The sequence below is a fragment of the Hippopotamus amphibius genome, chromosome 9 (assembly GCF_030028045.1).
Source record: "Hippopotamus amphibius kiboko isolate mHipAmp2 chromosome 9, mHipAmp2.hap2, whole genome shotgun sequence".
NCBI classification, from domain to species: Eukaryota; Metazoa; Chordata; class Mammalia; order Artiodactyla; family Hippopotamidae; genus Hippopotamus; species Hippopotamus amphibius.
In genome coordinates, this window is record NC_080194.1 from 125,418,379 (window position 1) to 125,490,467 (window position 72,089).

Below are 72,089 nucleotides of genomic sequence, written 5' to 3' on the forward strand. Positions count from 1 at the left end.
AATATTACTCAGCTATAAAAAGGAATGAGATGGAGCTATATGTAATGAGGTGGATAGACCTAGAGTCTGTCATACAGAGTGAAGTAAGTCAGAAAGAGAAAGACAAATATTGTATGCTAACTCACGTATACGGAATCTAAAAATGGTACTGATGAACTCAGTGACAAGAACAAGGACGCAGATACAGAGAATGGACTGGAGAACTCGAGGTTTGGGAGGGGGCGGGGGATGAAGGGGAAGCTGAGACGAAGCGAGAGAGTAGCACAGACATATATATACTACCAACTGTAAAATAGATAGTCAGTGGGGAGTTGTTGTATAATAAAGGGAGTTCAACTCGAGGATGGAAGATGCCTTAGAGGACTGGGCGGGGAGGGTGGGGGGGACTTGAGGGGGGGGGAGTCAAGGAAGGGAGGGAATACGGGGATATGTGTATAAAAACAGATGATTGAACTTGGTGTACCCCCCCAAAAAATAATAAATAAATTTAAAAAAAAAGAATCTGCCTGCCAATGCAGGGGACATGGGTTTGAGCCCTGGTCCGGGAAGATCCCACATGCTATGGAGCAACTAAGCCTGTGTGCCACAACTACTGAGCCTGTGCTCTAGAGCCCACAAGCCACAACTACTGAGCCTGAGTGCCACACTACTGAAGCCCACGTGCCTAGAGCCTGTGCTTCACAACAAGAAAAGCCACTGCAATGAGAAGTCCGCTCACCACAATGAAGAATAGCCCCTGCTCGCCACAGCTAGAGGAAGCCTGTGCATAGCAATGAAGACACAACACAGCCAATAAAAAATAAATTTAAAAAAAAAGAGAGAGAGACCTGGTGCAGCCAAATAAATAAATAAATAAATAAATACTAAGAAAGGAAAACAGAGTCCTTCCTTTAGCTCAGGGTTTCTCAGACTTTTCCACCAAAGTACCTCAGTGACGGGGGAGAGTGACTCCATGTCATTAGGGGCCAGGACTGGGGTATGATATGAAGGGTTAGTCTGAAGGCACTGACTACAGGGGCAAGATGTATTTGAAGTTTCTGGTTTAATCATAGAAGTTCGGATAGATTTCACATTTGTTTCTGATTTCTATCAATTTTTAAAATATAAAAGCAGTGTTTATAATTTTTTCCTAGTTGTTATTTAGCTTTTCCACACCCAAATCCCTGATCCAGAAAGATCTGCTTTGTTTATTCTTTGGGTTACTTGGGCTATGGGGTTGAGAAGTCTGGCTCTAATGAAAAGTGTCCCTGAAGAGAGAATCATCTCTGAGTGAGACAATCATTCACACTTTAGTCTAAGCAAGCCCAGGCATTAGAGAAGCTGCAGAAGTTAGCAGAAGGCACAGTGGCCTGGGAGTCAGGAGTCAGGATATCAAGGCCTGGTCTCTGCTACCTACTTTCTGTGTGGCCTTTGCTGAATAACTTCCCCTCTGTGAACTCTAGCCACCAAATCTGAAAAACGGATCAGACCAGATAAATCGTTTATCAGCTGCATGCTGGAGGACCACGTGAGTCTTGGGCAGAAGATGAGGCTCTACATTCCTCTCTCTCTGAAAACACAGCTCTGTCCAACCAGGGCCTCCCTTTTATCTGCTTTATGATTTAGGGTTCTGAGTAAGGTTTCAGTGTCCTGTGCTAACCAAGTCATAAAACTTCTGTGCTCCATCTTTCATGTCCCTGAAGGATGAGCACTCCGGGCGCTGTAGGAGGGGGAAATTACATGGATCTGGGGCCTTTGTTTTTGAGAACCTGAAGGCCTGGGCATGGCCCCGATGTGGGCGGTTTCAGGGCACGGGGAGGGGAGGGGAAGGCACAGCATCCAGCTGTGACAGGAAGCCAGTGAGTAATGATTCGCTTCTCAATTTGGGGAGGGTTAAGGACAATTATTTATTTTGAGTGTGCCCCAGATTGTCGTCATCCTTCCCGTCCTTGGCAGAGACTCTGATGAGACCATCCTCTGCTTGGCTCTGCTTCCTGGCTGCTCTGCTTCCCAAGTCTGATATGCTCGGAGCTTGGCTGCTCTGCAAATCCAGTTCACTTCCAGTGGGAAAAAATGGGAACAACCTAAGTGTCTACCGGTAGGATGTCTACTCTGGTGCATCCGTCCAAAGGATGGACTTACATTGCTGTTAAAAAGAATGAGGGATATGTCTGTATGACTAGTATTAAAATATCCCCACGTACAGTAGAAACTAACACAACATTGCAAAGCAACTATACTCCAATAAAAAAAAATCTCCCCATGGTTTTGTTCAACTGTAAAGCAAGTTGCAGAACCAACATCTGGTGTGATCATCTTTATGCAAAAAGTGTACTTGTATTTGTAGGGTACATATGTAGGTAAATGCATAGCAGAGGGTCTGGACGTCTTCACACCAAGCTGTTAATAGGGCTTTTCTCTGGGAAAGGAAGTGGGAGCAACAAGGATCACTAACACATAATGTGTGAGCTTAGCCAGGTTCTGAGCTAAGCATTTCTCAAGCATTGTCACATTTCATCCTTGAACAGATCTTTGAGGCACAGATGAGGAAACTGAATCACAGAGAGGTTAAGTAAGTTGTTCAAGGACACACAGCTGATAAGGAGTGGAGGGTCCAGAGTCTCTGCTTTGAACCTTTTTTAAAAAAAATTGTTTATTTTTTAATATTTATTTATTTATTTGGCTCACTGGGTCTTAGTTGCAGCATGTTGGATCTTTGTTGCCATGTGCAGGATCTTTGTTGTGGCATGTGGGATCTTTTAGTTGCGGCATGCGAACTCTTAGTTGCGGCATGTGGAATCTAGTTCCCTGACCAGGGATTGAACCCCGGCTAAGACTCCACGCTCCCTGCATTGGGAGTGTGGAGTCTTAGCTGCTGGACCACCAGGGAAGTCCATGCTTTGAACACTTTATGGCTTCTCTGATGAAAAGGACTTTTGCTTTGTGCTATATACAGTTGTGTATAATTTGAATATTTTATACTGAGGATGCACACATGCATTGTAATTTTAAAAGTAGAAAAAACTAGAGAGACAGAGTGTACCTTTTGATGTCATCATCTTATGCCCCTGGAGTGGTTAATGTGAGGAGGGCACGGCGCAGTGCTTGAGGTTTGCTGGCAGAGGTCCATCAGACAGGGGCAGGAAGCATGATTTGAGCTTTGCAAGTATCCCTGGGAGAGGCAGCACTTGCCATGAGTCATTCACACCTTAGTGTGAAAAAGATAAGCCAAGGAGAGAGGCACTGAATGCTGAGGGAAGAATGATGGCTGAGGAATCAGAAGAGCTGGGTTGGAGTCTCAGCTCTTCCCCTTGTGACAACTGGCCTTTATCCATAGGAGAGAGACTTCCTAAAAGGCAGGGCAGACCCGATGACCTTGGGGGTGTTTTGGTGTTGACAAGTCGCAACATCCATGCCTGTTATGACTCAGAGTCTGACTCTAGCAAATCTCTCTGTAGGCTACAGTGATGACAATGCAAATAAGGAACATTTATTTAATGTTTACTTAGGAGCCAGGCACTGCCCTTAGCATCTTGCTTCTCAATCTCTGATGTGCACATGAATCGCTTGGAGATCTGCCCAAAAAGCAGATTCAGATTCAGTGGGTCTGGGGCAGGGCCTTAGATTCTGCATCTTAAGCAAGCTGCTGGTCTGTGGACGACACTGTGAATATGGAGAATGAAGAGGTTCAAGACATAGGCTGCTGAGGTTTGGAGCCTGCCCCCCTCCAACAGTGAAATCTTAGCCATGTTATGTGCTTTATAGGATTGTCATAAATATTGATTCAAATAACACACATACAGGCTCTTGGCACAGTGCTTGGTGCATAGTGAGAGCTTGCTGAATGGGAGCAATTATTATTAATATCTCATTAAAACCCTCTGCGACCCTAGGAGGTAGGTCCTACAATATTCCCTCATTTTGCAAATGAAGAGACTGAGGCTTGGAGAGGTTAAATGACCCCTCAGGCTCACACCATTAAAAAGCGGCCTGGCTAACTCCAGAGCAGGGCTTCTCAACCTCAGTACTACTGACATTTGGGGCAAATCATTCTTTGTAGTGGGGGCCATCCTGTGCCCCTAGAAGGTTTAGCAGCTTCCCTGGTCTCTCTCTACCCAACAGATGCCAGTAGCATTCCCAACTCCCCCAGTTGTGACAACCAAAAATGTTCTCAGATATTGCCAAATGACCCTGGGATGGCAAAATCACCACCACCCCCGCCCCCGCCCCTATGAGAATACTGGCTCTGGACTGAGTCGTGTTCCGCTGCACCCCCCAAAGGTTCAGGCTTTTTTTCAAGGCATCTTGGAGATGTGATATTGTCATTCAGTCCATCTAAGGGTTAATGGAGACTGAAGTGGTATTTGAGAGAATCATCTCTAATGCAATGACCGAAGGAGTCACATCTTTTTCTTTTTAAATGCTCGTATGATTCCAATTCAGCTGTTATTCAATCGTTATTTAGCACTTTGAAAAATTTTGGGTCTGATATTATATATTACTGCTTGTTTGAGTTTGGTGCTGTGAAATCGTGCCATTTTTGTGTTTTTTAAAAAAAGAGACGTTGCCAACACCATCTTTAAGTATGCTTTTATTTGCCTTCTGGTATCTACATATAACAGAGCTTCTGGAAAATGGAATTTATGATTTGCAATCTGTGGCCATTTCTATAGTGTTCTGATTTGCAAACAGGATTCACCTCCTAGTCTGTATTTTTCTTGTGTGCTTCCTTATGTTTGACTAATTTAAGGTTCTAATAGACACACTAGTAAAAAGTTGCCTTATTTATCACTGAAGCTGCCTGAGTGGCTTCAATGAAATTGCATTGACCTCATTTAATTATTTGTAAAACCTGTGTTCTGATTCAATTGGCAAGGGTTTGGGTGTCTTTTTATGTTTAAGAAAATTGAAGAGCAAACAGATAATTTATTGAGTGCTTGCAATGTGCCACTGTAGTTTTTTTCTCTGAATCCTCCAGACATTTCTTGGAGGTATTTTATGCTCATTTTATCAGTTGCAAAACCCAAATCTTAAGATCACACAGAGAATAAGTGATGGGGTGGAATTTGAGCCGAAAGATTGCAGGGTTGACATTCTTTCCTGCTTTGCGGGGCTGCATTTAGTGATCAAGAGTAGACTGGAATTAATGCCTTCCTTGCCCACACACTGAAGCAACCAGCTCCAACTGTCTGTTTGATGCCACGGTTTCCAGATGCAGAGCAGTCCGTTATCTGGATGTTCCATCTGCCTAATTTCACACTCCAACTGCTGAGAAATAGCTGGATTTCCAAAGCCATAGAGACACAGCCAACACGTCTTCATTCATTCTTAGGGAAACAGAATGAATTTCTAGACAACCTTGAGGGCCTGGTGGAATCTGAAATCCGTGAATGCATAAGTGGCTACAGTGTACGTGGATGTGAGTCTTTCTCAAGTGGGCTCAGGAGCTGGGGGTGATGGCGGTGGCTTGGAGAAAAAGTGGACTGTGTTCATTCATTCAGGTTCTAGGCCTGCCAGGAGGGTGGGGTGGGAGGAAAAAGTGCTCAGCCTGAAAAGTGACAGCCATTTAGACCCGAGCTGGCATCACCTTGCTTGCCAGAACTCAGCCAGTCTCTGCTAAACCAGGACAGCACAATACCAGCACAGGAGCAACGGGCACTGACGAAGTACCAACTGTGTATACACTGAAAAACATTAGGAGAATTATTAGAGACATAGCACAGACGGGCACTGTGATTATGTGGAGCAATTTTCTTAAACTTTTTGGGCCTCACTTTCCCCACCTGTGAAATGGGGATAAGACTGCATACTAAGTCCCCAGGATCAACAGAGGAAATAAATGCCTTGAAATTTCCAAATTGAATTTCATTTCAACATATGTTTGCAGGATATTTTAGACTATACTCAGGCACTGGGAAGATGAGTTACACAGGGTTAATCTTAGGGGAACTCAATTAAGGTCTAGAAATTGTGCTAGTCTTTCCCAAATAGTGTTTTGAGGAAAACCAGTTTCATATACTATAATGGGTATTGCCTGAAAGGACAGAATAGTCAAATGTGTTGTGATAAATGCTGGGCTCAATATTAATAAATATTATTATAGTAGATATGTGTTATGTGCTTACCATGTGCTAGGCAGCATGCTTTACATGTTTTTTCCCTCTAATTTAAGTCTCACAGAGCTTCCTAGGTGGCGCAGGGGTTGGGAATCCGCCTGCCAATGCAGGGGACATAAGTTCAATCCCTGCTCCAGGAAGATCTCACATGCCGCGGAGCAACTAAGCCCGTGTGCCAAAAAAAAAAAAAAGATATAGAATAATTTAAGTCTCACAACTAGCCTGCAGGGATACATGATAGAAAGTGGCAAAGCCAGAATTAAAAGCTAACCATGTCTCTCCCCGGATACCAAGCTTTTACTCCTGATTGCTTTTCTTTTTTAAAAAATATTAATTAATTAATTGGCTGCGTTGGGTCTTCGTTGCTGTGTGCGGGCTTTCTCTAGTTGCGGAGAGCGGCATGTGGGCTCAATAGTTGTGGCTTACCGGCTGTAGAGTGCAGGCTCAGTAGTTGTGCCACACTGGCTTAGTTGCTCCGCAGCATGTGGGAGGCATGTGGGATCTTCCTAGACTAGGGCTATGAACCTGTGTCCCCTGCATTGGCAGGCAGATTCTCAATCCCTGCGCCACCAGGGAAGCCCCCGATTGCTTTTCTGCAGGCCTTCTCAGAGTCTTTATATTCACATGTGCACTGAACATTTCCAGTTTCCAGGTATAGAGAATATACAATGTTGCCCAAAAATATTGAATCAAAACCTCCCCTGACCCCTAGTACTTTTTATGGGATATGAAAACCAGCCTCTGAGCAGAGAGTGCTTAAAGAACACCAATAACATTAATAATGAGGAGGTCTTCATCTGTAAAGTGACACGGAGAAAGAGTGAATCAGAGAGCACTCCTCGCAAAGAGCCACGCTGCTTTCCCCCGCTTAAATTACCTGGATCAGCTGCCTAATGGGCTGCCAGTGTCCTTTATAAGCCAAAGTGACATGGACATGACAGAATTTGCTGGAAGGCTCCTCACCACTCCATCCCATTATCTGTGTGGTTGCAGCTTCTCTCTGGGTTTCTTTCTTTCTATTTTTTTTTTGCTCAGGGAAGAGAGGTGAGTACCATCCCATTTAATGGGCTATTTGTTAGGGCCACCCTTGACCCTGCACTTCAGCAGTGACCTTGTCTGTTTTCTGTGAATCCCTCAATCAGCACCACTATTGAAATTGTCAGGCGAGCCCGACTGATATAATGCATGATTGATTGGCTTCGTCCTCTGCTGGGGAGACAAGTGGGAGCAGGAGTGTGGCGAGATCCACCACAGAGTAAAAATGCTGAACCGTATTTTTGCACATCTAAACCACAGATGCAAAGAGTGAAGGAAATGAATGCCTCTTTTAAGCTGTTGCCAACAGTTCACGTTGCCTAGGGCAGGGACTGTGTTTGCCAAGACGAATTATATATAGATCCCATTTTGAACTTTGAAAGTCTGAAACTTTTTTTGGGGGGGTTGGGGGTCAAAAGTAGTTTGCTTTATCTAGGTTTATTAACAATCACCAACTAAGAGGCCGAAGCTAACAACAGAAAACTTAAATTAGAACTAAAATTAGCAGCTGTGATGTGGAAGGTATAGAGACAAGAATCAGGTTCTGGAACCCTGAGAGGCTCAAGGGCGTCTTCTTCCTTCACTGAATGACCTACGGTAGGGGGTGGGGAAGAGTTCTGAGAGCATTTGGGTCATGGGGGCTCACGAGAACAGGAATATGGGCTCAGACACTTAATACTTGCCCCCTTGCTGCTCAGCCACCCAGCTGGCTTTTCCTAGTGGCCCCAACGTATAAGCCAAACTCTTCAGCCTCACATACCTAATCTTTGCTACAGTTTCCCCAAATTACCTGTCCTGCCCTCCCCACTCTGCCCATTTGGCTGTTGACCCTCTGACTGTGTCATTGTTCCCCCATTGGACTTTTGTATGATTTTTGCTTTTGTCCATGAAGCTCCTGCTGCCTGGAAGGAACATCTCTCCCCTTTATCAGCTGCAGCTTCTACACATTCCCTTCTCCCCATGCAGAGCTGACTCCTCTCCAGCCCACTTGTCATATTTTTAGAAAGCAAACACCACGCTGTGTTGCAACTTATGCTTGAACTGTGTCTCCAAGAAGCCATAAACCCATGGGGTAGAAGGACCTTCCCATGGCAGGTTTCTGTTTGTACATCCATCATCTAGCACTCTGCTTGCACTCAGCAGGCTCTTTATACATGCTGGGGGGTAAATGAATAAATTAATGCTTTTAGCCTCAGAATCTGCAAGGAAGTTCATTTTGTTGTGAGAGAACCTGTCCCCCTCCCCTATAGAGATTTAAACACACAAAACTTTTATTCTACCACATATAAATGGGTGCAAGGCACCCTTGTAGGTTGGTATGGTGACTCCATAAAGTCAACACAGATCCAAGCTCCTTTCATCTACCCATTTTGTCATGCCTATGAGGTGGAATTGTCCTGGCCCAGTAGTATGGCTGTTGCACCTCCAGCCATCACATCTGATTTTAGATAGTAGAATTGAGGAGGTGCTATGAAGGGAGTATCCTCTCCTTTTAAGAAGACTTTCTGGAAATTGCAAAAACACAGGATACATAATATCCTGGGGACACCTAGCTGCAAGGGTGGCTGGAGTTCTCTCAGAGGGGTAGGAGGGTATATATCTGATATGATTGGCAGAATAATGACCCCTGAGGATGTCCACACCCTAATCTCTGTGACCTGTGAATATTCTGTGTTATGCAGCAAAGGGCATTTGGGTTGTAGAGAAAATTAAGGTTGCTAATTGTCTGACTTTGAGATGAGATTATCCTGGATTATCCAGGTAGGCCCACTGTAATCATAAAGGTCCTTAAATAGGGAAGAGAATCAGAGTCAGAGTGATGCGATGTGAGAAGGACTCTACCAGCCACTGCTGGTATACGGAGGAAGGGGCCACAAGCCAAAAAATGCAGGCAGCTTCTAGAAGCTGGAAAAGGTTAAGAAAGTGAATTCTCATCTAGAGCTGCTAGAAAGGGACCAGTCCCACCAACACCCTAATTTTAGCCCAGTGGAACCATTTCAGACTTCTGATCTCCAGAAATGGAAGATAATAAACTCATGTTTTAAGCCATGGACTCTGTGTTAATTTGTTACAGCAGCAATAGGAAGCTAATACATACATCTGTGTAGGCAGCTCATGGTTTCTGCTGTACCCTTCTTTCTAGAATGCATCTCAGAGAATGTTGTTATATCACTTAGTTAGGACAGGGGTGGGGATAGGGATCTTTTTAGTGGGAAACTTACAAAAAATCATGGTCTATATCAGAGGTTAGCAAGCTTTTCCTGTGAAAGGCCAGATAGTAATTATCTTAGGCTACGTGGGTCATTAGGCCAAATCAATGATGCTGCGTAGATATTTACAGAACCAGTTAAAATGCAGTCATTTAAACATGTAAAAACCCTTTTTAGCTGGTGGGCTGTACAAAAATAGGCAGTGGACAGGATTTGGCTGTGGGCCATGGTTTGCTGACCCCTGATCTAGATTGTTACCACAGGGGCTGTTTCTTTTATTCTGTAAAAATTCCGAAGAATGAAATATAAAAGAGGAAAAAAAAAACCCAGTGGAAATCCTCTTTCATAGCTGTCTCTCAAATTTTACCTGTACAGCAGGGTTTCTCAGCCTTGACACTGTTGACAGTTTGGCTGGATCTTTCTTTGTTGGGGGGCTGTCCTGTGCATTGTAGGATGTTTAGCAGCATCCCTGGGCTCTGTCTACTCCATGCCAGTGGCTTCCCCTTTCCTTCTAGTTGTGACAACCCCAGATGTCTTCAGATATTGCCATATGTCTCCCCGGAGGCACTATCACCCTGGTTGAGAACTGCTTTACTCCTGCATATGTAAACACTCAGCAGCTGTGGAGTATCCTTTTGACATTTCTTTCTCTATGTCTCTGTCTGTCTGTCTCTGTGTTTATTTATAATTTCTTCCTTGTTTCCTCCCTCCTTTCATCCTTTTCTTCTTCTCTTCTCTTTAGAAATAGGTCATACTATATGTTTTTATTCTGTAACTTATTAAAAAAACCCTTTATTGAAGTGCAACATAGATACATAAAAGTGCACATATAAGAAGGGTACAAGTTATAAATTTTAACAGACTAATCATACCTATGAACTAGCACTCAGATTAAAGAAAGTTAGCCCTCATCAGCTTTGTATTTAACAATATGTTTTATGAGTTATATACATTATATCATTTATATATTATTTTATAAACTATAGATGTATATAAAATATGTAAATTTCCAAAATATGTATTTTATATATTATTTTAAAATATAACAAAGCATTACAGATACCTTTCTGTATCAGCACATTGCTTCAAGGTGTCTGGAATGTGACCCAGCCCCCACATCTCTAGGGATGATTTGCATGTAAGCCAGTCACTACACTGCATTCTCTAGACCAAAGGATTTGTTCCAGAATGGGCACATGGCTTAAACAAAGCCAGGGTGTCAGGAAAGAGATGCTCACTTCTTTTTCCTCACTGGACTTAAAGGAGAGTGTATGTGATGCTGGGGCTTAGGCAGCCATCTTGTCACTTTAAGGGGAAGCTGAGGCCTACCTGGAGGAAGCAGAGCCTAGACAAGGAGAGAGAAGACTGTATCCTGTTGGCATCTATTGAGGCCTGATTACACTGCACCTGAAGCTAGGCTTGCCCTGGGGTGGTCGATCCAGCATCCTGGCTGGTAAGAACTCAGCCAGTTGGTGCAGTGTCTTAGACTGCAGGAATATTTCCTAGATACACAACCAAACACATATACTGTTTTATCTTATGAAAACCACTTTGCAGGAAGTTTTAAAGAAACTAGGTGTATTAGTTTTTTATTGCTGCTGTAATAAATTACCAGAAATGTAGTCACTTAAAACAACAGAAATTTATTCTCTCATAGTTTTGGAGGTCAAAAGTCCAAAATGGTTGTTATGGGGCTACAGTCAGGGTGTAGGCAGGGCTGTGTTCCTTTCCGGGGGCTCTCGGGGAGTTGCTGTGGCCTATGATGGGGGTGGTAGCTCTGCTGATCTTTGAATTGCCTTTGCAGTCATGCTTCCATTGTCTTGAACGACAGCTCCTGGCTTCTGTTGGGCTGCTACTCCGTACCATCTCCATATCAAATGGCCACTTGTCCCACCCTCAGAGCTGTCCAGAAACATGCTTTCTCCTTATTTTCAATATGGATAGACTGAGAATTTTCCAAGTTTTAAAGTTCTTGTTCCTTTTTGCTTAACAATTCCATGTTCAAATCATTTCTTTCTTGTCACATTTTACTCTAAACAGTCAGGGGAAACCCGGCTACTCCTTCAATAGAGGTTTTCTCAGCTGAATATCCAATCTCATCACATGCAAGTTCAACCTTCCACAAAACACTAGGACTTGAACACAATTCAACCAAACTCTTCACCACTTTATAACGAGGATCAACATTCCTCCAGTTTCCAGTAACATGTTCCTCACCAGAATGGCCTTTACCATCCATATTTCTACCAACATTCTGTCATGATTCCTTAGGTATCCTCCACGAAGGTTGAGGCTTTCTCTAAAACTCTCCTCTTTTCTTTCCTAGCGCTCACCAGAATTGCCCTCAATGGTCTGTTCACAGCCATGTAGACCTGCCTCTCAAAACTCCTCTAGCCTCTATTCATTACCCACACCAAAGCCACTGCCACATTTTTAGGTACGTGTTACAGTGGCAACCCACTTCTTGGTACCAATTTCTGTTTTAGTCTGTTTGGGCTGCTATAGCAAAATACCATAAACTGGGTGGCTTATAAACAACAGGAATTTATTTCTCGCAGTTCTGGAGGCCAGAAATCAAGGTGCCGGCAGGGTTGGTTCCTTCTGAGGGCTGAGGAGGGCTCTGCTCCAGGCCTCCCCCGCAGTTTCTGGTAGTCTTCGGTGTTCCTTGGCTTGTAGATGGTGATTTGCCTGTGTCTTCACATTGTCTTCCTTCTGTACACGTCTGTCTCCTTTTCCAGATTTCTCATTTTTATAAGGACATGGACTTATTGAATTAGGGCTCACCGTAATGACCCCATTTTGACTTGGTCATCTGCAAAGATCTTATTTCCAGATAAGGTCACATTCACAAGTATGGAGGACTAGGACATGGACTTCTTTTGGGGACACAGTTCAATGCATACAACATCTTTGAGGGTTATTATTTTGTCTGCTGCACTTGGGATGGAGTATGTCTCAGGATGTTTCTGAAACTCCTTCAATCCTCAATTTTGATAACTTTTGGGAGAGAAACAAACGCAGATGCAGGAACAAACGCATCCACCTGGACAAATAAAGCCCGCCCTCAGCCTGTTTCTGGTTTTGCTGGGGAATCAACCCAGAGTCGTTTGGACCACAGGAGCACCTCATGGACCCCACACACTCCCCTGCCTGACAGCTCAAGTCGTCCACTGTTTTTATAAACTTGCATTTATGTACTCATAACGAGTAGATAACACGAGCCAGGCTCATCTCATTCTTTCATTGCAAATACAATGGAGCACTAAGGAGATGTCGAGTGGGATGCTGTAACCCTGAGGTGCAGGTTGGGCCTTCGGAGAGAAATGGTACAGAGTCAGCCAGAGGGTAAGCCCGGGATTCAGGAGAGCGGTCAGGGCGGGGCCTGGGGTCTCTGCATGGAGGTGGCTCCCAGAGTGATGGGAATGGCCTCTTGCTGTCTTCTTGTCTCCCCAGCCCCTGGGCTGTGAGCTTCAAACTGGTTTTTCTGAGTCGCTGGCCCCCAGCATTGGACACAGGTACAACCTAGAAACCTAGAAATTAATTCAATTCTTCATTGAATTAATCAGTCAATCAATTGAATGAATGCTAGGGGGTAGAACCTGGCTTCCTCAAAGAGTATGGGCAATACTTGGCTGCCTGGGTGTGTCTAATGGGATCCGGGCAGCCCTGCGGGAAGGATTTGCAAGCAGGTAGCTCTCCCCTTCTCTGCTTTTATTCCTGCCCCTTAAGTCATTGAGCAAATACATCTAGATTCTGATTTTGACAAAGTTCGAAGAGAGTGGGGAGGGAGCTGACAACCAGGGACATCCATTAGACTGTCACTTTTGATAAATGGCTCTCTCTGAGAGCTGGCACCTGGCGGTTTTGTCCTGCGAACGTGGCGTCCGTTGCAGGGGAGCGGACCTGTGTGCTGGTGTTTGGAGGATGCTCAGTTGTGCCATTGCTTCCAATGCCTACCTGTCGCCTTTCCCAAAAGAAAAGGGCTTTTCCCCTTTTATACTGTAATAAAACACACACAGCATAAAGCCGATCATGTTAACCATCTTAAGTGTACAGCTCAGTGGCATTAAGTTCATTTACAATGTTGTGTCACTACTATCCATTTCCAGACCTTTCTCAACTTCCAAACAGAAACCCTACACCTGTTAAATACGAACTCCCCCTTCTCCCTCCCATAGGCCCTGGTCACCACTGTTCTACTTTCTATCTCTATGAATTTGCCTCTTCTAGGTACCTCGTATAAGTGGCATCATGCAGTGTTTGTCTTTTTTGGGTGTGGCTTGTTCCCTTAGCACAGGGACTTTAACAGTGTCTTTTAAACAATTTCAGGGAAGCCCATGTTGCTCCGTTCTCTGTCCTCCTTTGACTTCTTGGCATGGCAGGAATCACTGTGCCCCGCCCCCTTGTTCTGTTCAGGGCCAATTACGCATAGAGTCTGAGACTGTCTTCACCAGTAATTTATTTGACATAGGTTCACTGTGGGAATTTTGATTTATAATAATAATATTTCACAAACCAATAGCATACAGGATAGTGTTTTCTAATATGCCAATAAAGAAATAACACAGTCCAAAACCAATGATAGATTAATTACACTATTGTTCCCAGCAAAGAGGAGATGAAAGAAAGTCCAAATGTAGTTGAGGTGTACCCTTCTATGACTTGGTTCTCGGTGACTCAGTCCTTCCAACTAAAGTCTGGGTATTAGCTCCCCGCTTAGGTCCTGTGCTGCTGGGACACGTAGCTAGTGGGCAGTGGTACTGGTGTTGACAGCCAAGGTGGGCTGCTCTGAAGGTTATTACTCTAGGGATGTTACAGGGCTTGTGCCACTGCCCACGAGGAGTAGCCTATCCAAGGCAGGAACAAATATCCCTTCACTTCCTGAGCCTGCTGTGTGGTATTACATCACTGCCGACTAAAAGTAAGTAGCCTGGCCACAGCATGAGCAAGTGTCTCTTGATGAGACACTTGGAGAGCTATTAGATCAAAGAGTAGCCTTGCCCACACAGAACATTCTTGAGTTGCTTGTCAAAGCTCTTGATTTTTAAATTTTAAAAGTCCATCATGTGATGGGGCAGTGTTGCTGTTACTATGGTGTCAAAGATGTAATGGTCCTCTCCACTCCAAGTGTGAGAGCTCCACACCCTTCAAAACCTGTCTCCAACCTGCCTTTCCCTGTTGAGTCCTGTCAAGCCTCCTTCATTTTTTTTTTTTTTTAGGTTTCAGCCACACAAAGCTTCCTGGAAGTGTTGAAACATACCAGCATCTCAGACTGCTTCATTTTTGTATTTTTGGTTACATCCACCCAGCGTTCTCTCACATCTCTTCTCCATCGTTCTAACTCATCCTAAGACCAGGCACAAAGGGCCCCCAGGAAGAGCCAGCCTTCACCCCCTCCCCCGCCACCCATCAGTCCAGCCTCTTTGTATATTCTTCTGTTAGATTCTTGCCAAATTGGGTCAGCAGGATCTGGTGCTGTCTCTACTGTAGGTGAGGGAGACCATGACTCCTTAAGGGCAGTGATGCTTCTTTGAATAGTGCACTTATGGATGAGATCATGGGCCTTGGAGTTCTTCAAACTTGGCTTCTAATTCTAGGTCCTTCACTTGGCTGTGTGACAGAGGGGAAGCGTTGTCTACCCTCTGAGCCTTTTTTTTTTTTGGTCTGTGTAATACATGTGGTGGACAGACTTTCAGGTGGTCCTGTGATCTCTGCCTCCTGATGTTCATGACTTTGTGTGGTGCCTTCCCCTCGAGTGTGGGTGGTACCCATGACTTGCCTCTAAGTCACAGAATGTGGCAAAGAGGATGGGATGCTGCTGCCATGATTATGTTATGTTCTACAAAACTCCATCTTGCCAACAGACTTGCTGGCCTGAAAGAAGCAAGTTGCTATGAAGCACGTGGCCCTGTTGGAGAAACCCCCGTGGCAAGGAGCTGTGGGCTGTCTCTAGGAGCTGATGGTGCCCTCCAGTAAGAAACTGAAACCCTCAGTGCTGTAATCACAAGGAAGTACATTCTTCCCACAGCCTGAGGGAGCTTGGGCACAGGTCTTTCCCCATTTGAGTTTCTAATGAGGCCACAACCTCACCGACATCTGAATTGTAGCCTGGTGAGACCCAGAAGTAGAGATCCAGCTAAGTTGCGCCCAGACTTCTGACTGACAGAAACTGTGAAATATTAGATGCTGTTCTTTTATATTTATGAGAAATTTAATTCTTTTAAATTAAATTCTTTTAAAGTTATGTAGCTTAGATAACTAGTACATTGGGTATATCAGTATCTACCCTAGGTAGGCAATCCTCGTTTCGATGGGTAACTGAAATGAAGCACCTAGTATGATTCCACGTGGTAAAATGTGCATGAAGGTTAGATGTCATTGCAGTTATTATCATCCCTACATCCACTAGACCTGAGCTTATAATAGACAATCAGGATTAGGTAGCCGAATGGATGAATGAACGAGTGAAAATCCTCCACTTAGTGTTAGATTCAGGGCCCCTGCTCTGCAGTCATGGGCTCATCTGGGTCTTGGCTTAACCTAGAAAAACCAAAGATAAATGTGATTTCTATTTATTTGGAACATTTTATTATCTCCTTGAAATCTGGAGACTCCAGCAGAGAGAGTAGATTGATTTCTTGAACTTGCTTGTCTCAAAGAGGTAAACCTCTACCATGATTTATAGAGCTCCTCAGATGGAAGAGAGTTTGGGTAGCCACCTTGTCCAGAGTCCTATCAAACACCTCTGGATATGTTCCCACCTCCCAGCCTTTCTGTAGCTCGTATTAACTTCTTGTCTTTAAAGACCAAGTTGTCTAGCTTTTCTGGGCCGTCCATTCCAAAGGCCACAACAGGCTCTAGGTAAGAGCATGTGGGGGATCAGCAGGATGTCCTAAAATAATCATGCAAAGGCCCTCCTAAGTAGGAGCAAAGTCAGACTGCAGACGTCTGGTCACTTAGGACCTTCACCCCCACCCCCTCTGGAGTAATTCTCCAATTTGGAGAGAAAAGAGGGGGATTCCCAAAGGCATCTTCTTGAGGCCTTTTACCCTCTTTGGTTCCATGGTGTCCTCTCTAACCCGGGTGCTCAATACCACCTTCTTCTGAAGCTGCAACCCCTCTGGGTCCAAGCTCTGAACAGTTCCTAGATGGAGTAGTGGGATCCACTTTATTAGAACAGGATCAAGCAGGTGTTCTCTGCCTTGAGCCAATCTGAAACAAAGGGTGGATGTAAGGTCTGTGATACCTGCAGAGTCTAGAGGGCAGGACGCCACCCTGGAAGTCCTGACAGGGGGAGAATATCATGTCAGCAACCCCTCATCACAGGCCCCTGCTAAAGACATTGGTTCAAGACAGGGAAGTCGTTTCTGAAAATTAAATGTAGGAGGGCAGATGATCCAGTTTCATCAACAGATGAAGGGCATGAAGAACAGAAGAGCTGTTATGGATGAAAAGAGATTTAAGAGATTCATTACCTAAATGCAATGCATGGACCTTCTTAGGACCCTGATTCACACACACAAAAAATACTAAAAGATATTTTTGAGACCTGAACTCATTTGATTTTATTAAGGAAAAACTAACAATGCTTAATTAAGTTGAGGGTGATAATGATATCATGGTTATGTATTGAAAGGCTGTTACTTGTTAGGCATACACATTGAAATATTTGTGGATAAATGACATAACGTTTGGGGTTTGCTTTGAAATATTCTTAGAAAACCAGCCAACCAAAGTGGGAAAGATGGGCAGATGAAACCAGAACTGCAGAAAATGGGTAGCAGTTGACGCCAGACAATGGCCATGTGGGGGTCGGTCTGGTAGTGCTTGCTTTTCTGTGTGTGTATTTGAAAATGTCCATAATAAATGTGAATGAATTAAATGTCTCTCACTTCCTAGGGATTAGAAGGCTGAGTCCTGGTGACTGCTGATTCATGCTGGGATCAATGTCTCCATCTTTAAAATGGATACAACATCTCCTTCCTTCCCACTATTATTCAGTTACTTCCATGTACTGTAACTCTATGTTCTATATGCTTGATAAGCAAGGCAGAAGATCTCTGCCCCCATAGAGCTCATGCACACGGTGGGAGAGACAGATATTAAATTGACATTTGCCCAGGGAAATATTTAATTGAAACTGTGGTCAGAACTGCAAAGGAAAACCACAGAGTGCTGCAAGAGTTTGCAAAGGGAGATCCGACCCAGACCCAGACGAAGAGTATCACAAAGGCTTTCCTGTTTTCCTGACCTGTAGGCTGAGACTTGAAGGGTGGTAGCTTGGACAAGTGTGTGCCTATTTGTGCATATACATGTATAAGTGTGCATGTGTGTGGATATGTGTGTGTGTGCATGTACTTGCACGTGTCGGGAAGGACCAGGGGCAGAGTAACAGCAGTTCAAAAATAGGAGGCACATTCAGCATTGAGGGGCGGGCAGCAGAAGGGGAGCGAGTGGAGGGGGCGGAGAGAAGGAGGCTGAGGGCACTGGTCTGATCGGAGTGAGTGATGATGCCATGGGCTCAAGGGAAGACATTTGGGACAACTCTGGAGAGCAGCAACACCTTGAGAACCCTGGGCTTGTTTCTGAGGAGTCGAATTTGAGTCTGATTTAAGTTAAATGTTCTAGGCATGACTCACAATGTCCAGGGACCCTATTATACGCTTTGTTTCACAGGGGAGGCTCTGAACCAGAAAGGCGGCTGTGGTCGGTGTTTGACACGCACCCTGCTCTCTGCGCCTGGGCACTCTCCCTCTCAGCCCACGTTCTGGGCCCTCAGTGATGGCTGCTCTCTGGGGGATTAAACCCCTTCCACAAAGCCTCTCTGACCTTGGTGTTTGATGAGAATAAACTGCTTTTGGCTTTTATTTATTCTCAGAGGACTAGCAGGTCTGCGTGTCAGGAGAGAGAGGTCTCTGGAGTCTTGGGTCCAACTCCCAACTCTGCCATTCACTCACTCTGTGACCTTGGACAGCTTACTTGACTGTTCGGAGCCTCAGTGTCTTCATCTGTACAAAGGGGACAATTATAGTCCCTCCTTCACAGGTGATTGGGAGGAGTCGGTGGGCTAAACAGAGCACGTGGTATATTCAGTGATCATGAGCTATTATTGCCAATATTACTTAATTATTAATAATCATTACACAACTTCAGGATTTGTACCTTAGCCATAGGTGGGGCCAAGGGCTGAAACCATCATTTATGTCTCCTTGAGCCACGACTAGATATTAGAGCAGGTTAGAAAGACAGTGAAACTAAAATGTATTTTGAAGTCTATAAAATATTCTGTTTTCCTCATAGAAAATTTGGGAAGTAGAAAATAAAGGAGAAAAGAATAATTGCATTTAATCATCCCACCAGGAGATGAATACCACTAACATTTTAGTGAATTGCCTCCCGAATCTTTCTCTTCTTAAAATTGGCTTAATCACAGTCCTTAGTCATGACATAATGTCAGCATTGATTCATTCATGGCCAGTTTTGTCTGTCTGTTATCTGCCTATTCATTAAAGTGAACTATTAAAAATTGCCATTTTTGAAGATCAAAAGCAGTTGATTATTAGCAATTTCATATGTTTTGTCTTTATAGTTATTTTATTTTTGTTAGTGTAATACGAACCTGTGGACCCACCACCCCAAGCAAAAGCTATGTCCTTGAAAGAACCTGTATCCAGCTATAGGGTTGTCCCCTCCCCATCCTGCCCTTCATGACCCCCTCCCCACCAGATACCTGTCACCTGGAACCAGTGTCTACTACTTGTTTTTCTTTTTTTTTGCATCTATATGTATTTCTACAAAGCGTGATATTTATTTTTTCCAGTTTTCATACAATTCTCTTTCAAAACAAAATTGAAATCACACTATAGATAGCTTTATTTTTTTTTTTTGGTCATGATTAAAAAATATTACCTGCTGAATGTATCCCCTTCTCATTAAAAAGTCTCTGAGAATATAAAATGTAATGCTTGCATAATATTCCATATTGTGCTCGGATCATCATTTGTTTATAATTTCCCCTGCCACTTGGGCATTTTTGATTGATTTCTTTTCTATTTTTCAAATTTCTTATTAAAAATCTTTATTGAAGTATAGTTGATTATGATGTTGTGTTAATTTCTGCTATACAGCTAAGTGACTCAGTTATACATATATATTCTTTTTCATATTCTTTTCCATTATGGTTTATCACAGGATATTGAATATAGTTCCCTGTGCTATACAGGAGGTCCTTGTTGTTTATCTATCCTATACATAATAGTTTCCATCTGCTAATCCCAAACTCCCAACTGACTTCTTTTCTATTGCAAATAATGCTGTATAAACTTTTGAAGGGTTCTCAGTGTATTTTTTTAAATTGCTTTTAAGAAAGGTTGTAAAAAACTTCACTCTCTGCCTCCCACTGTGTGCTTCACTCCCAACAAGTCTTTTTAAAAAAATGATGCCAGTTTGATATGGGAAAAGTGCTGTTAAACATATTTTCATGTGTTTATTGGCTATTTATATTTTTTTCTGTGAATTCTCCATCCATATCCATAGCTCATTTTTCTACTGGGGCATTAATGTTCTTCTTATTGATTTGGAAGTGTTCTTTATATATTAAATCTATCGTAGTTGTTTTGGATATTTTCTGGGTTTTTCATTTGCTTTTCAATTGAGTTTATGATGGTTTTGAAATAGAGATTTTCTAATTTTTAGGTAATCAGTTCATTCAGTCTCTTCCTTGGTGATTTTTTTCCCCCATTGATTTTGTGCTTTGAAAAGCCTTTCCTAACATTAGCTAAAAATTTATCTAGATTTTCTTCAAGTGTTTATGGTTAGTTTTTACATTTTAAATTCTATATACAGTTGGAATTTGTTTTGATATCTGTTTGAGGATCTAACTTGGTTATATTCCCAACAACCAATTTTCTAGAAACCTGTTTGTGAGTAGTTTTCCTTATCCCACTGTTTTATGACGCCTCCTTTAACATATGATAAATGTTTCTATTTGTGTTGTGGTGTGGTTCGGAGATGTCTATACTTTAACTTTGTTTCCCATCAAGTCTTATACCTCTCACATGCTCCAACGGCTGCAGCCTTGATAGAAAATCTCTTCTTGTTATTTGTCTCCTTTTGCATTGTGATTCTTAAGCATTCTTGCCTGTTTCTTAAGCATTCTTGGCATTACTCTTTATTTCAGAATAATGTTGTCACTCTTTCCCTAAAAACGATTAATGGCTGCAGAGGATAAGTACTCGCAGAAAGAAGACAAATGTGAGGAAGAGATCAAGGTCCTTTCTGACAAGCTGAAGGAGGCTGAGACTCGGGCCGAGTTTGCGGACAGGTCAGTAACTAAATTGGAGAAAAGCATTGATGACTTAGAAGAGAAAGTGGCTCATGCCAAAGAAGAAAACCTTACTATGCACCAGATGCTGGATCAGACTTTACTGGAGTTAAACAGCATGTGAAAACCTCCTTAGCTGTGACCACATTCTTTCATGTTGTTTTTGTTTTTTGTTTTGTTTTGTGTTTAAGCACCATGCTTACCATGAAACCCCTTAAATGCATTTTTATTTACTTTAACCACTGTCACAGAAACATCCACGAAATACCAGCTAGATCGGGGGTGGGGAACACACACACACACAGGCAAGCCCATGTCAAGGCAACAGTGATTTAAATGTGCCATTTTCCAAGCTGACGTTGCCACACTTGGTAAAGAGTTTAGAAACACAGTATGCTTAGTCAGTCCAGGAATCCTCGCTGAAGCAGAAAGATTTACACTCAAAGTGCCAATGATACATGAACAGGAAGATTAATGTTGGAAACACAATCAGGTGTGTGGATTGGTGCTACTTTAAACAAAAGGTCCCACTGTGGTCTTTCATTCAGTATTGTACAATTTAGAATTCTGTCCAACACTAATTTATTTTGTCTTGAGTTTTACGATGAGGTGAGACTGTGGATCCTGTCTGTAAGAATACACTAAAGCCAAGGGTTTGTAAGACACCATGCTCTACTAAGGCTTCTGTTTTCTTCTGATTGGCACATTTGCAGTTCGTTGCAACTCATGGGATAGCATGCAATGTGGACTTCCACCATGTTCATTATGAAAGATTTAGGCACCATGTACAATGGTGAAGAAAAAACATTGTCTTAAGAGTTTATAACTGTATGGAAACCTTGTATAATCATATGGAATAAATGCACGTTGTAGGACGTTTTCTAAAAAAAATTTTTTTTTTGATTAGGACTGTCTTGAACTTATAAGTTAATTTGGGAAGAATTGATATTTTTTAACATTTAGTCTTCCCATCCAGCCAAGCTTGTGTAGGTCTGATTCATTTTTGGTTAGTATTTTGTTTCTCTCTTACTCTGTCTCTTGTCAATTTTTATTGCTACTGGGAGTGGAATCCTCACACCCAATATATGTTGATGTTCTGGCTGGAGACAAAAGACACTCAAATTGGATAATTCAAGGAGAGTTTATTCGTGGACTGTTTACCAAGATGTGGGAGAGGGAAACTATAGGAAAATCATAAGGTATTAGAGAATCCTCCTGGGCTCATAACAGGGGGTCAGTTATCACCCCTAATTTGAAGAGGCAAGAAGAGGGAGCAAAGACTAGAGCCTGAAAGGGAGAGTCATGTGGAGAGGGCCTCCTTGACAGGAACTGGAACCTTGGATTGGGATACCCGGCCTATCAGAGGAGACTGGGAGGGAAGGAAGTTGGAGAATAAATACCCAAGCTCTTCTCCTTCCCTTTGACATCTTGGTGATGTTGTCCATTGGCTAAACCAAAGTGGAAACTAGAGATCCATGGGGCTCACTGAAGTAGCCCACTTGGACCAGCTTTGGGGATGGATGGAGATGAGTGGAGAGGAGGCATGGAGACAGATGGAAGATGCCCACCCAGCAGCCTTCCCTCAGCCTGTATTCTTCCCCCACCGTCTGTATCATCTGTATTTGTCCAGGAACAATTGATGCCTGTATCTTCATTCTACTACCCAAAAGGTTTTCTAAATGCTTGTTCTCTTGCTAATTCTCAGAATTTTCCATTTGGTTCCCTTGGGTATTCCCAGTGTGTAGTCATGTGATCTACAAGTAATTATTTTGTCTTCCTGCTTCCAATGGTTGTGTATTTTACTTCCTGTTTCTACTGCAGGAACTGAGCTGCCGTAAAACCATATGTGGTTTTAGAGAGGCTCTTTTAAGAGGCTTAATTTCAGCTCTTGGGAGTCATGAGACATCTATGGCTTTGCCTCCCTTTCTTCTTCTGTCCTTCTTTCTTGAACCACATTCAAGCTCTGGGCAATTCAACGGTAAACAGGAGAGACCATAGGCAAACAAACAAGAGGAACAATAAAAATATCAGAGCAGCATTTCTCAAACTATTTGAACTCATCCCACAGTAAGAAATTAATTTGACATAGACACACACACACACACACACACACACACACACACACACTGAAACAAACGTTTCATTAAACCCTCACTACATATAAGGCATAGCAAGAAAAACACTCTAATGTTTTCTATTCTAATTCACTTTCTTTAAAAAGAAAGAAGGGAAAAAGAGGTTGCCACTCACTCAAATGATTTCATGCCCCATTCCTGGGTCCTGACGTGCAGTTTCAGGAGGGCTGAGTCAGTGTAATGCACTGTGCTGAGGAGCAAAGTGGAAAAGAGTGACTGGGTCATGACTTTAGTCAGGTGGGCTGGGAAGACACCTCTAAGCAAGGACGTCTAATGACAAGAACACTTAACTGTGTGTAAATTAGGGTTGTGCGTGGGTGGTTGGGAAGAAGGGCTCATGCAGAGGAAAGAGCAGAAGGAAACAAGCTTGTCTTGCTTGAGTCTTGTTGGGGGGAGGACAAGGGGGCTGGAGCTTGATGGTGAACAGGAGATGGAACCGAGGTGAGATGAGGCTGGATGGGGTGCAGACTTCTGTCATAGGAGCAGGGAGTCTGTGTGTACATACGTATATGTTGCTTAAATAAAGGAAAAGCACAACAAATGATGTAGTAGTCTTCTATGGCTGTGTAACAAATTACCATGAATCTAGCAGCTTAAAACAGACTTATGATCTCACTGTGGCATCACAGTGTCTCCTGGGGGTCAGGAGTGTGGGTAAGGGTCAGTCAGGGCTGAAATTCTCAAATTAGGCTGCAGGTCCTCTTTGAAGCTCCTCCAGGTTGTTGACTGAATTCATTTCTTTGTGGCCCAGTGACTGCAGTCCCCATTTTCTTGTTTGATGTTTCCTGGAGACGACTCTTGGCTCCCAGAGGCTGCCCACAGTTCCTTGTTACTTAGCCTACGTAGGCAACTCACACCACAGCTGTTTGCTTTCATCCAAGCCAGCAGAGGAGAAATTCTGATTTCCATGTTTTAAGGCGCTTACCTGATTAGGTCAGGCCCACCCATCCCCTCCCTTTTGAGGAACTAACTCAAAATCAACTCATCACAGGAGTACTATCCTGTCTCATTCATAGTCCTCCCCACATTCAGTGGGAGGGGACTATACAAGGGCATGTATGCTTGGGGAGGGGTGAGAGTCTTGGGAGTCATCTGAGAATCCTGTCCACCATGAATAGGCAGGGTCGAAAACCAGAAACCCTGAAGTGATGAAGCCACCAAAGCGTTTATTCCAAGAGCACGTCCATCTGCCACTGAACTCAGAGTGAACCCTCTGGGAGCACAGAAACTTATCAAATTAGCAGGATGTTGGAAGAGTCCCTTCAGCTGGCAAGTCCCTGAAGGTTATGGAGAGGAGTGGGCAGCTTTCATGTCCCCCTCCATGTCCTGGGCTCCTACTTTGATGTTTTCTGATCTGAGAGACCCCTTTAACCGAGAGAGTCTCCCTGGGTAGCTGTCTCAGTGGACCCCCCCCCCCCCCCAGGAAGTCTTCTGTATGCAAATCGAGCTTGGGTGTAACTGGGCCAGGACAGGTGAGGTCTGTCCATGGAGCTGGTTTCCTACCTGTCAGATCCTTCCCCTCACCTGATGGTTCCCAAAGGGGTGACCTTAGTCCTGACTTGATCAGGGAGCTCTGAATCCCTTTGTGTGTTTAAGACCTGCCCTGGGTACCTGGGAGATGGGGGTGGAGGGGATTGTTTGTGACTCTCGGATGGTATATGTTATGTCCTCAGGAACCTGCCAGGGTCACGATCTGGTGACACTAGAAAGATGAGGAACGAGAGCAGACAGTGTGTGATAAGTGCTTGACAAATTCTAAAGGGGTCAGGAGGTGGGGAAGAGAGAGAGAGAGAGAGAGAGAGAAAGAAAGGAAGAATGTAACCACCCGGACCTCAACAGCCAGGGAAGGAAAGATTTTCTGCTTGGTCGTCAGGATGTTCAGAATGGTGAGGAGTTCATTCCGGGGCTGAGAACCATTCAGATTTATCATCATAGGGACTGCTTTTCTAGAGCTTTCTATGTGCTAGAGACTGTTTTGTATATAGTAATTCATCCTATGAGTTTGGTACTATTATCGTCCCAGTTTTACAGACGTGGAAACAGAGGCACAGAGAGGTTGAGTAGCTTGCTCACTTTCAGACAGCTGGTAAGGGGCAGAGCTGGGATTGAACCTGGGCTGTTGGGGTTCCTTACCCTATGCTGTGCTGTCCAGGGTCCTTGGACATGGTAGTATCCCATAGTAGATGCTCAAAACAGAGTGAGACAATGAGTTGATGAGTGAATCAATGTATCTCTCCCCTTTTCACACCTAATAAAAGCTGAGTTTGGTCCCTGTTTTTGGTGGCAGTGTGCTCAGGGGAGGGGGGCCTGGCTTGAGCGGATGAGTAATGGTTGGTCTAACCCAATTGTGATAATCCCACTTCCCTTTGCCAGTGATTTGTGTAGGAGCGGACACATGATTTGGCTTCTGGGAAATGTTTTCCTCCTTTGCCGTCTTTGAGCATGATTCTGTGAGGAAGTGGGGCCTGGGGTTGTCCCCAGTCACCTCCCCTCAGGCCTGAGGACAGAGTGAGGGGGGCAAGGATGCTGGGGAGGAGGCAGCGTCATGCAGACGTGGAGGCACGCCTGGCCTTGCCTCTCTCTGTGCGTCTTATTATAGCAGATATGAGCCCTTGTTGTTGAGGCCACTTTTACTTGGGAATTCTACGTGCAACCAAAAGCATTCTAACTTACAACTTGTATTTGAGATCCATTTCTTCTTTCATCTGTTTTTTTTAAGCTCTTTATTGGAATATATTTGCTTTACACTCTTGTACTGGTTTTTGAGGTACACTCTTTCATCTATTCATTCATTCATCCAGCAAATATTTATTGTGCACTTACTACATGACGGGTCCTGTGCTGGAGGCTGGGGAGTCCATAGTGAATTCCATCATGAGTAAGTTAGAAATTGATCCTTCAAGGGAGGTGGTGGACAGATCAGTGGGTATTCATCACCATGAGAAGTGCTGTGAGGCGGAGTATACGGTGACATCAGAGTGTGATATGGGGGTTAGTCCTGTAAGGAGGTCGGGGGCTTCCCCGAGGAAGTGAGATGATGTCTGAAAGGAGAGTAGGGATTTTTCAGTAGGGAGGGACGAAGTGGGTGTGTTCTATGCAGAGTAAAAACAAGGGCAGAGACGCTACAGGGGGAGGGAGGTTGGGTACCTTGGGAGGTAAAGGCGGCCTGTGGGTGGAGTACCAATCACTAGGATGTATCACAAGGTCCTCCAGAGAAACAAAATCAATAGGACACATACAGATTTATAGAAAGGGATTTATTAGGAGGGATTGTCTCACATGATTATGGAGGCTGAGAGGTCCCATCGCCTGCCATCTGTGAGCTGGAGGCCCAGGAAAGCTGGTGGTGTATTTCCAGTCCAAACCAGAAGGTCTGAGAACTTTGGGGGCCAGTGGTGTAAGTCCCAGTCTGAGTTCGAAGGCCCAAGACCAGGCTTGGTGATGTCTGAGGGTAGGAGGAGATGGACATCGCAGCTGAAGCAAGACAGCAAGCTTACCCTTCCTCTGCCTTTTGTTCTATCTGGGCCCTCAATAGAGTGATTGGTGCCCACCCACCCTCATTGGTGAAGGTGATCCTCTTTGCTCAGTCTGTGGATTCTGATGCTAATCTCTTCCAGAAACATCCTCACAGACACACCTGAAAGTAATGTTTTACTAAGCAACCCTTAGTCCAGTCAAGTTGACACACAAAATTAACCATCATGTAGGGACAGAGGAGGGAAGCTGGGCAGGGCTGGCCCGTGTGGAGTTCTGGGTGCCCTACCAAGGCCACTGGCTTTGTTCCAAGACCTTTGGGAATCATTTAAGCAGTAGGATGATGGGATCAGACCCACATTTCCAGAAGATCACTGCACAGAACCACCATTTGGGTTGAAAAGCTGTAACACGATCCTGCAGTACAGTGATTATCCTGAAATCACGGCATGGCCGTGGGCCCTTTTCTGCCTCCCTGTGTGGTCCCAGTTGGAGTTCTGTGGGATAATGTGTTTAACGCGATTGCTCATTTAGATGCAGTGAATTATCTTTGATTTGGCACAGATTTCTCTTTCTCTCCTTTATTCTCCTCTGTGGCTTCTGTTTGAGGAGAGAGGTGGCGTATTTTCCGCTGCGCATGGTGTTCGAATGCATGTTCAAAAAGCAAGGCGAGCTGTGGGCAGAATGAGAGCCCACTGGGGTGTGGAAAGAATCTGAACTATTCAGGGCCTTAAATTGCAGCCTGTACTCTGTGGTGGGAGTGGATTTTGCCCCGTCCTAACTTACTCAAGCCTGGTTTCTGAGTGATGTCTCTTCTTCATGGACACTCCTCTGTATATCAGGGAATGTCCTTCCAACTTTGGGTGGGTAGGTAAAACCTGTGGATGTCCTGCACTATTGGAATTTGGATGGGGTTGTGCCAAGTGTCTCAATGGGGTGGACATAACTTCTGCTAGACCATCTATGACAGCAAGAAGATGAAAGCAGGAAGGATGCCTTCAACAGCAGCACACCCAAAAGCTGCAGTGGTCTTCAGCATGGGAGATGTGTGACAAGTTTGTTTAAATGGACAATGCATCCTTGGGGCCAATGGAAAGAGTTTGGCTGCCCCTCCACACTGATTTCTCTCCATGTGCCCCCTGTCCCCAGGTCTGGTCCCCTCAGAGACTCCACTGACTCCCCCACATCTTATCCCCTTCTCTACCCTCTTCCAGTCTAAGTGATACTTTCCAAATTTGCTTTAATGGACTTTTAAGTCTCAAGAGACTTTTCCTTTCTCAACAAGCTGCTCTCTTGCAAATCAAAAGTTTGAAGCTTCCAAATGATGGATTCTGATGTGGCATCAAGAGCTCTGTTTAAAAATAAAAAAAAAAGTTTTTTTCTCTTTGTACTCACCCAAAAAATATTTATTGCCAGGTGTGTTCTAAGTGCTGGGGGTATAGCAGGGAATAAAACAGACATCCTTGCCCTCATGAAGCTCGTATTCTGATCAGGGGAGGTACAAAAACGTGTGTGTCTCCTTGATCAGGGGAAGATGTGAAAAAGGAAAGCACAAGAATGCCTAGTTCAAGATATTATCTTGCTTCATCTTCATAAAGCATTTCTTGAAAAGCAGCCAGAATGGCACAGTCTGAGATTCAATTCTTGCACGTTCCTGCAGGAGAAGTTCTGTTCCTGTGGCTCGTCACTCAAGGTCTTCTCTGTGACTTCCATTTGCACATTTACGTCTTGTTCCCACTTCTTCCCTTCATAAGCTCTGTGTTCCAGCCAAACCACACCGATCTGTGGACTTCTGCACGTGGAGTATGCTTTTCTGCCTCCGAGCCTTTGCTCCAGCCCTTCCTTCTGTCTAGAATGCCCTGTCCTCTCCTTTCTGATTTTCTAAATTCAATCCAGTCTTCAAAACCCAACTTTAAGTACTGACGGTATTGAATTCAGTTCAGAGTGAGGCAATTATACCTGATTTCAAATCCTGGCTCAGCTTGGGCAAATCACTTGGCCACTTTGAGACTGAAATTTCTCATCTGTACCCTGGGTTGGTGTGAAGGTGAAGTGGGCTAACACAGAGCAAGCACTCATGAAGAGTGAGCTGCTGTTATTTTCCCCTATAATGAGTTGAGACTTTGGGGGCATGTTGGGATGGGGCGAATGTATTTTGCATGTTGGATGTGAGCCTTTTGGGACCCGAGGGTAGATTTTGGTAGGCAGAAAAATGGCTTCAGAGAAGTCAACTTCCTAATCCCTGGAAAGTGTGAATGTATCATCTTACATGGCAAGAGGGACTTTGCCGATGTGATCAAGTTAAGGATCTTGAGATGGGGAGATTATCCTGGATTATCTGAGTGAGCTCGATGAAGTCACAGTGTTTTTATAAGAGGGGGGCAGGCAGGTCGGAGTCAGAGGCTGGTTGGAAGATGAGACTCTGCTGGCTTAGGATGGAGGAAGGGTCATGAAACAAGGAATCTTTTAGAAGCTGGAAAATCAAGGAAACAGATTCTCCTGTAGAGTCTCCAGAAGGAGCACAGCCCTGCCCACATATGATTTTAGCCCAGTGAGACTCATTTCAGACTTCTGAATTACGGTGCTCTAAGATAACAAACTTGTGTTAAGATACTAAATTTGTGGTAATTTGTTACTGTAGCAACAGAAAATTAATACACAGCCACCTTCAGAGATTCATGCTCTTCCTTTGGTAAAAACCTGGAAGATTCCAAGGAGGTTATTACTATCTAGTCATTATTTCTAGTTAGCATGAAAACCACGGCACCTTTCTTAGGTACCATTTGCCACCTAGATGCACAGGAATTACTTGCTTTCCTTATGTCTGAGGAAGTCTGCATCATAGAGGTGGTACAACCTGACAGTGCATGACAGAGCCTAGAGGTCACAGGCCTGAGCTCTGGACCCACACAGACCTGAGTTTGAATCCTGGGAGGCCTCTGAATTGGAGTGAGAACTCGGAGAAGTGACTACCCACCTCCAATCTTGTATCCTCATCTATAAATTATGAACACTACTTCAGGGTGGTACTTCAGAGCATATGAAATGATGCACGTAGAACTCTCAGTACCATGCCTGGCGCATAGCAAATATTCAATAATATTAGCGGTTATTATTATTGTCCTTAATTATAATTTTTATTCTGATGTGATCATGGGCTTGTGACTGTTGTAGAGTAATTTCTGGGTTTTCAAGGATTGTGGATGATGTAGTGCTAAGAAATCCAAACACTATTGCTCACAGATTGCTGTTGCAAAGAGCACACATGTGGATGATTTGATATCTATTGTACATGTGTAGAGGGGAGCGGAGTACAGATGGATGGGCAAGACGGTGCCCTGGGAAGAGTTTTGGGTGGGGCGGCGAGGCGGTCTGATGTAATAAGTAACACCGAGTCCTCACTCTGTGCCCAGCGCTAAGGGCTTTGTGTGCATTTGCTGATTCATTGTCCTTGACGGTCCTCTGCAGAGTGAGAATTAGCGTCCCCACATGACAGAGGAGAGATCAAAGGCCAAGGAGGCCTGGCACCTAATCGTGCAACCACCCAGCCTTGCTGCCTCTAGAACGTCACATTCTTGGGGAGGATCCAGGAGTCCCCAGTAGCACGGCTGTTGAGCAAATGCTGGAATGCCCCAGGGAGAGGTACGACCCACCCAGGACAAGAGCTTTCCCCCTGAGACAATGCGGCCCCCTCGCTCCCCGTGGAGGGAGGTGGAGTGGAGCTGGCAGTGCCTTCCTGGCGACAGCTCTGCATAAAGCCACTCAGGCGTGTGTTTTGAAGCGAGGCTGCCCTAGGGGGTGCGTAGAAGAAAGGCTGTGCTATTGATGTTTCCCATCGCGACGCTTACAGTTTCTTCATTTCTGGTCCCTGAGCCTCAAGAGTCCTTAGTGCAGCTGCCAAATTGCTTCATGCTCCGCAAAGTGGGGTGCCTCTTAACTAAGAAAAAACTGGCATTTTCTACCAATAGCCTCAACTGTTAGAGTTTCTTATAATATTAACAAGGTGTCCACAGCATTCCCCAGAGAGCACCATGCTTCTTTCTCTTTCTTTCCTTTCCCTTTGTTCTTTCTTTCCTTTTTCTTTACTATTGAAGGGACTTCATCTTTGCCTTGGTCTGGGGCTGCAGCATCTGTGGCTATTTAAATTTAAGTTAATTAAAATAAAAGAAAAACTCAGCTTCTCAGTTGCAGGAGCCACATCCTCAATGCTCGTTTACCACTGTGCTAACCATGTGACCAATGGCTGTGGCCGCCATATTGGACCCCACAGACGTAGAATGTTTCCGTTGTTGCAGGAAGCTCTATTGGACAGCGCTGGTCTGGGGCATTCATTCAGTTGCTCATTCAGCTCTTATTTACTGAGTACCTGCTATGTGCCAGACACTGTTCCAGGTTCTGGGAAGTAAATGGTCAAACAAGAAAAGCAAATCTTCTGGACTTCCCTGATGGTCCAGTGGTTAAGACTCTGTGCTTCCACTGCAGGGGGCATGGGTTCGATATCTGGTCGGGGAACTAAGATCCTGCATGCCGTGCGGTGTGGCCAAAAATAAACAAACAACCGCCCCCCCCCCCCCCCCCCCACACACACAAACAAAAAGAAAAGCAGATCTCACCCTCACAGTGTGGCCTCCATGGTGGGTGAAACAATCAACAGAAAAGTCGTTACAGAATGTGAAAATAGCCTACAGGAAACCAGCAAGGATGAAGAGATGTAGAGCAGGTGGTGAGGGTCATAGGTATAGTTGGGGAAGGCAAGCACAAGGTGAGTGCTTACCCATGTCCCTAAAAGCTCATGACTTCAACCCACTCTTTAGTCCAGTCGTGCTTGCTCAGAATTCAGGGAATTGAAGAGGGGCGTCCCCGGAATGGTAGCCTCCCCTCTGTGTGGGGTTGTGCAGCACATACTGAGAGGCTGGTGAAGGAAGGATATCGGGTCTTTCCCTTGGGGGGAAGAGAGAGTGTTGCCATGGCGGGGGGGGGGGGGGGGGGTCTCTGCTCTAAAGCACAGGCTCTTTTCCCAGTTACCACTCAGTTGCTAAGGAATTAGAGTCGAGCTTTATAGTTGACCTACTTCCACCCTCCAATACCGTGGATTGATATTTTCCTCCTTTTAAAGGACTTGCCTAAAGCAAAAATGGCAATGCCAGTGACTTATCACTGATGAGAGGAGATTTATTACCTCCAACCAACAGAATGAAGGGTTACAGCGGACATCTGTCTGCTTCTGCCTGTGGGTAGGGTCCCGGATGAAGGTTGGTTGATGGTTGAGGCCACTCCAGGCGTGGTGTCTTCCATCATTGCTTCCAGCTGGTGTCCAGTTCTAGAGATCTTAGCTGGAGGTGACAGGTGGACCCCCACAGCTTCCCCCAATATCTCCATGTGAGTCGATGATATCACGTCTTCTGACTTAGAACAGTAAAATTTGAAATGACCTCTGGCTGTTTATTCACCATCAGTCATCCCTGCTTGAATCTCAGGGATGAAGTTGGCAACTGACAGGACACAACGTGGCAGAAAAAGTTTGGGGTATCCTGTCACAAGCATAATCCTGGGTGGCATTCAGCTGCAGGGAATTATGGAGCCAGTGGGGGCTGTGACTGTATGTTTCATCCAAGGAATATGGGTTCTGGGGTAATAATTCATGCCTGTTCGTTATCCTTGGTGGAGACTTTCATTCTCTCTGTCTCATAACTTTTATTTGTTGTGTGTTTACCATATGTTAGGCTGTATGTCTCAATCCTTGTAACAGCCCTGTACATTTGGCCCCATTCCTTATGCCCATTTTACCGGCGAGTGAGCTGAAGGTCAGACATTTGAGATAATGTCTAGTCACACAGCAACTGAGCCATAAACTGGGGTTCTGGTGTTGGAGTCCAGATTCGGAACCGACTCTGCTCATTGGGGTGGGTATGCCTTTAACAGAAAACACTTAGGAGATGAGGCTTGGCAGGCAGCAGCGCCCAGCCAGAATTCAATATCACTGTTTGTTTTCATTGCTTTTGTTTTTACTTGAAATGATATTGCTTTTCTATTTATAGTAGTGATAAAAGTTTCCTCTAAAAGTCAATGTATTTTATGTAAAAAAAAAAAAGCGATTCTACTTAAATAAAAATATGAAGGAAGTAATTTTAATGTGGTGCGGATGTGGCAAAAGTATTGACAGTGGTCTGAGAATGCCCACACCTCCCGTGAAGGCTGAGATGCAGGGCCATTTGTTCGTTCAAAGGGCATAGGGCTTCATAGATGGGGATTCTGGGCATTCACAAGGTGAAATGCTAAGTGCTCCTCTGTGTGTATATGTGTGTGTGTGTGTGTGTGTGTGTGTGTGTGTGTGTGTGTGTGTATCTCCTGAGGGACCACTGTGGCAGAGCTGAGAGCTGGAATGCATTGACTGTGGCAAATGGGGGGATTTCTCTGGAACATCTTAGAAACTGGAGACTCAGTTGTGGCTGAGCAGGGCAGGACCAAATTTTAACTCTCCCTGGGATACATCTGTACCTCTCCTAAATGAGAGTTGACATGAGGCCTTTGCTCTGTTCCAGCTGCTGATGTTCATCATCTCATTGAATCCTCACAATACCCTCCTGGGCACTTGTGGTGCCCATTTTACAGATGAGGACACTGAGGCTCTGGAAGGGTGCCATTTGTCTAAGCCATACATTTATATGCAATGGAGCAGGGTTTACAGCAGGAATCCTGACCCCAGAGACCCTGCTCTTAGCCTCTGCATTATAGTTAATCATTGGAGCTGCTTATACATATTGTTTCTCTTCTTTTGACCTCAATTCTCTATGGATCTAAGAAGAGTTGTTGGTTTTCAGTTCTTTTTTATTTCCCCGTATTGTCTGGATGCAAGTGACAACTTCCAAGCTCCTTCCATGCTGGGCTGGAAACCTTCATATTTGAAAGATATTTTCTTGGGTATAGAATTCTGAGTTGACAGTTCTTTTTCCTTTGAGCCCTTTAAATTGTCTGTCCATTTTTTTCTGAATTGTGTGGTTTCTAATTATAGGTCTCTTATAATACTTATCCTTGTTTCCCTAGATGTTATGTGTCATTTTTCTCTGTCTTCAAGATTTTATCTTTATCTTCTATTTTGGAGCCATGGTTGGATTGAACTTCCTTCCTGGCATTTGAGTGTAGGTAGGATCAAGAAACTTGCTTTGCCAGTGAAATATGAGCAATAGGTTCAAGAGACTTTGCACACTTTCCCATATTCTCTTTCCCACTGCCCATGGCAAGTGGCAACAATGTTCAAGATGCTCTGTAGATCCAGGTTCTGTTGTGAGGACAGAGTGGACCAATGGCTCCAGCTTACCTATCACGAGCATGTAGCATGCAGTAAATAAATTTTTATGGCTCTTAAGATCTGAGGGGTGTTCATTATTGCAGCATAACCCAGCCTACCCTGTCTGATAGACTATATCACTTTCTTTCAGATGAAATCAAGGGGATGACTTGTGGGAGAAAGGCCAGTAATAAAATTTCTTGCTTGTAAACCTAACCCACTAACAACCACAATGACGGAGGGGTAGCAAGGAGGAAGATTCTTTAGAACAAAAGAAAAAAGCACACAACCAACCCTACAGAATTCTCAAAGACCCCTACCTCATCTTGCAAACGGCAATAGCACTGTTGGATAATTAAGATGCATATGCCACCTGACATTAAGCAGCCTTTTGTGAACTGTTAATTAAGATTAAATCAGTCACATATTTTATTCTTACTGAATTAGAAGATTGGTGTTAATTTCTGGCAGGGTTCCATCACTCCCTGTTGAAGGAAATCAATGTATCTGAACATAATTTAATGAGAAGAAGCTGGTACCATAGTGAAAACAGGCTGGGGAGACATTATCTTGATGTTTTAGGTAATTCAGTTAAGTCCAGCAAAAGAGGGGTGATTGACAAAGTCATTATTTCTTCCACCGAGGGGTAGAAAGCACATTTCTGACAATGAATTAAGATTTTTGTGGTGAAGGAACATGGTGAGAATTAAGAATGGGGTTGATAAAGTGCCCACTCCCCACCTTGTGTGTTGCTTCTGGACAAGTCTCATCAATCATGGAGTTTGCATTCCTGGCTTGAAATGAGAAAAATGCCACAGCGGAGCATAGATGGGCAAGAGTGGGCTGGTACAGGTGGGATGCTTATTTGCAAGGGGTTTTCGGGTTGAATCTGGCGAGGACTGCCATTTGCATGAGGTCTGCCTGGTTGGAATGCAGCAGGCACTTAATAAATGTATGTTGAATGGACAGGTCCATAGATGTAAATGTGTCCTCAGAGAACACCAGGTGTTCCCCCACTAAGATCAGTAAAATATACAGAAATGTGCTTGAATGTGCCATGATCTCACTGCACTGAAACCTTCTTTTAGGCCCAGTTAAAAATGGAGGAATAGTAAATGGTCAATAGTTTAAAGGCAAACGTAGTAGATGTTATCTGTTTGTAATGCTGATGTTGGGAAACTATGGCAAGGCAGGTGGGGGTGGTGTGGGTGGGCTGGGGTCCAGCCATGGGTGGTGTCTGGGAGTGAGGCAGGGTGGGCCCTCAGGCATCAGTGGGGCACAACGGGGGAGCTCAAGCAGCTTCTCAGGAGAAGCTGGTGGACCAGGGGCACAGTGTGAGGCATCAGGTCTGACATGATCAAGCCAAAAATAATGACTAAGTGAGACTGGGAAAGACCAAAAAATTGAGGCCAGAGGCCAGGAGATGAATTCAGGAGAGATTTCTGCTAGTGTTAAAATGTACAGAGAGAGAGAGAGAGAGAGAGAGAGAGAGAGAGAGAGAGGGAAGCCGCCAGAGGTTGCTTGGGGCGTGCCTGTGGGAGCAAAGCTAAACCAGTTAGTTACAGACTTTATAGGCTAAGGAGGGGTTCTTATTCGACCTTTTATACCTCCCTTCTCCCATCCCTTCTGCCTTTCTTTCCATACTCTCTCCTATAATTCCCTCTCCCTTTACTCCTTTCTCCCACCCCTTCCTTGCTTCTTCCTTCCTCCCACACTATTTATGGAGAACGTACAGTAGTGCTATGTCTCTATTAGCAAAGAAGAAAGAGCACAGTCTATGGAAGAGCTGCACAAAGTGCCAATTGTACAGTGTTGCAGGCAAACAATTTGGGAAGGATTAGCCCTCAGACTTGAGGGTGCAGGTAGTCAGGAGAGCATCTAGCCGAGGTCTGAGTCAGGATGGGGATGCTGCAAGGCCAGAGAGGGCAAGGTGGTAGAGACACCTGTAAGGGAGACCAGCCTAGGACTGTGAAGGACCTCTCTCTAGAGCCTGGCCAGTTTCTTAGGGTATGTCATGCTTCCCTGGTGTGGTAGGCAGGATTTCTAGGAATGCACCCCAAGACTCCATGCCCGTGATCCCCAGAACCTGTGCATGTGAAGCGATACCACCCCCATGACTGTGGTCTGTTATATGACACAATTCCTGGTGTGTCTACTCCAATCCCATGAGCCCTTAAAAATAGAGAACATTCTCTGGTAGGAGTTAGAAGGGGAAGTGAGAGACCTGAAGTGTGGGAAGGACTCAGTGCTGCTGCTGGTTTGAAGATGAGGATTAGTGTGGGTGGCCTCTTGGAGCAGAGAGGGACCCCTGAGAACTGGGGACCTCAGTCCTATAGCTGCAAGGAACGACAGCCTGTGTGAGCTGGGTGGCAGAATCTTCCCCAGTTCTTCCAGATAATAAGCCCAGGGCAGCCAATACTGTGACTTTGGCTTGGGAGACCCTGAGCAGAGAGCCCAGCGGAGGCCACTGGACTCCCCACCTGTGATGATCACTGGGTGCTGTTTTAAGCTGCCAAGATTATAGGAATTCGTTATGCAGCCACAGCAAACTAATACACTGGGCCTGATTTGACCAGATTCATACCTAAATCTGCATAATACAAATCTGGGTTGGGGCAATGAGGTGTATTTAAATAAATGAGATAGGTTTACGTTCTCCCTGTGGTTAACATGGCTTGGTTGCCTGAGATAACCAGGGAATAGTAAAGAAAATAGAAACCCTTCAATATGCATATTTCCATTCTGTTGGAAGACATTTAAAAATAACACTCAAAATTTTTTTGTGAATCTTTAGGGAATTCATCTCACACACACACACACACACACACACACACACATCCTCATACAGACTTTACATCTACCTTTTCCTTAAATTGAAAAAAAAAAGGGGGGGGGGGTTCTGTGACAATAGAAGCTGAATTTGGCTTCTTTCTCCTGTGCTATCCAGTGCTAATCCATCAGCCTCTCAAGCCACATGGCTTATGGTTTTCTCAGGGTATATGCCCAGTAGTGGGATTGCTGGGTCATATGGTAGTTCTATTTTTAGTTTTTTAAGGAACCTCCATACTGTTTTCCATAGCGGCTGTAACAATTTACATTCCCACCAACAGTGGGTTCCGTTTTTCTGCACTATCTCCAGCATTTATTGTTTCTAGATTTTTTGATGATGGCCATTCTGACTGGTTTGAGGTGAAACCTCATTACATATATGGAATCTAAAAAAATGGTCTGATGAACCCAGTGGCAGGGCAAGAATAAAGATGCAGATGTAGAGAACGGACTTGAGGACACGGTGGGTGGGGGTGGGGGGTGCTAAGGGGAAGCTGGAACAAAGTGAGAGAGTAGCATTGACATGTATACACTCCCAAATGTAAAACAGATAGCTAGTGGGAGGCTGCTGCAGAACACAGGGAGATCAGCTTGATGGTGGGTGATGACTTAGAGGGGTGAGATGGGGAGGCTGGGAGGGAGTCTCAGGAGGGAGGGGATATGGGGATATATGTATAAATACAGCTGATTCAATTGGTGTACATCAGAAAATGGCACAACAGTGTAAAGCAATTATACGCCAATAGAGTTAAAAAAAAAAAAAAGCCACATGGCTGCAGGGCCCTGGGTGTGGCTGGATGCAAGTGTGGCCTTTGGCTTTAGAGTTCCAGCAGAGAGAAGGGGATGAGCTTAGAATGCAGTGGGCCCTGGGAAGATCTTGGTCCTGAGAAGAGAAGTGAAGCCCTAGAGGGAGAGTGAGAGTAAAGTGAGGCTTCTTGCCCCAGTGAGCCTAAGAAGGAAGATACCCCCATCTAACAGGGCCTGCGACACACAGGCATATAAGAAGAGTTAGGCAGATTCAGTTCTTAATGATTCAAAAAGACATTTGAATGGCAAAACATATCATAAATAACGTCAACAGATGAATCATAGACTTGGAAAATATTATGCGAAGAATATGCAAAGGAATCTTACAAGTCATCCAGATGAGCTTAAGAAACCGACTAGAAAAATGGGCAGGAAGAGGCAGTTGACAGATGAGCAGATTCAGATGGCCAACAGACACACGAAGTCACACTCACAGTTAGTGACGCAGGAATCAAAACCCAGTATCAGTCCAGAGTATAAAGAGAATGCCTGCTGCTGGTGGGAATCCGGGGAAAGGATGTCCATACACTGCTGCCAGGAAGTGAAGGGCTTACTTGAAAAGCACGCTGTAGCTTTTAGCTAAAATTAAAATACACGAACCTTTCAACTGAGCTATTTTACTCCTGGAAATCCATCCCGTGGAACTGAAGGCATAAGAAAGAATATACATCCAAGGATGTTTACTGTGGCATTGTTTTTCGAGGCAGAGAGGGAGGGAGAAACTGTAAAGATAACTTGTAGAGGAATGGTTGAATTGATGGGATATCTGTGAAGTACTGTTGAGTGAGTGAAGATGCTGAAAGGGGCATATAGCATCCTATTTTAATGAAGATAAAAGCAACCATGTATGTATGTGTACGAAGGATATACATTCTCTATTCTGAGAATAGAGAAAAATTTGGAACAATGCACTCGATTGTCATGTGAACTACTGGTAGGAGAACTGGAAGGGGAATTCATGCATAAAAAGGTAAAAGAAAAGACCACATGAGAAAAGTAAACTCAATACATGTGATGTGATTACATTTAACCGTTCAGATAAATTTGTATAGATGTTTGTGTAAAGAAACTTAAAACGGGAATCCATTTGCCAATGGAATAAGGTTCTGACAAGGCCCGCAAATAATGTGGGGTAGATCAAAGTGTGAAGGAATATATATTAAATTCGTATAAAATGCAGCCCAGGGTAATAATCACTCATCCCTGTAACATGATGTAGGCTGCCACAGCCAAGTGCTGAACAGGATAATTGTTCTAATCCATTGAGGCCTTTTCATCCTGGTGACGTTGTCAAATTGTCCTCAGTAGCGAGGGGGAAATGGAGAGGGAAACAGACAGAGAAAGAGAAGGAAGAGACAGGGAGGTGGGGGAGGGGAGAGGGAGACATGGTAGTGGGGGAGGGGGATGAGGGGGAGGGAGAGGACAATGAGGAGCATCTTTTATTTTTTATTTTATTTTTCACATCTTTATTGGAGTATAATTGCTTTACATTGTTGTGTTAGTTTCTGCTGTACAACAAAGTGAATCAGCTGTATGTATACATATATCCCCATATCCCCTTCCTCTCAAGCCTCCCTCCCACCCTCCCTATCCCACCCCTCTAGGTCATCACAAAACATGGAGCTGATCTCTTTGTGCTCTGCAGCAGCTTCCCACTATCTATTTTACATTTGGTAGTGTATATATGTCACTGCTACTCTCTCACTACATCCCAGCTTTGTGTTTTGAAATAATTATAGACTCACAGGAAGGAAGAGTAGTAAGTAGAGTCCAGTGATCCCTTCTCCCAGCTTCCCCCAGTGGTGATAGCTTGTAGCAGTGTCACAACCAAGAAACTGACATTGGTGCAATCTGTGGACTAAACTACAGACCCTATTTAGTTTTCTCCAGTTTTACATGCACTGGTGTGTGTGTGTGTGTGTGTGTGTGTGTGTGTGTGTGTGTGTGTGTGTGTGTAGTTCCATGCAGTTTTCTCCCATGTGTAGATCGGTGTAACCACCACCACTATCAAGATGCAGAACAGCCCATCCCTACAAAGGAGCCCCTCTTTATTGTCCCCCCCGAATCCCATAGGAAGCACTATGGGAGCAGGAACCTAAGCTCCCCTGCTGTGTCCTGGTGAAGCTTCCACCCACGCCAGGTGCACTGCTGCTCTGAGTCCCTCCCCTCCCCTCCCTGTGGCTTTTGCTGCCTCTCTGTGCCCAGGGGCGGCTCATCCTGGGCCGTGCAAATCTATTCTGATGTTGCTCTGTCCCTTTCCCTTGACGGTTGTGGCTTTGAGCAGCTCGTAGACTCATCTTGTGAAATTGGCTCTGTTCGTACATCATTCTCGCCTTGTCTCAGGTTGCATCCGGGCCGGTTTTGGCAGAAAGGGCTCTTGTTATCTTCTGGAGCTACAATGGCCTGGCTCACTCGGCCTGGGCATCGCCTTTTTTTCAAGCATCTCAAAGTAGTTCACAGAATTAAATGTATTTCTCTGACAACCCTGAGAAGTTTCCTGGGTGTTGTTACTCAAAGCTCAGGGCTCTACAATTCCCATTTCTTAGGCAATTCAAGGAAAAAGAAGGAGAAATCAGCCAATCCTGACTGTCCTGGGGACCCTTATGCCTCTTTGTCCTTCCAGTCTGGCTCTGGTCCACTGGCCACCTTCAACTTTATGCCTTTGCTTGTCCTCTAATCTTACTTTCCCCACTGTGCGCCTCTTACTTAGTAGGTATTCAATAGTCACTAATTGCTGAGACGCTAAGGAGCAGGGGAGCAACTCAGCACACTGCTAAGGGCTAGTGACGATCTGCTGAATTGCGCTGAAAGTTAGCACCACCTACTTTTGGCCAAATTACATTTATTATAACTTGTCCATGCAAATCTCAGTTACCCAGAGTTTGATGAAGGGGTGTGTGTTTTATCAGGGTGATATGTTGGATCGAGGTTGGGCTAGCTGTGCAGCCTTGTCTTCCTGAGCCCCATCTGCAAAATGGGGATGGTAGTGTGAAAAGTAAGGGGATACAGTAAGCCAGATACCCAGCACCCAAGTGGGATTTTGACAAGGTTGGATTCTATCTTCTTTTCCCTCCTGCCACTCATCCTGTTGCAGATAGGGTTGCCTGGAAAGCTAACAAGACGGAGGTTAGTGTTCATTACGATCAATACCTGTGGAAGGGAGCTGGGGTGGGCAGCGGGAGAAGTGGGGTGGTAGTGCAGCCTTACCCAGGGCTGCAGTGGGGTGCTCTGAAGCCAGGAGGAGCTTGAGAGATGTCCCCCCACTGGAACTAGGAGCCTGACTCTTATAACCCTCTAACCTCAGTCCTTGGATTCAGGCTGCCCCAACCTTTGGCAAGTTAGGACTCTTCAACAGAGGCAATATCTGATGGGGGCTGATGGCTCAGGGCTTTCTGCTGGCAGCTCTCCCAGTACCCCGGGGAGTAAGATGCTCATTACTGAAGGAGGATCTGGACAGAGCATCACAACGTTCACCAGGCACTTGCAGTCTCTCTGCCCCACTGTATCTCTGTAGCCTGAGGGTAAGATCACAGTGGTGGGGGAAGGAGCTATTCACTTTAGCTTTCAATGAGGCAATTTGTAAAGTATGTCAGTTTTTTTTGGTGAAGACAAAACTGTTGACATAAGTGGGTGCTTTAAACATGAATATATCTAGGTTTTGATTATGGAGCATTCCATCTGATCCTGTGATCAGAGTGGACCATATTACCAGATAATCGGAGGTCATTCAGTTCAGCCTGGCAAGGGCTTCTGGAGGTCCTTCTGTATTTTTGCCTTGTCTTTAGGTAGAACTAACATTGTGTCTGCTTCCAGAGTGGCCTTCAAGAGACATAGAAAACAGGATTCCACTGTATCCTAGAATTATCCACAGAACTGAGTGTTCATACTCTTTTATTTAATTTAGGCCAATTGGAGTAAGAACCAGACCTAGGAAATATGTTCAGGGCTGCAGAAAATAGCCCTCTCAATCTTCACCCTGGTTTCCTGGCCCCCGGAGGCAACTGGCTTCAGGGTGGTTCTTTACTCCTTAGAACAACTCCGCAAACCAGTATGATAGGGCAGAGCAACTCAGGCTAATTGCTCGTAGGTGCCTGAGTGCAGGACTCTGAAACTATCTCGGTTTAACAGGAAAAAGCATCATGATTGAGTAGTAACATCTGCCAAGGCACAGTGTAGGGATGCTATTCTGTGGTGCGCCGCTTCAGTCACCACATTTGAGGAACCCTAAGCCAGCACGAGAGAAAGCTGCTGGTGGCAAGAGTTATATGCTTCCCAGCCTAATTCCCTCCCCTCCTTTCTGTCCAAGAATCTGAGAATCTTTGAATGGTATTCAGGGAGGTTTAGCAGCATGTGGCATCTGCTGAGGCTGTTGGTATCCCGCCGCTACATTTTTATTTTTTAAACAGATTTGGTTAAAATATTCCCTGAGCAATGCTTTTGCTTTACCTAAATGTTAGTTGGGTGTTCCACGCCATATTAAGAACAATGATTTATTATGTATGGGTACGTTTATATGTAATAAAACAACATTTGGGGATATTAATTTTATTTATAATATTAACATAATTAATAAGTAGTTATAGCCTATAATAATAGCTACTATTTAATGCATGCCTAATATATGAGGCAGTTTATATTCCTTAACCCCTTCAACTTCATAGACACCTTATCCTCATTTACTGAGAAACAGAAGTCCAGAGAGGCTAACTAACTTTCCTGAGGTCACACAGTGGATGTTTTTTTATTCCAGTGCTCCCGCCCTTTCCACTATGTCATACTGCCTCCTCAGGGACTCCCAGGCTTTTATTTTCATACTCTCTCACCACACTAATGTTCCTTCCAGGATTCTTAGGGTGTTTCTAATGATGCCACAAGGCAGGGGAACAAGAGACTGATGCCCAGAGAGGTTCCCAGGCATCTGCTACCATTCGGTGTTCAGACTCTCATTTCTTGATCCTTGTGACTCTTGAGCTGTGCAGACACAGCAGGTAATTAGGCATCTCCTTGTATGCCTTAGGACTCTTTGGTTGCAATTATAGAAACCAGATTGTGGTAGCCTAAAGAAAGAACAGGCTTTGTTGTGACTACAGGGGACATGTTGGGAACCCTGAAGCCGGGGAGCCAGCTGGGTCTGAGGAGCCAGCACTGGAGCTTCTGGGGACCCAGGCGCTCCTCTCTCCCTCTGCTTTGCATCTCTGCCCCTCTGTGTACACATTTTCCTCTCTCGTTGAAGGCTGGCTTTCTTTATTTCCCCGTCTACACGACAAGAAACAGCTCCCACCAACAGCTCTCAAGTTCTCATGGCCCCCATTCAAGACAGCAGCCACAAAGAGTGGACCCCTGTTACAACTCCAAATTCCTAGGAAAGAAATCTGATTGGCTCAGCTTCAGTTGGGTGACCAAACAACTATGGTCAGAAAGTGCCTTTATGTTGTACAAATATGGCTGACCTTGTGCATGGAAGTGGGAATTTACAATATTCTTTTAAAAGAGGACAGACAAGAAGCAGCAGAATTTAATTAAAAAAACCCAGTGAATTGGGCAATATGAAACTTGGATTGTTTTCTAAACCTGCCATTACCTCATGTAATTTTGGAAAGCAGCTTAATCTATTTGGTGGGTATTAATAGCCTGCATTGATGAAGAGGTTTTACATTGCCAGATGCTAATTTCAGTGCTTTACATTTTTGGCAATTCTGTGGGTCAGGATGGGGGTCGGGGCACAGAGAGGTTAGGCAGCTTGCCAAGACCCCACAGCTAGTAAATGGTGGAGCTGGGTATTGAGTCTAGGTAGTCTTAGGCCAGAGTCCATTGTCCCAACCAATGTACTGTGCTGCCTGCCATGTAGGAAATGAGGGTATGTTGCCATGTCTATAAAGTGCGGGTGATAACCCCTGCTAATACAAATTCCCCAGGAACAGAGCTGAAAAAATGGTGAAGAAGGCCCTCAAAAAGTGACCTGCAATGAAAACATGCCTTTGTCCAGTGGCAGCCTTGACTCAGGGTGGACCAGCCGTATCCCTAGGTATATGCTAAGGATCACCTGTCCGGTTCTTCTGGGAGTGAGGGAATGGCCATGCCTGGGATCACCTTTCTCTTCCCTGGCTATGTATCCATTCTGCATTTAAGGCACAGGGTCACATGAAGCCACTGTGGTCTCCGACTCTTCCGTCTGGGGCTTCTACCATATTCTTGAAGTCCCAATTGTATTTCTTTAATCTGGAGAGTAAGAGGTTTACATCTCTCTGTGCCAAATTAGGACTGCAAAAAGAAATGAGAAATTTCTAAAAATACAGACTGTGCAAAATCCCATTTCATGGAGGTTCAGGATGTCTTTGGGGTTGTTGGTGCCTGTATCAGGCAGGTTAGAATTCTGATGAATTTTCCCCAGGTCTGGTTTTGCCTTTTTCTCCCATGAGATGATGGCATGAAACATCTTTATCTCCGTCCCGGCAACTTCATCTCCTACTGAATGATGTTTTGAAATTATTTGCTCACGGCTTTTTTTCCATTGATGGAGCATCATTTCCATGAGGATAAGATTCTGATCCATCTGGATTTGGAAACATTGTCTTGCCTACAGTGGACACTCTGCAAATCTTGGTTGAATGGGTAAAGAAATTAAACATCTCTTTGTTAGCCAAGTGAAATTAGTTTTCTATCTTGAATGCTTTCTCCTGCAGTCACCAGATTTTTGTGTGTGTGATGAAATCTTGTTTATGAGGAAAAGGCTGTCAAAGTCTTTGAGACGATGTCATGGTTGGATTTCACATTAAGTTGCCTCAGAATTTTGTGTAAAATATTCTCTCTCTCTCTGCTCTTAATTTGAAGCACTTTCAGTAGCAAGCTTTTCTGGGGCAGAGTTGATGGTCTCAAGGACCATCATCGCACCAACTGGGCAAACACATCCCATATCAGAATCTGTATCTGGGTTTGGAGAGGAAAGGGGCTCCAGGGTCTATAATCAGTGTTGTCTACGTTGGGTCCCCCAAACCTACTAAATGATGGGATCCATTCCCTGTCACAGCTCTTGTTGCACTGATGACCTCCCAGGAAAAGAGGATGCAGTGATGCTACTTATCAAAGTGGACCCTGGTGCAAAGCCAACCTTGGGACTCCCCTCCTTCGTGGTCCCCACATCCAAGAAAGGGACATCATGTCCTTTCTCTTCGAATATGGGAAACGGATTTGGCTAAGCAGAGCAAGGTTTGTGGAGAGCAGGGGGCTGTGCAGGAGTAGGGGAGAGGAACAGAAGGGGCTTCCATGGAGCATCCATGCATCATACATGGAGTGAAACCACGGATGCACTTATGCTGGCTTATGCTGTCCACCTCTCCCAGCTGATCTTGGAACCCCCTGCTGCATCCCCAGAAGGGGGGCTTGGCAAGACTCGGGTCAGCTCGCCCTAGCTCTTAGTGATATGATTTTTGCCACTAGTGGAATCCCAAACCCCAGATCTCCTGGATGCAGCTGTGTGTGCCTTCATGGGTCCTGATGCAAACCTGACGGCTGCCTCGAATTCATTTCACCCCTGGAAGAAGAGAGCAAGGGGGTGGGTATGAGGACTAGAACAGAAGCAGTGCGGGCAGAACACAGTGTAACTTAAACTGCCAAAGTGAAATCCTTTGAGCCTCCTTGCTTCTTTAAAACCGATTTAACGTTCAAGTGAAATTCAAAGATGTGTTTTTTCCCTAAAGTGACTCTGTTCTTAACAGATGAAGTAATAATGTCTCCAAACCCACCCACTTCTGTTTAGGGCACGTGTGAACTTGGTGGTCCCACCCGAAGAATTAGGTTGCTGTGTGTCCGAGGGAGCTTGCAGGGACTCTTGCCTTCATGGGGTGTGTGAAGCACCCCTGAATTCCTGATCTGATTTAGGATGTCTGTAAGGAGAAGAGTTGCTGCATATTTTTTTGGGGAAAGGAATAAATAATTTAAAACCATCTGATAAAAGTACCAATTCCATTGAACCTAAAAGACCCAAATTCGACCCAGTATTTGCAGCCGCTGCCAGGGTAGCTGTCGGTAACGGAAGATCTGTATGAGGAGCTCCTCGGGTCAGCACGGAGCTCCTGGCTGCCTTCTCCCCAGGGATGCTACAGATGATGCAGAAACTCTCTTTCCTTTTTGTTACTGAATTCTTTGCTAGAGGAAGTGGCTGTTACCTGCTCAGCCTTGAGTCCTGAGATGGCTTTTCACCAGCCTGTTTGCTACTAAAATGGACTCTCTGGAGAGCAAAGAGCTACCTAGCAGCTTTTTCTGTTCTCACTACAGGGAGGAGGGCAGAGAAACTTCTTGTGATTGACCCCAGGGGAGCAGCTACTCATCAGCTAAAGGAGGTGCCCACTCAGGCCCTGTTACCATCAGGGTAGTCCTGGGAAGGCGGACAAGGCCAGGTGGGATACAAACAACTCAAGGGCCCAGGAGCTGCAACCATCCCCATTTTACAAATGAGGAAACTGACCCAAGATAATGCCTGAGTACTTAAGTGGTAACGCCTGTATTCAAATCCATGTCAGTATCTGGCTGGGTCCAGTCCCAGGTTTTCTTGTCTCTTTCCGATTTGTCTGGGGCTAGTTGTGACTTGGAGGGAAGGTCTGGGGCCCTTGAGAAGGTTCTCCAGAGAAACAGAACCAGTAGGGTGTGCCTATCTGTCTGTCTGTTCTCTCTCCATGTATATATAAAGAGATTTATTTTAAGGAATTGGCTTATATGCTAATGGAAGCTGAGAAGTGCACAGTCTGCGGGGTGGGCTGTCAAGCTGCAGCCCTGGAAGGGCTAATGGTGCAGTTTGAGTTCAAAGGCTGTCTGTTGCAGAATTTCCTCTTGCTCTGGAGAGGTCATTCTTTTGCTCTATTCAGGCCTTCAGCTGATGGGGTAAGGCCCACCCATATTATGGAGGCTAATCTGCTTTACTCAAAGTCCACCGATTTAAATGTTGATCTCATCTAAAAACACCTTCACAGAAATATCCAGAATAACACTTGACCACATATCTGGGCACTGTGGTCCAGCCAAGTTGACACTTAAAATTAGTAACCACCACGTAGAGTCAAAGTGGAAACACTTGACCCAGAAGCTGCTGCCATCCGTGAGGACACTGTGGGGCTCAGGGGGGTGCGGTGTTAATTGCTAGGCTGCAGGGGTGGCTTTGCCTGTGGGTACTGTCTCCTGGGGAGTAGAAGCAGGGGAGCCCTGGGGGGTGCAACAGACTTCCTCTGTGTGTGTGTGTGTACACATGTGTGTATGTGGTGCACGATACAACCAGTGGGACACCTTACCTGCACATTCCCCATTTCAGAAATAACCCTAGGCACACCTCTCGGAGCCAGAGGGATGTAGACCTGCCACTTCTGGCTTCGTGGAATGACCCACAGTGTGGCTCAAGCATCCAGCGCCATCCCTGGCCCATGTGGGTGAATATGTGGGTGGCTTGATTAAAGAGCAAGTGTTCCCAACAGAGTTTCAGTCCTTTACTCAATGACAACTGAGTGGGCACCTACTAAGTGCCAGGTGCTGAGCTGAGCCAAGGGCAGGGACTCCAGGGTGACTGAGAGACACCGTTCCTGCCCTTGTGCTGGCTGCATTCTAGTAGGGAAAGTGGAGCAAAACAAGTCATCAAGAAGTTAAATAAAAAGCTTTCAGATTATCCTGAGAAACATGAAGGAAGCAAATAGCCTGCTGATATAGAGGGACCAGGAGAGGGAGGTCTGGGAAGGCTTTTGGGAGGAGGTGACATTTAAGTGGAAACTTGAAAGTTTGAGGAGGATCTGGCCTGTGGACATCTGGGGAAGAGTTCTTGTGAGATGGGGCATCAGGTGGAAAGGAAACCAAGAGTTCAGTGGGTTCAAGAAAAGTTGAATATAATTCAATGTATAATAATTTGTAGTGACGTATGATTTTTTGGAAATGTACCCAAGTTGGGGACCATGTGCCCAGACAGAGTCACACGGAAGCATCTCTTCTGGACCATCAGTATTTTGTTCATTCGACAAGGTCATCTTTTTGGCTTGTCCTTATGTGATCAGTGCAGGAGGTTTCTTCTGTTCTAGGACAGCCCTCAGTGTGAGGCTTTTTAAATGGGAAGACTTGGGGAGGGTCTGCTTAGCTACGAAGGCGTTTTAAGCCCTTTCTGGCTCTCCGGGTGGGGAGAGGCACCAGGAAAACCAGCCTGCGCTGGGCCCTTGCCTCCTGCCCCTGTCTGACTTGCTGAAGCACTGCTTTCTTTCCGTTTTCCTTTCATCCTCTCCAGCGGGAGCCTTTTCATAATGATTTACCCACAGTAATCTCTTTGCTTAAGGCAGTGACTCTGGGGAGTGGGCGGGAGGCGGGGTGTGTATTGAGCTCTCTGTGGCTCCTGGTCTGTGCTGTTTGTTGGAATTTGTCTGCACTGGGGTCACTCTGCCCCATGAATCCCCATGCTGCCCAGATGCTCAGGCCCTGGGCATTTATTGAAGGATAGCTCTGAAGTGGCAAGGGTCCTTCATCTCAATCATCTGGGGGTTTCCAGGAGGATTTGTGGGGCATGGGGTTTTGGGATAGTGGCCTAAAGCACAGCTGCAGCAGGTGCTACCTATGATGAGGGTGGGGTAATCATGTTTGCAGTGCATGGTCCTGCCCTGAGTCCATGGGGATGAGGTGTGGGAAGCCACAAAGGCCTGGAAATTTCAACCCTGCCTCGGATGGGCAGTCATCCCTCCCAAATGCACCACTGCACCGTAATTCTGGTGTTATCGATAAGGAACTAGTGCCAGTGTCTGGCCTGCTGTGGTTGATTGATTGGTTGGATGAATAGCTTTCAGGCTTCTACTATGGGCCACACCCTGTGTCAGCTGCAGGGGTTACATCAGTGAAGGGGACAGACCCAGATCCCTGCTTAGGAGGCCAACAACCCTGTGAAGACTTTCCTAGAAAGTCTTCATCCTGAAGGCGTCTGGGACAGCTTTCTATTGCACTGACCACACAGGGAGACAGAGAGAAGGCTGTTATCATCTCAAGAACTTTACATAGTGAGTTTGGGTTTCACTTATTAGGAAGTATTTATTGAGCACCAACTGTAGATTCTTCACCATCTAGCTGGGGAAATACAATGAGGAAGGAAGTGGGAAGAAGTCCCTCTCATGGAGCATTGAGTTATCAAGGAAGGTGGGTGTCAAGCAGATAATCACACACTAGTTAATTACAGTTGTGGTCACTGCTCTGCAAGAAGTGCAGGCAGGTGGCAGGACCTGCCCTGGGTTTGAGAGTCAGGGGAAGCCTCTCAAAGAGGGTGACAGCTGAAGGATAAATGGGAGTTAGCCAGGAACAGTCCAGGAGGGGGAAATTGCACGTGCAGAGGTTTGTGGTCAGAAGGAGCACTGTGTATGAGAAGCAGTCAGAAGGAGAGGTGGCTGGGCTGTAGTGAGCCAGGGAGACAAGGTGAGGTTGGAGAGGTGGACTGGGCAGGGGCCAGGGGAGGCAGAGCGTGCAAGAGTGGGAAGGGATTTCAAGACCCTGTCCTGGGCTCAAAGGGCAAGCCCAGCTGCGGATGTGAAGTCTGGACTGTCAGGTAGGGGGACTCCAGGGACCCAGTGCTCAGAGCTCAGGGCAGCCTTACCTGGCCAGGGTTTTTGCATACAAGCAATGCAGACTATTGGCGAAGCAAAAAATGATCAGAGTAAATGCCCCTGTTTTAACAAATACTTTGCCTCAACCCTTTTCCTACCCCGATGAACATATAGATAATATAACCCACCTTTACACATAGCATCAAAAGAAATCTTGCCCTAATATAAAGGAGAAATTAAAAAGAAGGCAATTTATAATAAGGAGGTACTTCAATATGTAAATGCTCAATTATGCTGGAGACATGATGAATAACTGCTCTCAAATCTACTTCTAATGAATATTGGGATTTAAGATGACAACGTCTAAATGAGTAGTAGTTATGCTCTTTCTTTAAATGATGTTTTGGGACGGGAGCCACATCAGAATGCTGTAAGCATATAAGAAAGCGTAGGTACGTAGAGTTACTCTGACCGTGACATCTACCAATGCTGATCAGTTGTCCTGGGGACTTGGAACCACGAGGTGTATTTTTCTTGATGACTTGATTTCCCAAAATGCTGAACAGCCCTTGGTCGAGTTCTAAATGGCATACAGTACAATCTTTTATTTACGTGTCTGAACAGTGTTTATTTCAACCGTGCAAACATATTTTGTATTTACATGTGAAATAGAGTTAGGTTCTAGGTGAAGATCATGTTAAACAGGCTTATTTATTATTATTATTTGCCACTGAGACTGTCTGGCGACCGATCCAGAGTTGTGTGGGACAATGTGTGTGGGTCTGTCCCTTACATTGCAGGATGCCTAGCTTCTCTGCTCCCTAAAGGCTAGTTGTGTCCCCAGAATCACTGCGATGACCAAAGTCATCCTCACAGATTCCCACAGCTCCCTCTAGAGGGCAGCACCTTCCTCACCGCCGACCACACTTCTAATAGGACTCAAGCCCTGGATGGGTTAATAAAGGGACTTTTGGGGGCAGGGAGTGTCTACAGATATAGCCGGTTGGCCTGGGGGTGGGGGGCAGAGAAAAGGAGGTAAGTTATGGCCATGGACGATTCTCTCTTGGTGGTAATAAAGATGTTTCTTTTGGAGACTATGTGGCCCTGAGACCTTGGGGTTCAGCCAAGGCAGCCTCTTGTAGGACTGTGGGGATCTGCATGAGGAGGCCTGGATGTCACAGCCATTTGAGAACTTTTGTGTCATAAATCTGAAAAACTCAATTCTGAAAGCAAGGGACAGAATCAAATTGGTCTGCGAAAATAAAAACATGGTTACGATAAAAATGAAATGGGAAAAGGCAGGCGCTCGCTACAAGGAGCCTGTCGTTGCCGCTAACCAAATTAGCCGCGTAACAGCCCTGGCGTCAAGCTCTCTGCTGCCTCATTTCTGTCCAGCCCCTGCAAGTTAACTGTAGGACGAACCTGGTCGTTCATTAGCCTTTTCTATTGCTCTTTATTGGTGTTGGATTAGTTAAGGGCTTTGATTTTCTGTGATTTCCCATTTATAGTCGTAGCTTACAACGGCGAGTTTTTTTTTCTTTTAGTTTTCGCTCTTTTCCCCTCCAGCAAAAATAAACGGGCAAAACAAAAAGAATCACTTTGCATTTTTCTGTTATCAGAGAGAACAGGGCAGGGTGTTGACTGTGGATGCCGAGAGCCCCAACTTTACGGGCGGCCCCCTTTTCGCTATCCCCGGATTAATGAGATCCATATTTTTCATTGCTTCCTTGGTTCTCTTGGATGGTTGTTATGGTTGGGGAGGAGTCTGTGGAAATCTCGAAAAGAAACCCAGACTTCAAGCTTGTGTCATATCAGAACCTCACGACAGGCAGGCATGTTTTGCGGGGGAGGGGTCCTCATTCATGCTCTCTGCCTGCTTTTCATTTCCTGCTGGGGGTGAGAATTTAAGCCACGTGCATGCAGCATGCAGTCACTTTGGCCAGTTGCCAGGGTCTCGGGACACAGATTTTATGGTTGTAGCTCATGATGGCTTGAGGGGCAGGATTCCAGACTTTGCTTGGAGATGGAATTATAGCTCCTGATGGCGTCTTCGGGAAGGACAGAGACATTGACCTCCAGTCTCTGGGAAAGGGAGGGGCAGAATAATTAGGAGATAAAAAAAAGAGGGTGGATTTTAAAAATATCATCCATTTCCTCCAGATTACAAAAATAATGCACGGTTTTATCATACCCTTTCTTCTTTCTGTAGCATTTGCTGTAATTAAAATGAATTAATGAATGAGTCATTTGCTGCATAACTTCTTCCCTCCCTCCCTCCACAGTAAGTACCTTGGTAGAAGGTCTTGTCCACCACCTGATCTCCCACATCTAGAACAGAAGGTACTCAATAGATAGCTGTTGCATGGATGGATGGAAAATTTAGAAGGTGGAAGACATTAGGAAGAAGAAAATGCTGTGCTTAGTGAATCAGTGGTTCTCAGCCCTGGCAGCACATTGGAGTCACCGGGGGGAGCTTTCAATTTAACCAGTCCTGGGCCCACCCCAGACCCATCCAATCTGAAATCTGAGCTGGGGGGAGTGTGGTGCTCAGGCATCAGAGCTTTGCCAAACTCCCAGCTGACTCCCATCTGCAGACAGGCAGAGAATCTCTGATGTATGCCCTGCCTGTCAGAGTTCCATTTTGTTTTTAAAATTGTGTTGTTATTGTAAAACAAGCATGTGCTGTGCAAGTCAAGGAATGCAGAAGTGTGTTGCCTTAGAAGCAAAATTTTTCTATGCACCCCTACCCTCAACTCACACACTGGAGGTAACAGCTTGGAGCCCTGTGTTAAGTTCTGATGGCCACCTGTGTTCCTCTGAATCATGGGACAATACCCTTATTTCTTCTTCCCAATTTAAAATGCAGTATCTACTGATTCTGTCAATATTGACTCTAAAAAGATAAATATCTGTCTATTGACGAATGAGAACTTTAGCTCATTTGCAATACCTGGCACATTCCCTTCTCTCATCCTGATTTTTGGTGCTTCTATCATTAATATTAGCCATCTTATTGGTTACCTCTATATCTTTAAATAATGATCTTCAGCTTCTACACAGTAACTCTTGATTACCCACTAAGTTAAATGAAAAAAAAATTAGGGTCCTAACACTTCTCTCCATCTCTCCTCCTGCTGTTAATTTTACATTGTCAGGGTTTATAACATTTCTGTTTTCTCCTATAACTGGCCTTGTCATCCAAATTTTATCTGTAGATTGATTTAAAGACATTTAAAAGGAGGATATTTATTGTAGAACAAATAATGCAGCTGGTCTCAAGAGAAGGGAATGTCTCTTTACAGATACTGGTGTGGGTTTCCTCTGCTGAGTGTGAGTCTGTTTCCCCATTAGACCTCACCTATGCATTGACAGACTGATTGTGGTGTGTGGGTTTGTGTGTGTATATGTGTGTGTGTGTGTGTGTGTGTGTGTGTAAATATCTGATAGGCTTTGCTTTAGGATGTGCAGGAGTGGAGCTGGCAGGCCGGTTGGTCAACCTCTCCCCAGTGCCAACATGGCAGGGCTATCCTGAAGGATGAGAACACTGGATCTCCCTGAAGAAGAGAGATCAATTTCTTTATCAAATACCACCCAGTTGTAGTGTTCAGATAAACTTCATTACTACCAGTTGGGACACAGGTAGGACCCAGCAAAGCCACCCCACTCTTTCCACTTCTTAGCAGCATCGCAGGCTTCTTGTTTATTCTTGTTTCCATGGGATTTGGGGAGTAAGAGAAGGTAAATGTGTCCTCAAGCTGCCATGTTGAAATATCCAGTCTTTTTCTATGGTCAAAGCAATTATATAATTGCTTTGTTACCTGCTTTTTAAAAAAAAATAATATTTAGTCTTTATTAAGTTAACGAGTCAATGTGGCTAGTGGCTGCTTAGTTAGCCGAGGGCTATTAAACACCATTTGACAATTCCCAATCAGTAAATCTTTGTAACACAGCAGTTACCTGGGGACTAAGTAAGGCAGATACAGTGTGCCGTAGGCTTTAAAACATTCTCCAAAATAGCAATATTCCGCTAAAGTAACTTTATGGTGATTCCAATTAAGGAAATTCCAAATCAGGACAAGCGGTGCCCAAAGCTGGGCAATGGAGCCCCCAGGAAGGGGCAGGGCTCAAGGAGCAGGTCCCTTTTCCCCCTGTTGGTGTGGGGCTGGCAGGGTCCAGCGAGGGCAGGAGGCTGTGGCTCCCACCCAGGCATGAGAAGTGCTCCCTGCCTCCTGAGACCGTGGAAGGCTGGCCCTCCTCCACCCCTGCCAGCACTAACCGTCTTCAGATGTGCAGCTCTTTTTGGCCATAGTAGGCTGACAAAACCTGCTGGCACTTAGATCAGAAATCCGACCCCTCAGGCTCTTTTTTGCCGTGACCCACCACCCCAGACAACACCAAGGGCTGCCTTTTTTTTTTTCCCCATGTCACTAAATGTTTTCTATCACTTAATTTTGGAGATCACATGGCATTCCACTGTATGAATGAATGTACATAATTTATTCAGCCAGCTCTCCATTTCCGGTTGTTTCTGTTATTTTCAACTGTGAATAGAATTGCAATGACCAACCCTAGTGCCTCAATCTGGGTACATGCCTTAGATTATTTCCTTAGACTTTTGAAGCTCTTTGAAGACTTCTGGCACACGGCTCTAGACTGCCCCTCACAGGGAAGCTTTTAAAGGCTCATATCTAAGTAGAGAAACTAAAAAAGCTCCTTTGTGGATTCAGTCACGGCGGGGAACGGGAAATGCCAGGGGGAGTGCAGTGTGAGCAGACACTGATGCTTCCCTCCCTCCTTTGTTTGGGGAGGAGGGGCTCTGTGCTCTAATTCCCAGGAACACTCAAACAGTGGCTTGTGACTTAGGCTGGCCCATGTTGCTTTTCTTCTACAATGACAGGGACAAAAGCCATTTGGTCATTTGGTACCCTTGGTTTCAAGGTGTAGGCACTGGTTTTGGTGGATGGGTCCAGGGCCACTGAAGACCAAGGTCCAGAAATTCCCATCACTTTGCATAGACTCATACAAAGCTTGGGCTCCTCTAAGCTCTTTGCTTTCAGGCCGCATTATTAAGAAGTGCTTCTGTTGAAAAGATAAAGAAATCCTCAGAACTCATCTTTCCTTTTTATTTTTATTTCTTTTTCCATCTAAGACAGGGCTATATATGAAATACCAGAAGAAAATAGTTCTTTTGGATCACTTAAACTCTTTGAACTGAATTTTTAATTTCATCTCAGGCCAAGTCAATCTCAGAAATCTTTTCTTCCATGTTGAGTTTTCTGCCCTTGATACATACCTGTTCCTGTTGTTGGCAGGAAAGGCTGTTGTGGCATGTCTAGAAGAGTGCAAGGGACAGGCATTCTGATTGGTTAAGCCTGGTATCCAGAGCTGCAGCCTGAACTATTGCCTACATGGCAGGACCAGATTGTGAACTTCTACACACTGTAGCAGGAAAATGCATTGACTTAGAATTCTGTGGTGACAAATGGAAATTCACGGGTGAGAATTTCATAGGAAAGAAATGGGAGGTAAGGTGCTGAAAGACTCTTGAATTATGTCAGAAAATACTTAGGAACAGAAGAGAGAGAGCCAAAGTCAATGTCACTCTGCTTAAAAGCAACCTCCACCCCCACCTTTTTTAAAGGTAGTCTGCCACATCTCTTTTGGGAAACAACTTGATAATATAGATCAAAGGCCTTAAAGATATCTTTAACATTAGTCCAGAGAGTCTGAAAATTTCTCAGGAGAAAATCATCCTAAGTATTGTAAAAGCTTTAGGAATAAAAATGTGTTCAATGCTGTTTTAATATTGCAAACAACCCAAACTGCAGACACCCCAAATATCCAACTTCAGGTGAATCGCTAAGACCTAAGGTCCATCCAGTTGAGGCAATCTTATGCAGTCATTAAAAATTCTGTTTTTAAGGATTCTGATATAACACCAAAATAGTGGTACTCTGATATTAATTAAAAATAGGACACAATGGTGTATAAATCTAGCTCTGTTAAAGATAATTATGCCTAGAATAAAAATATCAGAAGAAACTATCCCCCAGTGGCTTTGTTTGGATGATGGGGCTGTGAGCAATTATTCTGTTCTTTCTTTTGCTCTGTATTTTTCAAGTCTTTTCTAACGAGCATGCCCCTCTTTCATATTAAAAATAAATATTAGAAGCACCATTGAAATATACATTAGAAGCTCTAATGAAGACAGGGCATTGTTCATTGGCTGCTGAACATTATATTCAGTACATTTTTTCCTTCTAGTGCTAATGGGTGAATATTCAGAAAGGAGTTGGACCATGTCTCCATGTTGTAAAGGTACAGGGAATGAAATGGTTCAGATGAAAAATGAATGGAAACGTTGAACAGGTGCTTGGATAGAAGATTCGTTCTTCAGCCATAACATTCATACGTTTGTAGTTTAAATAAAACATGGCATTGATCTTTTCCTCTATGGATATTATACTTCCAATCCACGGGGAACCCTAAAGAAACAGAGCTGGTTAGGTGAGGAAAGGGAAGGAAGGCCTGCTCACAGGAGAGGCAACACAGGGAACCAGAGTCATACTCACTCCCCATCCAGCCAACTGAGCTGCCTTCCAAGTTGTGAGGTGTCCAGATAGTCAAGCCAAAGGTGGGAAAGAGGGAGGGCCTATGGCTTAGGAGTCATTCCTGCATTGATCAAGTATTTATAGAGTGAAGGCAATGTTCCAGGCCCTGGACATAAGCCAGTGGACAAGTGTATGGTAAGGCCTAAAATTTCAAGTGCTGCCTTGACATCTCTGAGCCACACAGGCCCCCTTGGTTTCCCCTGTTCTTTGTCAGATGTGCCTCCCTACCCGGCAGGGAAGACCCCCCACCCTGCTAATCCCCCCAGCAGCCAGGCCAGCTGCACTTCACCCGATCCTCAACCTGAGGGTGTTCAGTTCCCTGCCAGCCTGTGAGATTATTCCAACAAGCGCATCACATCCTTCTGCAGGAACCAGAGGGCACCCCACCCCTTGTTACTGCATAGGGGTCCTCCTCTCCCATTTGTGAGTATATGTGTGAATCTCACCAGTCCAAGGCTGGGTATCTTGTGTTCTGCCATCTCGTACCACTGAGGATGGGGGTCCCTCCCTCAGCAACGGGGTGAATGGGAGGTGATCAGAATAACAAGAGGAGCTGTTTAGGAGCTAGTGTTTTAGTAGGAGTGTGGATGTGAAGTTGGTAAGGAAGTAACAAATGAATAAGTGTGCTAGCTTCCAATGACACTAAATATTGTGAAGGAAACAGAATGATGTGATAAAGAGCAGTGGGGACTTGCAGTGATTCTGCTTTGGGTAGGTGACCAGGGGAGGAGACAACTCTGGGCTCACCTTGCAGGCTGGGAAGGAGCCAGCCTTGGGGAGGGCTGGGCAGCAGCAGGCAGTGTGGGCTAGGGCTTGACTGGCACGGCTAAGACCCTCAAGAGTCAGGAGGAGAAGGAGCTGGCAGGATCTTGGACAGGTAGTCCGGGACCAGACCCATCTGGCTTTAGAAGCCACAGTGCAGAAATTGGACTTGATCTTACATGTAATGGGGAATTCCTTGCTGAAGGCATTTAAGCATGGAAGTGATAAGGCTTTTTTTTTTCTTTAAGAACTTTTATTGAGATACAATTGACATACAATAAACTGCATATATTTGAAGTGTACAATTTGATTTTTTTTTCTTATTAGTGATGTATATATGGCAATCCCAATCTCCCAATTCATCCCCCCCCAACCCCTCCCCTGCTTTCCCCACTTGGTGTCCATATGTTTCTTCTCTACATCTGTGTCTCTATTTCTGCCTTGGAAACCGATTGATTTATACCATTTTTCTATATTCTGCATATATGTGTTAATATACGATATTGGTTTTTCTCTTTCTGACTCACTTCACTCTGTATGACAGTCTCTAGGTCCATCCACGTCAGTTCATATTTTTAAAAGATTATTTTGATACCACGGTAGAAAATGAATGGTGGGGGAGGGGAGGGGGAATAGCTGAGTTAGGTGGCCCCTGCAGCAGTTCTGGTGGGAGGTGATAGAGGTTTGGATCAGGAGGATGAAGAGAATGGACAGACCCAGCATATGTATCCTAAAGGGCAGAACCAGTGAGACTCGCTGATGAATTGGACACAAGACATGAGGAAGTAGAGAAAAGCCTGTCTCTGAGGTTTTTGGTTTGGGTGCCAGGGTGGAGAGTGGTACCATTTACTGAGATGAGAAAGGTGAGAAGAGGATGCATTTGGGGTGGGGAATGAGATTGAAATCAAGAGTTTGGTTTGGATTTTGTACTCTCTGAGTAAGTATGCAAGTGGCGATGTCAAGCTGGCAGCCGGGAATACTATTATGTAGCTCAGGATAAATGCCAGAGCTAAAGATATTAGTTTGGCCATTACCACCATTTGATAGTATTTAAATTGGTTCAATAATATGGGGAGATGATAAAAAATTCAGAATGATTTATCCACCTAGAGTGAATGTCATGTTAGATATAAGTTTGACTATATCAGTGGCATAATGTATAATAAGACCACTTGAAAACTGCACAGCACTTGGCATATGCAGTGACTGTTCACACCACCATCGTGGTCGGGCCTCCCACAACTCTTGTAATTCTGGGACCTTTGGTTCTTTGGTCTGAGCTTTGATTTCAGGCAAAAAATCCCCTCCTCATCAGATACTCCCATTCAAGTTCCTTAGAGGGCACCTGCCCTTCAATGTAGACCAACGCTTTAGGAAGAATTCTTACCACGTATCGGAATATTGGAGAACACAAATAAAGCTTCAGAGAGAAAGATTATCTTGTGTTTAGTTGAAAAAATTTTCAACTGAGTTATTTTAGCCTTAACCTAAAAGAACCAGCGTTCTCTAGGGTTTTTTTTCCGACTTGCATGGGAGTTTAGAGAATGTGCAATGTTCAGTTGTTTCCAGGAGCTTTTTGGCTGAAGCCAAATTGGAACTCTCCATGGCTCTTCGTAAACAGTCAATATTTTATCCCTGCGACGTTCTGGAGATCATGATTTAGCAGCAGGATTGGCGGCCGTGCTCCACCTGGCTAGGGATCACATGACAAATAGATCTCCTTTCAAGGAAGCTGAACATGTGTTTTAAAAAATTTAGTTGCTGCTGGTGGGTGGTGGGGATGAATTCAAGGGCAGTTATTTGAATTTCAAAGAAACAGAATGAGATGTTTATGAGTCAGTCTTCTAGACTAACCCACCTGTTTAATAGCTGAGGCTCCTGAGTTCCAGGGAGGTTAAGTGATTTTTCAAAGGTCACAAAGCTGGTTAGACCCACATTTTCCTGACTCACTTAGTCATAGTCCTCCCAAGCAGCAAGCTCCTCTTTGCTCATTATATATGCATGTTTGCACGTATGGATGTAGCTTTTCAGGAACAAAAAGAAGGTGAAAATTAAAGTCTTGTTTCCAGGATCATGGTGCCTTGATCTGGGCCATCATTCTGGCCTAGAATAATGCTGTTTGGACTAGTCTGACTGTGCCGTGAGCCACAAGAAAATCGGGTAGTGGGTCCCTAATTAAATGACATGCACAATTTCAATATCATATTTACCAGATTCTTGTAGGTAGAACTGTGATAATTCATTTGTTGATTCTTTTGTTCATTAGATTTTCTACAATGAGCCTGGCTCTAGTTTTGTTGCTGGTGATACACAATGGTGAGATACCATCCTTGACCTTAAGAAACACTTCCTGTGGCCAAGAAGACAGGCATGTAATCAAGCAGTTACACTAGAGGGGGGTGGAGGAGTGGGAGGTTTTGATAGAGGTAGGCAGGCAATACACAATAAGGCACTAAACTCAGATCTGGAGGCTCAAAGCAGGAAGGCTTCCTGGAGGAGGTGATGCCTTATTTGAAACTGGAAAGTAGAGCATGACTTAGTGGGGACACATTTAAGAAGGAGACTGGAGGTGGAGCTGGAGCTGGAGAGGGAGGCAGGGTCAGACCATGACTCTGTCTTGAGGGCTCTGGGAAGCCAAGAAGGGGAGGGCCCATGAACTCTTGATCTTATCTGCGTGTAGGAAAGCCCCCTCTGGTGTCTGTGGGGAGAATTGCAGGGCGTTCAGAGGTGATGACTCAGCAAACTGTTGATGTGATGATAATAACCCAAACTGGGCATGGCAGTGAGTAGAGAAAAACCAAGTAACCAAGGGAAGTGAGGACAGCTGTGCTTCCAGGGGAATGTGCAGCGCTCTAAAACCAAGCAGTCTTGGGAAGTGTAAATTAGAGTAGTTGTTCCTATGTCTTCTTTTACTCATCCCTACTATATGCTAGCTCCTGGCCAAGCACCTTATGTGCAATTTTCTCATTTAATCCCCCTGGCCATTCTACAAAGCGGGTTCCATCATTACCCTATGTAGTGGGTTGAATAGTGTTCCCTCTACCCATTCAAATCCACCTGGAACCTTGGAATATGACCTTATTTGGAAATAGGATCTTTGCAGATGTAATTAGTTAATGATTTAGAGATGAAATCATCCTGGCTTTAGAGTGGGGCTTAAATCCAATGACTGGTGTCCTTATAAGAAGAGGAGATTTACAGACAGAGGCAGAGATTGGAATGATGTAGCCACAAGCCAAGGAACACCAGAACCATACCCCCCCCCCGCCCCGCCCCTGAAGCTGGAAGAGGCTAGGAGGGATTCTCCCCTAGAGCTTTCTGAGGGATCTCTGGCCTCCAGAACTGTGCAAGAGTAAATTTCTATTGTTGTAAGTCACCAAGTCTGTGAAAACCTGTTAGGGCAGCCTCAGGAAACTAATAAAGTAATAGAATAGAATAATGCCTATTTCAGAATTGGGGAAAAAAACCAGACTCATACTTAGGTTTGCTCTAAGCCTCAGGTCACCCAAACTAAGAAATGGCAAAGATGGATTTTGACTTCATCATGTGACTTGCAGTCTGTGATCTTAACTCCTGTAATCTTCATGCCTCCCCCAATTAATAGCTAATATTTATTTAGCAATGACTCTGGGTCAGGCACCATCTTAAGCATTTTGCTTCGATGATTTCATTTATCTTAAGGATTATCTTGCAAGAAATAAGTTCATTAAAAATATAGATGGGGACTGTCTCTATTTTGAAGGGCAGTAAACCATTTTTAAGGGTCTGGATTTTTTTTTCTTAAGCTTGTCCCTGGCATCTTATTTGCCGAATGGAGACTTTGCACCTTGAGTGAGCTAAGCGGTATGAGAGGAAGTGTCAAGCATGTCAACCAGCGAGTCATGAAATATTTCATCTTGTAATACATTAACAGAGAAAACCAAGGCGATTTTCAGCCCATTCCAGTAAATTGGTTTTAGCACTAATGAATTGTTCTGTTTGAGCAGAGTGTTATTGGGAAAATGCTGACGTTAATCGTGACACTGAGGCATTTGAAACTCCATTAAAAATTATAATCTCAAAAGAAAAGGCTGGGAGAATTTCTGTGTTCTATTAATTAACAAAGGTTGTCTGATCAATGTTTTTAATCGGTAGCAGATTAAAGTATGAATTTGCGCCTTGGCAAATCTGCAGATTGGCTGTCTTGCTACCTGTTGCTTCTGATGACCTCATTCCAACATTTATATTCAAATCTGATGGCTCGGAGCTTCAGGAGGCAGTGGATCATAAATTTCACCCAGTTCCTCTGGCTGAATTTCAAGCATGTAGACCATGTGCTAACAGTGAGAATGATCGGAAAGACAGTTGTAGACAAACGGAGCATGAAGAAAATCATTCTTATTGGAGGATGTGGCAGAAACAATTTTCCTCTGTGCTAGGCAGACGTCAGCTCTGCAGAACTGGCCAGATATAAAGATTGCTCCACTGTTGGGATGTAACAAGGGGAGAAGGAGGGCACTGGGCTCCCCCCAACCCAGAGGCCCGTGGAGCTGGCAGCCTGGCTGCACGAATGGCCAGGGTAGTTTTTGCAAAGCAAGAAGGTAGGGCTGAGCGGAGGGAGGAATCAGGAAGTGAACGACAACCACTGTTAACGGAGCACTCCTGTGTGCCAGGCTCTGTGCTAATTTCATTCCATCTAACTGCAGCTCCATGATGGAAGCATTGGGTTGAACCACATGGAACTGTCATTGTTGTAGATCAGAAAGAGCTAAATATTGGCGATTTTTGTCTAGCTCAAGCTGTGCTATGATTAGCCTTAGTTTGTAGCTGAGGAAAGTAAAGCTGAAGACACTTGCCCAGAATCACATGCTAGGAAGGTCCCAGCAATGCAAGGCTAGCTCTGGGGAAAGTTCTTCTCCCCTCTCCTCCTCCTCTCCCCCGCTCCTCTCCTCTTTCTTATGGGGGGCTTTATCAGGGGGGTGGATGATCAGATATGCACTTTGAAGACCCTTCTGCGTTACTCTGGTAGCTATGTGGGGGAACCAGGGTGGATTCCAGAAAACTCTTTAGGAAGCTGTTATAATAGTCCAAATAGAGTGACTTGGTGGCTTCGACTAGAGTGACATCAGGGGAGTTGTCAAGAAGGGAACTCACTGGGGAAATATTTAGGAATGAGAATTGACAGGACATGGTATTTGATGGAAGTACTTCATCCCTGGCTTCTCCTCCCCAGGCTCCTGAGTCTCCATGTTATGCATGTTCATAACATCCACTACTTTCTCTTTGCTACACGTGTCTCCAGTAACTGTAGGCTCCCTGAGGGTGGGAGTCATGTCTCCTAAGGGTGTCCTTAGGGCCATCATAGTGTCTATTACTTAGTAGGCAGTCAGAATTTGTTGGATAGATGAAAGAATTCAGAACAAGCAGTCAATTACAACTATCTTGAATCCTTCCTGCAGCAGTGAATCTCTATTTCCTTAAATTCCAGATTTCTTGACATGGAGACAGTCAGAAGTAGAGAAATAATATCCATGACCCACCCTGCACTCATCCTTCAGTTTCTGCAGTATCATCTCAGTAACCCTGGTGGGACTGTCTTGAACTCAGCAGCCTGTTATTCAGTGTTCACATTTACAGGGTGACATGTCTTTATCCATTTAACTCAGCTAGTTTGGACCATTTCCATTAAATGTTCCTGGACTATTTAATGAGGAACACTCTGACCAGTAGTATATGCTAAATTGCTTTTAAACAAGGGAAGTTCTGTCATCTGCAAAATAAAACATCTTTCTTCCAGTTTCTTTCTTTCTTTCTTTCTTTTTTTTGAGTGGAAATGTGAGGAGTAAAAACATTTAGCTTAAAGAATCTTTATTGCCCAAACAAGTAAAAGACCCTTTAACAATCACATCGATTTTTGCTGATGTATGTAAAGGGCTTTGAACATGAATTCTTACCCTAAGCAAGACCCACTTGGAGATGTCAGGGTTGTACTGCACCCTTACAAGACATTAATGGTGAATGAAGGAAGACAAATTTTGCCATGAAAGTAACAATTCCAACTGATGATTTGCATCAAGGGGACAACAGAAGTTGAGTAACTGATACCCAAGAGGAGACATTTGTCAGGTAAAAGGGACAATGATCTGGTTGCTGGTTTCTGTTGGCAAAGCATCAGAAAGGGTGCAGTGGCCTTGAAACACTCAGAAAATCCAAAATGGGATGTGGACAGAGGATGGAAGGTGGTAGGGGTTACAGGAAAAATCTAGGAAATGCTTAGACTTAGAAGCCATCACTGGAAATATTACTTCCCTTCTTTGTCCTCATCTGTCTCTAAGAATTGTGGAAGGTTCCACCTCTTTGGCCTGTTGGGCATCCCTAGTTGTCTCTCCAAATGGTCCTCTGGCTGAGCTGACACTTCATCTCCTGAAAGGTCCTTTGGGCCCCTCTTCTCCATCCCTGCGGCCTTTCTGGCCTCACTGCTGGGCTCAGTCTGGTGGAAAAGTCGTGCACCAGGAAGCTGAGTGGTCTTGGGCAGCACACAGACCTGGGCACATACCCTGGCTCCACTGGGTAGTCGCTTTATCATCTGTAATGTAGATCCTGCATTAGACCTCTAACTGGGGGGAGTGGTTCACTGGGTAAATTATATGAGCCTTTGGCACATTTGCTGACGCATATGAGCACTCGAGTCAAGAGTCAAGGCTAAATCCCAAAGAAAACACGCCATCATCAGCAACAAAGAAGATGATGCCACAAGTACAGCACAGTCCTCTTGGCTGATCTCTGCTTTCAGCAGCTTCTCCTTTTACTCTGCAGACCCCTCCCCCTTCCCCAAATAATATTCCCCCCAAAGCAGTTTTATACTGCCACCCTGCTGCAGAGAGCAGTATGTGTAGTTGCAAGAACTCAGTAGGCTGGAGTTAGGCTTGGGCACAGCTGTGTGACGTTAGGTCTGTGACTTACCCTCTCTGTGCCCCTTTCTCTCTCTGGCTTGTGCAGACAGCCATCAGTTTCTCTCAGAATATATCCACCTCCCTTTTTCTCTGCAGCCAAAGTTTTGCTCACTGCTCAGTCTCTTCTGTGTCTGGCACATGGATGCACACAGCTGAAGTGGCTGCCACCACCCTTTGCTGCGTGACTTTTCAGTTCATCTGCCTTTGACTCAGACTATGATATCGTCCTCATTCTGTGCAGAGTGAATCTGATTGGTTGTCCATTATCCAATGGATTTGTTCTCTCTGGGTCCGGTCTCAGCCTCCATCCAATCATTTGAGGCTGGTGGTGAGGTCATATGGGGCAACATGGCAGCCATGGGAATTGAATGTGTGATGGAGGGCAGTTCCTAGACGATGGACTGCAGATGCCCTTTGGCCTCAGGTTTCTAAGTTAGGAGGTGTTCAGGTTGCCAGGAGGAGCAGCCTAATCTTCTGAGATTCTGAGAACGAAACCTCCATTTCTTCAACTCTGAGTGATATAATATTAGACACAGACACCGTGTCCTCACCTACATTGGACCCAAATTTAAGGTCTTAAGGTCTCCTACTCCAAGTCATTCCCTGACCTCACACACTCATAACTGAGTCAAAGACAGAAGGGAAATGCTGTGTGTGTTCCAGAGTAAAAGAACCTGAATTAGATGTTTTGGGGACATTTTACCACAAAGTGGGGCTGTTCATTGAAATATAATGAACAGTTGGGAAATAAACATCTCTCATATGTGGGCTGTTAAGCATGGAATTTCCCTGAAAATTACCTCACAAAGAAATCCTCTTATTTTCCAAAACCTGTCACGGCACACCTGTGTTTTCTGTGCCTCTGGCCCAGGCAGGAAGCTGGATTAAAGATCCTGGGCAGTGGCCTCTCATGACTGTTGAAAATCTAGGACCCTGGACCTCCCTCTGGCATTGTTCACCACGGGTCAGGGCTTGATGCAAGGTCCATCCACCTCTAAGTGTCTGGCTTGCTAAAAATAAACTATATGAGCTTGCATTTTATAAGTTCAGCAAATATTTTTTGAGCACCATCTATGTGCCTGGCATTGCTCTAGGCATCTGGGCTAAATCAAGAGATAGAAATCTCTTGATTAGATTTAGTAGACATTCATTCCTAAAGTCAGCAGGGTCTGCCTGCTGCCTGCCCTTCCAGTTTCAGCTTGGAATTCACATCCAGACCATCTTTTGTCCCACCACAGGGCCTTTGCACATGCCATTCCTCTGCCTGAAATGCTCCCTCAGTCCTCTTTACCTGACTGTCTCCTACTTGCCTCAGCTTCCTCAGGGAAGTCTCTGCCACTGCTGCCCCTCATCCCGGCAAGCCAGTCCACCGGCAGGCAGGTTGCTTTGTTATTTTGCACACTCACAATCAGGGAAGCAGGTTGCTTTCCTTCCCTTTCCCACGGTAGCACAAATCTCACTTTCTATTTATACACTTATTTGCATAATTATTTGTCTACCTTTCTCTCACACTAGACCCTAAACTCTGAGGTTCAGAGAGATTAAGTAACTTGCCTAAGATCCAGAGGGACAGAGTCAGAATTTGAACCAAGTCTGCTCTGTGCTCCTTACAAGAGTCTAATATTGAACTGGAAATGTGGAAGTATGTGTGCCACCCCAAGGCTTTTTACGTCTCCCCTCCTAAATTATCTATAGCTTTGCAGAGCTCTTTACTTGCAACCTGTGTAAAGATATGAATAATAACAGCTAACCTTTGCTGAGGTCTCACTATTTGCCAGGCACTGGGATAAATAAGTGCCCTCCAAGCATTAGGTCCTTGTGTCTGAGTAGGCAGGAGCTATAATTAACCCCATTGCACAGATGAGAAAGGTGAGGCTTGGGTAGGAGAGATGATATGCTTACTGTCTCACAGGCAGGGTTCGTACCCGGTCCTGCTGGGTTCCCAGCCATAGCAACTTCTGTGTTGTCTTCCTCCTGGCACTCTTACCCCAGAAGGAAAACGGAAGTGGGGGAACGAGGGGCCAGCCCGCTGCTCTGGGTCCTGGTTACATCCACAGACCCTGAGATTTACCAGGGGTTCAGGTGAGATGGGTGATGATGGATCACTTGCAGGTTTATTGCTTGTTGATTTCTTCCACCTTGGCACATAGACATCCAAGAGAATCTGAGCTGGTTTGGAGCTCCCCTTCTGATGGTTCTTCATGCTCAGACCCTGCTGTGGTAAAAATCAGGGGACTGTGTGGGGGGCCTCTTTGGCATCAGATCTTTCTCTCTTTGCTCTCTGGGGTGCACTGATTTGCTTGGCTATACACAAATGGTTCTATGGGGGAATCTCAGTGCCCGGGAAAAGAGAAAGGATTGTTGTCTGAGGTCAGAGTAAGGAGGAAATTGCCACTATACTTACTCCAGGGTGACATTTGGGCAGGGGATGCCCTGGGACCCCTTGTGCCTTCTAGGTGGGATCCTCTGGGGCCCCAGTGACCCAGAGCTGAAGATATACACCAGAGATGCACGGCAGCCTGCTTTGTGGGAGTGTGGGCAGACTTTGAGGCAGATCTGTGAAGCACAATAGCTCCATGACCCGGGCAAGCTCCTTAACCTCTCTGAGCCTCCGTGTCCCCGTCTGGAAAATGGGGCTGATCATAGTCCATGGTCCATAGTGCATGCTTCTCGTTGTGTTGCTTAAATGAGGTCACATGTAAACTACTCAGCCAGCACCTGGTATGCAGTGGGCACTCAACAAATAGCAGATATGTACTGAAAATATCAGTTTGACGGAGGCCCCAAATAGAGCCTTCCGTTTATTCCTCTTGAGCAATAGGATTCTGTCTGGAGTGGGCTCCTTGAGAGAATCAAAGCATCTCTTCCACTGGGCTGGTTGGTCCCAGTTGTTAATTTCCAAGACCCATTTAATTTTTTTTCCCCTTTGCTCTCAAGAACGAAGATATTCTGCTGAAAGATCAGGAAATGAGAGATAGAAAGGGGACTTCTCAGAGAGCGATGATTTGTAATGACCCATCAACAGGGATAAACTCCACTGCGGCAAAAAGTAATGAAACATCGATTCTCAGAGCCTATTAAAAGTCAGATTTATATGAGAGTTTAAAAAAGCAATTAGTCTGGGTTGAAACTAATTAGTGATTCCCGCCCCCTCCCCACCCCCATCTTCAGACAGTTCAGATACAGGGAGGTTATTAAGGACCTACTATGTGCAGGATTACAGAGGACTCAAAGATGGTAAAGAATTCTACTCTAGTTTAGAGATATTAGATACAAACAGAAATGACTGTTGTTTAAGAAATAAATCAATTCCATGATAGATGTATGAGCCCATTGTCATGAGGATTCAAAGACATGCAGCTTCTCTTGTTCTGCTCCAACTCCACATAGGATCCCTCTTAGCTCCTCTATTCAGCTTTTCTTTCTGCACCAGACTACCCGAATTTTATCTCTGGCCCTTTAAAATGTCACTTTGCATACTTTCTGGATGCGTTTCATCGTGCATGTGGCCCCCAACTACCTCCATGTGTGCTGACACCCAGCTTCCCTGTCTCCAGGCTCCAACTGTCTGGCTGACATCTCTGCTGGGAGGTCCAAGATCAAACTCACCATCTCCCCCACCCCCAGACCCATCACCCTTTCTGGGTCCCTGTCTAGGTTAATATCACCACATGGGCCCAGTCTCCCAAGTGTCACTCTGGATTCCTCCATTTTTCTGCCTCTCACGTCCAAATTGGTCACCGAATGCTCCAGGTTTTGCTTCCTAAACATCTCTTGAGACAGTTTTATCCTCCCCATCCCACTGGCTCTCACCAGGACTGTTAGCCTAAATAGTCCTCTAATTGTTCCCCTGTCCCTCATCTCTCCTGCCCCCATTTCCCCTCCCCCAAGCCCCATTGCTGCCACGATGACCTTTCTGAAATGTAAACCATATACTTTTCCTTTTTTTTAAATTAATTTTTATTGGAGTATAGTTGCTTTACAATGTAGTGCCAGCCTCTGCTGTGCAGCAACATGAATCTTCCATAAACATACACACATTCACTCTTTTTTAGATTTCCTTCCCATTTAGGTCACTGCAGAGCACCGAGTAGGGCTCCCCATGCTATACAGCAGGTCCTCATTAGCCATCCGTTTTATACACATAAACTTTTATTTTTTTACCTGAAATTCTTCTGTATCTCTTTAAGGTCCTTAGGGTAATTCACTGCTCATGAGCACTTCAAATAAGATCTCCTGCAATTTAGATTCTGTTTACCTCTTACTTTGTCTCTTACAACTTTCTAGCAACTTCCTCCTCTAATTTTGTCCATCCATCCATCCATCCATCCATCCATCCATCCATCTATCCATCCATCCATCCATCCATCCATCCATCCATCCAGTATTTATCAAGCTCCTACTATGTGAAGGCAGTTGGGTAAGTGCTGAGATGGACGTGGTCCTCAAATTCACAGTCAATAAACAAACAGGTAATTAATAAACTAAGTGTGAAAGGTGCCATGAAGGAAAAACAGGGTGATGCGAGAGAGAATAATGGGAGTAGGGAGGTGCACTAAGAGTCTTCCTAGATCCAAGTAAACATTCAGACTCATGAGAATTCCACAGTTCACTCTTAGTGTCACAAACTCTAGGAGGATAGAGGATGGGAAACCCAGCTGGCTGCTAGGGCAACACCAGGTTTTTTCCTCCTCCTCAGTGGTTCATGCCGCATTACTCCAGTGCAAGGATATGACTTCACCTTGGGCAGGGGTGGCACTGCCCTGGCTTAGAAGCTGCGTGTGCCACAGGAGCCAGTATCTCTTGTCACAGTACCACAAGCGGAGCTCTCAGGAGCTCTGCAAGGAGCATCTTATTACAGAGGAATGACGTCCAAAGTATGGCATCCCATCAGGTACTTATAGTCCATTTATAGTTCTTCCCAGGCCAGATGCAACGTAACAGTGAGAGGTCACTTTTACCCTGGGTAATGTTGTCTAGTAATGGAATTGACATCTCAGCTAATTAGGTTACCAGGGAGACAGTGCTAGGAAGTTAACTGAAGGTTAAGTTCTCATACAGAAGGAGGAAGGGTTTTGTTAGCTCTTAGCTCATTGGCAGGGGGTGGGGGTGGGGGTGGGGTCCTTAGATGGAGTGGTCAGGGATCATACTGTTTTAGTTAGTTCCCAAGTAGGAAAAAGGTGGGGAAAGAGCATCTTAGGAAAGAGCATCTTTCTGTCCATAGAAGTTTGGGGATCCAAAGGACCCCTATTTATTAGTACTATCTCAGCTCTTCTTAGTCCAAGCTGGTATAATTACTTTAAAAATTTTGTGCGTTCCTTATGTGTCAATTCATTATCTATTTCATTTGATTTCTATAGCTACACACATCTCTTTGAGATAAGTCCTTCTGTACTTGGGCCCCCTGTGGGGCTTCTGTGGGATGGCACACTTAATATCCTTAGAAAACTGATTATCTTTAAGTACCTCCTTAAGATTCTCAGATGGGATTTTGCTTGATTGAAATAGTCTAGGAAGCACCACCTTAAATATTTCTGAGTTTTTTTTATTGAAGTATATTTGATTTACAGTATTATGTTAGTTTCAGGTGTATAGCATAGTGATTAAGTATTTTTGCAAGTTATATTTCATTACAGATTGTTACAAGATAATGGCTGTAATTCTCTTTGCTATACGGTAAACCTTGTTGCTTATCTATTTTATATATGTAGTAGTTTGTATCTGTTTATCCTAAACTCCTAATTTATCCCTCCCTGCTTCTCTCTCCTCTTTGGTATTTCTAAGATTTTAACAAATGGATGTCAGTCACCATTGGCCTCATCTTTACTCCAAAACAAACGTAGTGTTCTGATAACAATCTGGAATTGATCTGTGTCCTTTCTTACTCTGAGTGCCCTTTGTTGGCTGGAAAGATTGTCCTGGGCTTTTTATATTTACTCCTAACTTTCCCCCAAATGATATAATTTATTCTTTAATTGAGCTCTGTCCTTGCCCAGTTTAATGTAGGCATCTAGAAGAGGCCAGGAGACACCTTCAATACTCTGGAAATCTCCTTGGATGCATCCCTGAGTTCGTTCAGAACACTTTTAGTTTCAAAACTATTGTAACCAGCAGTGTTGTCAAACTTTCTTCCACTGCAGAACAAGGAACTCCTTTTTTCTCCGCTTCTTATTAACAATGATTTCCTTCTTGCCCCCACCAACTGTTTCCTTGAGGCCTGTCACATGGTCCCCAAGTGAATGTCACATGATCTGAGTTTTGATTTAGTGGCATCCCAGTTCTAGGAACCAACTTTTGTTCCAGTTATCTGTTGCTCTCTACCAAATCACTCCAAAGTTAGCAGTAAAATAAGATGACGATTTTGTTGTGTGTGTCGATTCTGTGGGTCAGGAATTTGGACAGGGCATAGCTTGTCTCTGCCCTCTAATGTTTGGGGTCTCAGCTAGGGAGACTCAGATGGCTGAGGGTGACTCATGACAGCTTGAAGCTACATCACCAACTGGAAACTTCTTTACTCATATGTCTGTTGCCTGGGCTGGGATGATTGAAAGTCTGGGCTCAGCTAGGATTCTTTTTTTTTTTTAATTAAATCACTAAATTATAGTTGGTTTGCAATATTGTGTGAGTTTCAGGTGTACAGCAAAGTGATTCAGTTATATGTATATTTATATGTATGTATTTCAGATTATTTTCCATTATAGGTTATTATGGATGTTGGATATTGTTCCCTGTGTTATACAGTAAATCCCTGTTGCTTATCTATTTTATATACAGTAGTGTATATCTGTTAATCCCAAACTCCTATTTTATTGCCCCCCTCCCTTTCCCCTTTGGTAACTCTAAGTTTGTTTTCTGTGTCTGTGAGTCTTTTCCTGTTTTGTAAATAAGTTCATTTATATTATTTTTAGATTCTACATATAAGTGATCTCATATAATATTTATTTTTCTCTGTCTGACTTACTTCACATTGTATGATATTCTCTAGGTCCATCCATGTTTCTATAAATGGCAATATTTCATTCTTTTTCATGACTAATATACCATCATATGTATATGGTATATAACACATCTTCTTTAGCCATTCATCTGTCGAAGGACACAAGTTGCTTTCATGTCTTGGCTCTTGTGAATAGTGCTGCTATGAATGTTGGGGTGCATGTATTTTTTTGAATTAGTGTTTTTGTCTTTTCTGGATATATGCCCAGGAGTGGGATTGTTGGATTATATGGTAGCTCTATTCTTAGTTTTTAAAGGAACCTCCATACTGTTTTCCCATAGTGGCTGCACCAATTTACATTTGCACCAACAGTGTAGGAGGGCTCCCTTTTCTCCACACCCTCTCTTTGGCTAGGATTCCGGGACAGAGTGCCTCTATGGGACTCACCCATGTGGCTTGGGCTTCTCATCACATGATCACTGGGTTTTAAAAGGAACTATGTGAAGAGGGAGTGCCCAGAGAGTGAATTTTCCAAGATACTAAGGCAGAGGCTATGTGGCCTTTTATAATCTAGCTTCAGAGGTCATGTGCTGTTCCTTATTGGTTGAAACAGTCATGAGCCCACCCAGGTTTGAGGGAAGGGACGTAGACCTCCCCTCTTGATGAGAGGAGCAACAACCTGATTTAGGACCAGGTTTTAAAACCATCTCAAGAAGCAGACTTTGGAGAATATTTAGGATTCTCTCTTTCATCCTTATCCAAAGTGAGTAGGTAAGTTTCCAATATTTCTCTCCTCCTCCTTAGATTTGTATAAATGTTTGATTCAACTGGATCCTCTTCTCCCACAGAGAAAGACTCATTATTTCCCTGTATATTCTCCACACAGCTGATTTTCAACAGCACAGAAAGCCAGTGCTTTGGTATTTATTTACATTCTCTTTGCTCACTCTCTTAATGGGATGATAGAAGGATGATGGTATAGCCATAATGGTCATGAAGAGGGAAACGGGGGTGAAGGGCGCTTGGCCAGAGAGCCCTGGTCTTGAGAAATAAATAAATTCTTGAAATAAAGGCTATTGGTCTTGGAACAGAATTGGCCTTTGACTTCGTCCCTCAAGTTAGGGAGGACAATTCATAGCATTAACCCAAGGCTTCTAGTATTTTCATTAGGTATTGTTTGGATGAAATTGAACCTCATGAGTTTTGTTTACATTTATAATATTATGAATACCAAAGCAATACATGTGCACTATGGAAAAAATGGAGAATATAGATAAATATGAAAGAAATGAAAAATTAACAGGAAATGAATGTTAATTTTGTGGCATCTATCACTAAAAAAATGCCACAGCTATGTGCTTAAAATAAGCAGATTACTCTAGGTACTCTGACACTTCAAAAAAATGTAATGCATAAGCCCATTTCTTCATGTCATTAAGTATATTGTAGCATGATTTCTTTCTTTTTTTAAAAATTTTAAGTAAATTTTTAAAAATTTATTTTATTATTTATTTATGATCTATTTTTTTTTTGGCTGCGTTGGGTCTTCATTGCTGCTCATGGGCTTTTTTCTAGTTGTGGCAAGCGGGGACTACTCTTCATTGCGGTGTGTGGGTTTCTCATTTTGGTGGCTTCTCTTGTTAGTGGAGCACGGGCTCTAGGTGTGCGGGCTTCAGTAGTTGCAGCGTATAGGCTCAGAAGTTGTGGCTCACAGGCTCTAGAGCACAGGCTCAGTAGTTGTGGAACATGGGCTTAGTTGCCCCATGGCATGTGGGATCTTCCTGGCCCAGGGATTGAACCTGTGTCCCCTGCATTGGCAGGTGGGTTCTTAACAACTGCACCACCAGGGAAGCCACTGGAGCATGATTTCTAAACGGTATCTAATACTGAATTGTATGACTGTGCTATACTTCACTTAACCAGTCCTCTATTGTTGGACGTTTGGATTATTTCAGTGTTGTGTTGGGTTGTTTGGCTTATATAGGATGAAACCAAGTGAAACCCAATTTGTCTATCATCCCCCTTGGCACCTTCCATGGGTTACATTTATTTTGGGGAACAGATCTGAAAGGTTGTGGAAGTAGAAGTAGTCTTATTCTGTATTG